The sequence below is a fragment of the Sander lucioperca genome, chromosome 2, assembly GCF_008315115.2.
Source record: "Sander lucioperca isolate FBNREF2018 chromosome 2, SLUC_FBN_1.2, whole genome shotgun sequence".
NCBI lineage: Eukaryota > Metazoa > Chordata > Actinopteri > Perciformes > Percidae > Sander > Sander lucioperca.
The window spans coordinates 6,556,204-6,626,419 of record NC_050174.1 but is presented as its reverse complement, the minus strand read 5'-3'; the positions used below and the strand labels follow the sequence as shown (position 1 = coordinate 6,626,419).

Here is a 70,216-nt window from a genome sequence, read left to right as displayed (position 1 = left end):
GGGCGTTAGCATTTGGCTAAAAAAACACCGTGTGGTGCCGATTCACATAACTAACTTACGTTACTATGACAACCAACTGCAGCATTGACAACGGCTGCATTTATTAGCGTTAGATAAGACTCTCATGATGACGAGATCCGTATCTCGTCCTTAAAAGATAAGGAACTCGTGATTATGAGATGCTAAGCTAATAATTATGGGATAGTACGCGTCACAATTAAGATATGTATTTTTCTTTTGTAAATTCATGATTAATCGATCTATTTGCTAGTAATTTCATTAATTGGTCCAATTTTACCATAAAATGACTTTTCATGACTGGAAATAAATCGTCTCCCTCTGAAGGCAAACCAGTCAGTACATAATATAAAAAACAGGTGTAGCATCGAGAATAACATCTAAAGGTTTTATGATGGGGGTGATGATATTGATGCAACAATAATCCGGAGAACGTTAAACAGCTCCGACCAAAGCAATCCAGACACTGATTATTTACAAATGCATACAGATAGTTCTACCTTGTTGACATTGCACTCACTTTAATGTGGCCTGCCCGCTGCCACTAGCTATACCCTTTATTCCGTTAAAACATGGCGCTTGTCAGTGTCAAACTATCGAGAGAAATTTACACACTGGCAGCAAAGCGTTGGTTTCATTACAGACAGAAATGTTCGCGTGAGGTAAAAACAACGGCATTTTATCCACCAAACAACATTAAAATGGTGCTGTTACTTTAAATAAAGGACCAGCCTTACCTTAAGTGACGACTGTTGGATGCCTTTTCCCGTGTTATTTAGCTTCAGTGTCGCGGGTCGTCTTTGCTACTGTAGCGTTGATGTAGTTCAAACGTCTCTAGTTTTGAAAATGGATAATTCCATATAACGTAACGCGGCACAGGGGATCTGGGCATGGATGTATTATAAGAACGGATGTGGGTCGCATAGAAACAGAAGATGGGGCGGGGTTTCACTTGACATTTCCCAGCATCGTCAACCCTGTGATGTTGTCGACTTCATACAGAAAATCACCACAGCACACATAATAGTATGGAGCTACAGGTGTAGGGCAACAATTAGTGAATACATACACACTTAAACTTACATTAAAAACGTTCTGTGATGAATAATTCTGTAAACCCATAACCACCAGTTTCTACAAAATAAAAATCAGACCAAATAAGCCAAATATGTTGTGGTTACAGTGGTTTTCTTACAGTAATAATGCTACATTTTCATATGAATATATTGTTTTACTACTATCACCAACACAGGACAATAGTTATATTCTCACAGAGAAATAAAACTAAATTATCTGGATTTTTACTTCCATCAGTTCATCAGATGTAATTAGTAAATCAGAGGTCTTAGGCTACATTTTAAGAACACTTAAGCATTCACAAGCTACCGCAGAGAGAGGCAAAACATTGGATAGAAGGGTAGCAGGAGGCAAGTAAAAATGTATCCCAAAACATGCAACACACTGTACAAAGCATGGGCAGCACATATGGAGATTTTCTTGTAATTTTTTTTACAAACATCATCCAACATACATACATATTAGAAAAAGTGCTTCTTTGCATTGATTCCAACGTAAGTAATATATGAAGTGTTAGGACAACAACATGCATAGATACTTAACGAGAGTGTTTTATCCAAATAAACAAGTACAGTATTCCAGCAGAAATCATAATCAGCCTTAAATAAGGTTCTCATTGGATTTTCTGTACTTCATTGAACCGTATACTGATTACATAAAGGTTCAGTGACATTTAGTACAAAATTGTGAAAATATGATCCATTACAAAATATTCAGTTATGCTCACAATGTATAACCTCTGTCTAAAGCACAGATATTATAAAATGCACTATATTCTTATTATTCAATATCATATTCACTGTTTGAATCAGACAGTCATCCAACACCAGCACCCCTTGAGTTTACTTACACAAGTACTATATCACGCTTAAAGCACATATCCATTATTACAGAGCTGTTCATTTACACAGATCATCACTATGACAGATCATCTACTCGCCCCAGGGTGCAAACTAATCCTCTCAGGCACTGACACTGGACAGTTGGCTTGAATAAATAAAACAACTGAGTCTACAGCTACAGTATGCTCGTAGCTCTGTGGGGCTGTTAATGTCTTTACCACATTCTTTGTTGTACACCTCATTTCTATATTTCTCCATCACTTTAAATGCTAATAAAGGCCACAGCTCAGCAGTATTAGCATGTTGCTGTTCAGTAGCATCAGTGTCGTACTGATGATCACAGCTAAAAGCCCTTGCAAGCCCATTTCCAGTCCCTGCACCCCACCAGTGGTGCTGGGCGCCGTCCTTTTCTTCAAGTACTTTTCAGAGTAGACCATGTACAGCTCAACACACCTCCTGGCCTTCATCTGCTCAATCAGTGCCGGGTAGCCGATCTCCACAATGCTAACTGTATCATCATTATCATTATCAGTAGCAGCTTTTCTGAGAACCTGTGAAGCTGGAGGCACTGGATTGGCTTCAGGCTCATTTAGAGGGAGTGGAGTTGAAGATTCGGTCGTTGAGTTTTTTGCTGCAGTGCTGTTGCTCTCTGTTGTGTTGCTGCTAATGCCAGAGTCTGGGGCAGCAGTGGTTGTGGTAGTTGCAGAAGTAGTTGTAATCGTAGTTGTGGTGGTAACAGCTGGTTTGTTGTTTGGCTTTTGATTAGCCGCAGGCAGAATGTCGGTTCTCTTCATGCAGGAGTCCATGTAGCTGTCATAGGTTTCAGAGGGTTTGCTGTAGATGTAGTCTCTGCTGTAGTCATTGCTATCAGTAGACTTGGTACCATATTTCCTGTACATGTAGTGATTGTAGTAATACTCCTCTTGGGGGCTGTGGAAGTGGAAGGGAGGACGGGGGAACCTTCCTAGCCCGTAGCCCAGGGCCATCCCTGCCATAGCCCCTCCAGCTGCTGCCATCACTGCACTGCGTCCAAACCCTCTGGATTTATCAGAGGGATACATGCCCATCGACTGAACTGAGTGGGAAAAGGGAGAGCCGACCCCAGCACCATGGCCCCCATATCCAAAGCTGCCCCCATAGCGAGGGCTCAGGACTTTGTTGTTTGGGTTGTAGTTCATGTATCCACCTCCATAACCAGCATGACTGCCATAACCACCGTAACTGCCATGACCACCATAACCGCCATAACCTCCTCCATATGGGTAGCCCTGTGCTGGGTAACCTCCAGCTGGGTATCCTGGCTGCTGGGGGTAACCTCCTTGGTAGGGGTAACCCCCTGGTCGGCCTGGTTGCTGGGGGTAACCCTCTGGTTGCTGGGGGTAACTTCCTTGGTAGGGGTAACCTGCTGGTCGGCCTGGTTGCTGAGGGTAGCCTCCTTGTTCAGGTTTTTTAGGCTGTTTGAGGATTCCACCCTTAGACTTAGTGTCCAGATTACTGGTTTTGGAGGTCTTCTTAAAGAGACCAAACCCTCCTTTTTTCTTGGCCAAGGAAAAATGTATATGAACCAAAAGAAGGGAGAGACACAACAGAGCTATTCCAGTCAGCTTCATCTTTGAACTGCAGGGGAAAATATTTTTTTTATTATTTTACCAATAAAAAGTCCTTCTAGAACTGCTGAACACAGCAAACATTTAATCCAAATTAAATTAGAATACAACACATGTCAACTTTTAAGTAGCCTACAAGAGAAGAGAAGACAGACACAAGTTTTACCAAGTTCTATTTGGAGAGGATATATTTACCTAAATCATGTTCACTACATTACATTTCATTATGTTCACATAGCCTACATAAACAGCCTTGATATGTTTTTGCACACAAAGCCTTGTCCACCTGTTTTACCCTATTAGCTCAACATGAAGCTGTGGGTCCAACATAGCTGCCAGGCTTAAAATAGCACATACCCTTCAGACTGTTAGCTTCCTGCAGGCGGCCAAATGTTACTTTTTACACGCTAGTTTGTAATTATATGTATGTAGGCTATAGCCTTTGTTTTCAGCGCCCATGACCATCAAAGGAAATACAATTAGGCCTACTATATGAACCGGATAGGCTACATCTGATAGTAAATCGTCTAATTTCACAGCAAATCTTACCTTACTTTGTTCTCTGGCGACAAACCACACAATAATCGTTTCAAGAAAGACACATTCATAAAACCATGATGGATCGGTGACGCATTGTGAAAATTAACAGAAACACCTGCTATGGAAAAGAAGATTCCTAAACACATGGATACAAATACTGACCTTGTAACCTCAGTGTCCACAACACCGCCGTTTCTTTCTTTAGATCATCCTGTGCTTCCCAAACTTTCTGTATTCCCCTCCCCTCCCCTCCCCTCCCCTCCCCTCCCCTTACCTCCCCTCCCCTCCCCTCCCCTCTCCTCCCCTCCCCTCCCCTTCCCTCCCCTCCCCTCCCCTCCCCTCCCCCTTTTGCCGGTAAGCGCCCCCGACCGCTAACCTGACGCGCCAGATGGTATCGCGAGAATCCAGTTGACGTGCAAGGTAACCCGGGCTGAGACCGCCCACCACCCTAACTAACCAGATAATAGTTATAGAGAATCTTTATATATTAAATTGGAATTCGGTATTTGTCTAAATAGTTGCTATCTTGTAAAGTAAACTTAAACTACTGATTTGATGAAAGGTGGAATGTATAGCTTAGGCTACGGCGAGTGTAACGTTAAAGTTTAGGTTTGACCATTGGTCCATCATTTGCATTTTATCAAATTAGCACTAATTGGCTTTAGCCCAATGCTTTATACTCAGCTTACCTCGAGTGACGGATTTGTTTGTTTCTATGTAGTTCCAAGTTTATAACCATTTTCAACCAACCCTATTGTATGTCCGCATCAGCTAATTATATTGGAGTAGCTTTATATTAGAGTTTGCTGTTTTTTCCGAGATGCATCACAAATTTTCTTCCAATGTCCTCTTTTATGTCCGCCCTCCATGTCTCAAGTCTAATCGATGTTTCTTTAGAGCCAGATAAGCCAGTTACTGATGAAATCAACCCCCTCTTATTGTCTCAATGTTTGTTATAATTGGATGAGAGTGCAGGAATCCCAATCCCAAGTGCGAATGTGCACTGGGGTGGGCGATACTGGGAATTTTGGTATCAATCCGATACCAAGTAAATACAGGGCTAGTATCGCCGATACCGATACTTTTTACTTGTAACGTCGATCATTGAATAATTTTGTGATTTTGCCTTTAGTTAGTTGATTATGACTATGATAAAACACAGGACAAAGATTTTAGGCAAATCTAAATGTTTTTATTTACTAACTAGAACAATATAAAACAATGTAACGGTATAAAAATATTAAAATAATATAACAAAATATAAATATAACAAAGTCAACAGAGAGAGGTGCGCTGTTTGCACACTGCTCACAGACTTGGAGAGACGCTGTGCTCGCATGAACTCGGAGAGAAACTGCAACAATCGATCCGATACCAATACTCATCTTGGTATCGATACTATCGATATTTAGATCGATAGGCAATAATAAAAATATATACAAAAGAATATAGGGAGGAAAATGTATTAAAATATGCAATAATTAAGATCAGTGTATATGATGGAATAGTGGCATTAGAATGTGCCAGAGGCCACCAAATTTGGGCTATTATGGCATAAAATTTCTCCGGTGGGGCATGGTCCCAGGCCGCCCTAGACTACTACTACTACTACTACTACTACACTACGCTACTTGGAATCCACGATGTGGAGAAACAAATGGGAGAGAATCTTTTCAATAAAAGTCCTCCTGAACGTTTTGTCCCCCTCACTTTTGATATTACGGCTACGTCCCATCCTTGGAATGTCATACATTAGAGAGATTTCTTCAAAGGTCATTAAAATCCCCAGACACAATGCAGGCTGCATGGAGTGCTGCTCGGGTATGTAGAAAGTGTGTCATTAAAACCCCTTCTTTAAAAAGGATACCTACTTTACTTATTCCTTTCTTTGCCCATATCTGGAATCCTGCATCCATCTTGCCTAGTTCAAATGAAACATTGCCCCATACTAGGCTGAATTGTGTCAGAGAGTCCAATATGTTCATATATTCTTTTACCTCATACCATACATTAACCATATTAACAACAATAGGATGAGCAGTATGTGTTCTGATGTACTTCAGCTTGGCTGAATACAGGTACAAATGCAATGGTACCTTAAAGGAACCTGACTCTATGTCCATCCAAGATGGAGCATCTCCAGAAGAAAAATAGGACATTATAGTTCTCAATTGTGTTGCTAAATAGTACCAATAAAGATTTGGACATTTCAGCCCCCCAGTTTCAAATGGAAGATATAGCAGAGATAAACGGATTCAAGGATTTCTTATTCCATATAAGTTTTCTGAAGAGTGTTGTGAGTTTCTGAAACATTCCTGCAGGTGGCGTGAAAGGGATAATTTGAAATAACTACATGCATTTAGGCATTATGTTCATTTTAAATATATTCTCCCTATGATGGATATACAGTAGGTCTATAGAAGGCCTCCACCTTTCTATAGAATTATGTACTGAGTTCATTTTTACTCCATAGTTTGTTGGTGCTATAGTTTCAAAATTAGGTGTTATTTTGATTATTTGATTATTGATGATTAAAAGTAAATAAATATTGGTTTACATATATTGTCTTTTATTTCCGATATATCTGGAGATACTAGCAAACAGTCTGATTAGATCTAACAGTGCTGGAATAGATGTGTTTATTTTAAGAATAAAATTACGTCCTCAGCAATTGTAATCCCCTGTATTTGCCTACTAAATCTTTGCTAGTGGTTCAATAGCTAGTATGAACAGAAGTGGTGATAGAGGTGAACCTTGGGGGCAACCACTTCATTTGTCAGTCGCCTACCTCAGCTAGGGTTGGGATGTAATAGTTTGATCCAGTTAAGGAAAGTATTTATATATTGGAGTTTTGGAGGTAAAAATAACTACGGAGATTGATAGTTGTATTGCCTGAAAGTTTTCATATTCCATAGGACATGAACGCAGCGCAGGTGATGGTGGGAATTGAAAGGTAATATCACTCAAACATATTTTCTCACTTATTACATCTAGGGGCGTCAGTTTGGTTTAATTTAACATGGAGAGTTTTTGAGGTTTCCGTCTAAAAGTTTTGCTTACAACTTCCACACTAAATGATGAATGTGTTTATTTTATTACAATAGCAAAAAATAACTGTTAATGAGGTGTACGCGTACATTAATTAATTTGATAAATGTCTGTTGTCCCTGGCCACATGTGAAAAAAGACACTCTAAAATAAGATTAGACAACAAAATGATAATGTCAAAAACTTACACCATAATAGAAAGTTGTACAATTTTGAGGTACTTGTTCTTTACTTGAGTATTTCCTTTTGATACCTCATACTTCTACGTCACTTTTGGAGGCAAATATTGTACCTTTTACCCCACTACATGTATTTAGCAGCTTTAGTTGCAAATTACTTTGCAGATTTATGAATAAATTATGATGTATTATTATTAAAATACCCAGCATAAAGTAATTACAATAGCCCCACCTTTACAAGTGTGTGTGTGTGTGTATATATATATATATATATATATATATATATATATATATGCTAATACTTTTGTACTTGTAACAGAGTATTTTTACACTGTAGGCTAGTGTTGTGTGTGTGTTCAGGTTAAACCTGATTATATATATATATATATATATATATATATATATTTACACTTGGCCTTGTAGGTTGGGTTCTTGTATACAGATAGGGCCACCTGCTGGCCATGAAAAGACATACATTTGAAATTCTTGACGTGAAGAGTTTTTCTGTGAACTCAGGTAACATGTGGATAAAGAGTCCTTAACAAAGTCATTAAGCCAGTGTAGCAAGTATTGAACTATATGTTGCATTTACAGTGGTTACATTAATAATCTAAATAAATTGGATTTCACTCCCATGTCACTAGTATTGTCAGCAAAGAGAAATAGGACACAACTGTAAAGGGTTTAATGATTTTAATTGTGTGAATTCTTCCCCCCCCCATCACCCAGACACTCATATGCCCTGATAAAGCGATGCATTAATGTAATTCAGGGCAAGAAGTAACTGGACAGTAGTGCATTTTTTAACTGAAAGAAACAATCCTTAAAGACAGAAGACGCATCATCATGGCATTGATGTAACAGACCATCTGAGATAGCAATAGTAAGCTGTAGTTTCCAGACAGGCATCGTGTTGTTAACACACACTATGATGCTGATGAATGAAAGAGGTGACACAAGGAAGGTAATTTAGGACAAGGAATATCTGTGGGCAAACAAGTGTGAATGCAGAAGAATGCATCCTGTCAAATAACTGGGACATACATTTACATTTTGTTTTTGTTTCAGGGTCTCTGAGGCACAGCAGAAACATGAAACCAGTCAAGACATTGCCATTGTGTAATGCTGTGCAATCCTTTAATCACACAGTACCAGCCATCAACAAACCTCCCAGCTGATCAACTCAACAAGTCTGAGGAGCAGCACATCAACACGACACATCTTTCTCCACAGGTCAATGACAGGTGTTGTTAAAAGGCACCAACCTTTTGTTTCCAAAAAATAAATGCCATAAATGTTGCATAAATCATTTCACATCTACTCATAATGTGTTGGATTTTCTTTCAAATATGGAGCACAAACCAGAGATGAAAAATCTTTTTTTTTAAGTTTTTGATCCCCTTTGCACCACGAGTGCAGAGCTGATTGAAAAGGTGATTGCTTTTTCATCAGTATCAACACAGGTGATACATTTGGATTTATACTTGGATCAAATGGGGAAGGGAAAAGGAGGAGACATTCCACTAAAGAGAAAAGGTGCAACTAGGGGCTTTAAACACACTGAGGTGATGATCAATCAAAAACTGACAATGGTACAATATAGAAAATCTGTTCTCTGATGAAAAATGCAAACACAAACACAATCGCCCTTTTACTTTAGGCACATATGTAAAACCAATAATATAAATCTTCATTAGCAATCTTTTTTTGTTTAAAAAATATCCTTTTATTTATGGCATCCACTTCTGGGATGTGCCTGTGGATTAATAGCAATAAAGGAAAAATGTGTGGAGACAAAAAGTTACTCCAACAATGTCAAATGTATAAAGGAGGGATGGAAAATAAGCACTGTCAAACACACAAACTGTATTACACAGTACACATTTATGTGGTAAACCTTCCAATTACAGCTTTTAGGGTAATATAATGCAGTAAGATAGTTATTCATAATACTCTTTTAGGGCCACAATACCAAAAAATAACATTAATCTCATTTGTGGCTACACTTCTCCCCCATATCAATAATATATCTTAATGGATAACATCAATTTTCTCTTTTCAGTTTAAAGAAATATTGGTATCATACATACACTGTATTATGCAAATAAAATCTGCACATTCCTTGTTTGTTTTTTTTGTTTTGTTTTTACAAATTGTCTGTTCAGTGGTTTACCAGTGGCGGCAGACTGCACTTTACAACAGTCACCTCTGGGTTTAAGGAGTGACCTCTCGTATAATATAGCAGTCTTTATTTGCTAATTGCAGCAGCAAGCACCAAGCAACTACGCAACGTCACCCTGTTTCGAGTCAGGGCCGGTCCAAATCTGCAGCTGACGAAATAAGATTGTGACAAACTGACTGAACCTTTTGCTTTTTATTCAATCGCAGGTTCAGAATGTGCCGTCTGCATCAGCACATCAGTATGGTCCAGCTTACTGAGCAAAGATGAAGGTGGGACAGCTACTGAGCCAAAAAGTTCAGCAACATATGCCTGGAAAAAGGATGACTTCTCTTATATCCTGAAGAGGAACGAAAAAGGTTTCCAAATAATACAAACTGAAACTGCCAAGAGAGAAAAACATTTTCAAGAGACTTTTTTTGCATAGCAAAATGTACAAAGCTGCTGCCGCTGCTGCTGCGATGTAAGACAGAGATGGAAATATACAGGATATTTACAAATTTACAGGAGGAGAAGGAGACCATCTAGACTGTAAGGAGACACCATCAAACAGACAGTTGACCAGGCTCTGCCGTGGGTGGTTTGGGCGCCGCATCCAGGACATTAGGTCAAAGTAATCACACCATCAATGGTCTGCCAGTCCAGTGAAATGTCACTCTGGTTTGTCCAGCTCGAACGGAGAGTGACAGAGAATGGAGTGCACCGAAGTGAAAGCAGAGGGTTTAAAGCTGCTGAGATGAAGTAGAAGAGGCAACAGACCTTTTCTGGGTGTTAACAGGGAGACGGACAAGAGGGAACAGGACTCCTAGATGAGTTGTCTCATCAACATGTCAGACACGATGCTGAATGGAGCCAGTGCATACATCCCTGTCATCCATCTCACCCCCCCGAAGACACAGAGCTGAGTCCATCCTCCCTTCAGTCCAGAGGCTCCTGCTCCACTTTACACACCGTTGGCACTCATCTTGCTCTTCTGGGACACCTCTGCTGCTGCTTTAGCCTGCGGAAGAGGTCACAGAGGTTAGTATAACTTCCATTATCCAGTTTTTCCACATTGAAAACATTAAATTCTATTAATGTTTTCTTTTTGGGCATTTTTAGGCCTTTAATTCCACAGGACAGATGAAGACATGAAAGGGGAGAGAGAGGGGAAATGACCTGCAGCAAAGGACCGCAGGTCGGAGTCGAACACGGGCCCAGTGCATTGAGGAGTAAACCTCTATATATGGGCGCCCGCTCTACCAACTGAGCTATCCGGGCGCCCCTATTAATGTTTTCTATTCAATTGGATATCGTAATATGACACAAGTGTTGTCTTTTCCTGGTTTTAAGGCTGCATTACAGTAAAGTGATGTAATTTTCTGAACTTACCAGACTGTTGTAACTGTTCTATTATTTGCCTTTACCCACTTAGTCGTTATATCCACATCACTGATGATTATTTATCAAAAATCTTATTGTGTAAATATTTTGTGAAAGCACCCATTTTCAACCCTTTGTCGCAATATCGACATTGAGGTATTTGGTCATTAATATCGAGATATTGGATTTTCTCCATATCGCCCAGCTCTACTGATAAGTACAATACAGTTACCTACAGTATAATGACATTTTTAAGTGCAGCCTCGATAAAAAGTTAAATAATATTGCAATACTATGAGTCTGTGCTACACTGACAGACCTCAGTGCCTGAATGACTGAGCTCTCTAAATGAAAAATGTTTCAGTATTCTTAAAATTTGATTTATTTGACCCAAATAAGGCTTAAGAAAAGGCATGTCTATGAAGGTAAATGTGGTGCAAAAAGGGAGAGCTTGTAGAATACAATGTGAGAACTTGCACTTGTAGAAAATGTTTACACACCTGTATTCTGAATGTGAAGTTACAGAAAAAATATTCACAAATGTGTAGATTGATATTTACATGAACACAATGACAGCTGCAAACTTATAATGCAACATTTACTCGTATACTTTTTTTTTTTTTTTTACTCTGGTTCATTCTCCATCACAACCACAACTCAGTGATTACAACCTCTGGAATCTGTCACTGCAACTTCACATATGTGCTCTCTCGCATCACAAAGTGGCGAATCTGCGCACCTCAACTTTCACAACACTCTTGACGATACATTTGGTGCAAAACTAATTTGTACCTGTGGACTTAGGCTGTGGAGCTCTGAGCTAACAGAACGGGAAAATCAGGGTTTCTATCGCCAGATGAGGGACAACTCTGTCTGGCTTATTTATGTAGCATGGAAACTTGGTGGAATAGCATGCTAGCGTTAGCTAACTAGCAGCCAGCCCGCTTCTAAATAAATACCTTTTAATTATCTAAACACTTTTTAACAAATGTATCGTCAAGAGTGTTGTGAAAGTCGAGGTGCGCAGATTCGCCACTTTGTGATGCGAGAGAGCACATATGTGAAGTTGCAGTGACAGATTCCAGAGGTTGTAATCACTGAGTTGTGGTTGTGATGGAAAATGAACCAGAGTAAAAAAAAAAAAGTATACGAGTAAATGTTGCATTATAAGTTTGCAGCTGTCATTGTGTTCATGTAAATATCAATCTACACATTTGTGAATATTTTTTCTGTAACTTCACATTCAGAATACAGGTGTGTGAACATTTTCTACAAGTGCAAATTTCAACTTACAAGTTCAGATTTTTTTTACAAGCTCTCATGTTTTTTTTCTTTGTATGACTTCAAATTCAGATCACATGTGTGTGAATATTTTTTACAAGGGCAAATTTTATTTTTACAAGTGCAAATTTTAACATACAAGTTCAGATTTTTTGTTCTGCAAGTTCTCACATTGTATTCTACAAGCTCTCCCTTTTTGCACCATATTTACCTTCATACATGTCCCATGGCCATGAACTGGACCGCTTAAAAATTTGGCGTATGATACACGTTTGTTTAGAAATGTGTGAATGAGTGTATATGGGATAGAAACTTAGTTAAGTGTTAACATTTAAACAGCAGCTATACGAACAGACTTCCCCAGTAGTCTTAAAACAAAGACAGAAAAGCAAAGCGTCAGAGAACAAACGAGTGCAAAGAGCGTATTAAAGATGCAGTGTCTCTTTAAATGACTGGATGGTTTAAAAGAAAATCACTTGGAAGCATGCGTGACAGGTCTATATTTATCAGCTATTTTTAAAACTCACACAGATTAACTTGAGATGTACAGTTCCAATTTAGCCAGTAGCTTTCTGTATGTGTTGGTTACTCAGTCAGTAATTATAACCTCTTTATATCTAAACAGATTTCCAACCATTCTCTATACTTTCTCCACTGTAATGAAATCCTTTCAGTCTAGCAGAATAGCTGGTTTTCCAGAATAGTAGACGTGTCCTACTGTGAGAGATTAGCATGTCATGCGAGAACTAACTGGATTATGAAACCTTGTGTTGCATCAAATCTCATACTGGTTTCTGTGGATTCTACAGGTCCAAGCAACAATGGGAGCTCACCTGAAGGACTTCAGCAGGAGTCAGAGGTTTGTCCGACACTACGGGAGCCTTGTCTCTTATCTCTTCCACCTACAACAAACGGATAAAAAGACAAATATAAGATGGAAGGTCCTGCAGGATTTAATGGTTCTTCTGTAGAACTGATACTCTAGTCTGTGTGATACAATCATTCACACATTTATAAAAAAAAAACTGCAGTTGCTGTCCTGGGATAACCATAGATCTCCAAAAGGTCCATCTTCAGATATGTGACAAGGCATTTTTTTAGACAATCCCATGGAAATGTATGGTTTATTTAACATAAAGTAATCTTGATTGTGTTCTTGCTTAGTTAGAAAACATCGATACCACTCTCAAACATCAATCTTCTCATCTTACTCCCAACATGAAAGCAAATAAGCGCATATCCCTAAATGTTGAACTATTCCTTTAAGAAGCTAGGTCATTTTCTTAATCCATAAAAGAATATCAGAAACTTAATTCTTCAGACGTAAGATATACACAGACTATTTTCTTTGTAATTGTGGTAAATATCCAAAGATGAACACTGTCTCATTCTGTGTATTTAAAAAAAAAATTTATTATATAATTTTTTTGGGGCTTTTCCCTTTATTTTTTGATAGTGACAGTGAATAGACAGGAAAGGTGGGAAAGAGATGGGGGATGACACGCAGCAAAGGGCCGCAGGTCGGTTTCAAACCCGGGCCGCTGCAAAGGACTCAGCCTACATGGGGCGCACACTCTACTGGGTGAGCTAGAGGCCGCCCCTTGTAGCTGTGTTTTTAAGAAGAGTGCACTGACCGGTCTATCTTTGATGATGAGAGCAGGGTCCGCCAACATGTCAGTGCTGAGTAAGGTTGTGTTTGTTCCTGTATTCTCCACTGGAGGTGGAGTAGCTTTCTGTAAAAAACAACAAACATCTGATTAGAAGACCACATCCCACAAAAGACTACCTGCTCTGGTTTATTGTTTAATGGCTGTATTAAAGTCTGAGACGTCTTGTGTCTAGCAGTTAAACATTTCCATATTCATAGATTCTGGATGTTTAAATGAGGAAGGATGAATAGGTGTTATTTTAAGAGTTTTATACTAGTCACATAAACTTTTTTTGTAGAAACAAAATAGGATTCAGAGTATTTTTATGTCCTAACACATGTCTAGGAGATCTTTAATAAGGATTAATAAGGGTTTGGGGTTACTAATAGAGTGGCAATGATTAGTCGATCGAAAGAAAATTAGCCAGCAACTATTTTGATTACTGATTAATCGTTTCAGGCAAAAAAGCCAGACATTTACTTGTACCAGCTTTTCATATGTTCATCTTAGGTCATACTGTATATGGTAGCACTTTGCACACTAGGAAGTTGTGATGGCTGTTTTTTCGCTGCCTCTTAATATTAAATCATTAATTGATAGATGAAAATAATTGTTAGTTGCAGCCTAGGTTACTAATGAATTGGTAGACACCGGAAACATCAAATAGTTATGAAACAGCTAGTTCCCATAAGGAGAGCAAACACTGAACAGTACCAAACATTAGTGACCTGCATACAAGCAGTTTAACAGCTGGAATGTTAAGACGGGTACAACTTTCTCTAATCTGTACATTCAAGTGAATATGCAGTAAGATTTTAAGTAGATTGTAAATGTGGAACCTCTAGTTTGGGAACAGGCGGGATGACTGGAGCTTTTGGTTTGAGGTCAGTCAGGTACATGGCTCTGGAGAGCAGCAGCAGCGATGGAGGAACATTCTCCTTCAGGTGCAGGTCCAGCCACTAGCGGAGAAGAACATTTATTATATGGGGAACAATGACAAGACTGACAGATATCTGATAGATGGTTAAGAAATGAAAATCTACTTGTAACTTGTTTTTAATTGCAATCTGTGAAATTTGTGTGAAATCTTTTGACTCTTCTTTCAGGGAATGTTAATCTGGGGAATCAACCAGTATTTAGTGTCTATCCACTAACAGAAGCTACAAACTTAACATTCAGTTGCTCACCTGCTGCATCTGCTGATGTAGCTGGTCGGTGGTGAGACCCAGAGACCTCATCCCTCGACTGCGACACGCTGCCTGTAATTCTGACACACTCATAGCTGCCACACCCTCTGCTGCAATCATCTGTGAAGAAACCGAGAGGGAAGTCAAAAACTGTTGCACAAGTTTGAGAAAAGATGATAGCTGCACATGAAGAGAAGGAATAACTCCATATCTGAACCATTCCAGGGTTTTTTCACCAACACACTTTCATTGTGGGTAAATAAATGCTTTCCTTCTTGGGGAAATAGTTAACAGCAGTAATTATAGAAGTACAAAACTACTAGTATGGCACCTGCCAGTTTCATAAACTTTGTCCATTTTTGCCTCTTACGACTATAAAATCATGCCAACAGTACTTGGACCACAAATCTACCACATCCCGGTCCTCTATTGCCGCGTTTCCATCAAACGCTTTTGCTGTAGTACCTTTAGAACCGTAGGTAACCCATATGTATCTAGACACTGGATGTATTTTGCGCTTCCACTGCAGACAGTACTAAATGTAGGCTGTGGACAGCCATGCGCTGAGAAACCAGCTGAAAAACCTTTTTATTCCTCACTGCTACATCCAGCTCTCGCCGTTTTCCTCCTTACGACGATGCAGAGGGGTAATGAAAAAAAAACAGGACGGATGGAGCGGATCTATTGGTACCATCCACAACTTTTGACAATGGAAACGCAAAGATAACCATTCTTACGTGTAACAAACTGAACTGCTTGGTGGAAACGAGGCTTGTCTCACCTCATCGTCTGACTTGATGGTTCTGAGTTGCATCATCAGCTGAAAACGCAGCAAGTTGTTAGTGCCGATGGGCTGCAGCTCCAACAGTTTACACAGAGCCACCAGCTGGGGGCGCTCCAGGTGCTCCAGCGTCAGCTCGTCCTCAAACAGCTTCGAAAACCGGACAATGTCCTTGGTGGTGGGCTGCTCGCCTGTGCCCCGAACCTGACGAGGACACAGAGAGTCACTAATGCAAAGCACCTCAAGCCAGGCTGAGCAAATGTTGTCCAGAACAGCTGTACCAGCATTTTTATAAGATAATATATCAACTTTAATTGAATATAGGACTGCACTCATGGAATGCATTAATCAAATCACTTTTTAAACACTAAGCTGGCAACAGTCTAACCTTCATACCAGTACAGAAAATTAAGTTCAGCATTAAAACATTGGACTTAAACATTTGAATCAAGGACACTTAACTTGAGCTGTATAAAATGTGTGCATTGGCTGGCATGATACACTAGGTGTTAAGTGTTATCTTTGCTGCGATTTACCTTCTGAACATATGTGGAGAAGCGCTGTGTCTCATCTTCTGTTTGAGCTTTTGCTTTATTCCTGCGAGCCATCTCAGCGATTGTCTCTTGGAGAAACTTGGCCAGCTCCAACTTTGCTGCCAGACCTTTCTTCTGCTTCTCCTCCTGCATTAAGAAGAGCAAGGGGACAAAGGTTAGTTTAAAAAAATATATATACTTCAAATAAAGCTGCCGTTTGAGGCATTCAAATACAGTCATTACTGAGTGGTTTCTCCACTTCAGAATACTGTGTTGATTAATGAAAGTGATATTTTTCTTAATAATAGAAATAGCAAAATATAAAAAACTGCTGATGCTGAAAAGTGCTGATGCCAAAAAACTGATTTTTTTCAACTCAAAAAAGGTATTTTCTGTTACTGTTGTAACTGAAGTATTAAGCCATTTGCAACCGAATGAAAAAGGACCACATTGTCTAGAATGAGTTCTTGACTAACTTTGCATTTTAGTTCACTGTAGATAATAACATGGACAGTCACAATATAATCTTTAAGTATTACAAAAATAATAATATTGTACTTACACCAACATATTGTGGTGATATATCATATATTATAAATTTGTTCAGTCACTTTCAGAGGCCGGACACGTCTGTGCTGTCCAGGAGCACGAGAGCATTTCTATGAATCACTCAACCGTGCTCCAGAACAACCAGGGAACATCAGAGTAGACAGGTCGACTGGAGCAAATACAGAAACCTGCTGCTTTTCTTTTAAAAGGAGATTAGAAGTTAACTAAAGGAATGTCCTATCACTATAATTACATGAACAATAGACATATTAATGAGGGCTTCTTTTTTTTTTTCACAAAGCATTTTGAAGGTTTGGAGAGCATGTGTATTTCATGCTGAAGTAAATAAAGATGGTAAATAAAGATGTAATTTACCTGTGTGTGTGTGTGTGTGTGTGTGTGTGTGTGTGTGTGTGTGTCACACATGCAAATGTGTCACATGCCTTTTTGGTTTCTGTCTCGAAGGTGGAGGGCAACATCTCTGGGAAGAGTTTTAGGAAGACAGGAAGAAGGAACTCCATGAAAGGAACGATGATAAACACTGTGAAGGGCACCAGACGAAACAGGTCAGCGCAGGTCCTCATCAGCTGTAAACACAAAGAAAAACAATTAACAATTAAAAATTAAACAATTAGTTAATGTGAGAAAATATGCATGGTAACATGAGCCAGTATTCATGCTGTGGCACAGTTGTCTTTGGAGGTGTGTTTGCATGTAAGATCCATTACATGTGTACTGAGGTTCTGCCATTCCTCTTCTAAAATAGCCTAAATATAGTTTGACCATGGCATGTGCACAACTTGCTTTACTGAGGGTGAAAATATTTTACACCGATCAGTCAGCGAGACATTCAGTAACAGTATGTCCTTTTTCAATGATCTACCGGTGTCTTCTCTCCATGACGCTTATCTGAAATGTGCATACATTTTCAGGTAAGAGCTCATAATCAAATGAAGGACACACCTCTCAGCAGAGCCAATTCCAGAGCTTATTCACAATTTTGAAAATGTTTGGGTTTTGTGAACACAACCAAGACCAGCTCAGCTGGCCACATCATGGTTGCATAATAGTAAACAGCACAGATTAAAAAAACAGCCACCGCTTTGATTAAATAAATCGGCTGATATTAGCTGATCACAGATATAAATCAGTTATTGTACGTAGGTCAACCAAAAAGTAACAAGAAGTAGCAAGCAATACAATTTTTAAAACGGTGTCTATTATATAGTTTGTCCACCAAAGAGCACTTTTAACTGTTACGTATCCCCCTCAGTACATATCTTAGTCATAGCTTCAATTTGATAATTAACTAAATTTGAAAGCTCCCTATAAAAAAAAAAAAGTTTGTTATGTTATTCAAATAAGCCATAGTCTCACTCATTTAATGATGATAACAACCCAGAGGAAGAGTGACAGAGAAACCAGGACGATTACTTCTACTTCTACTTCAACTACTATACCTCTAGAGTATTGGAGTAAGAGTAAGATTTCAAATGAATTTGGGATACAAGTATGGGAAGATGGTCTGTTTGGTCTAAATATCTCATCCAAGAGGCTACATATTGCATATTTTTTTTCCCCCCAATCAATAGTACAAAACCCTAACATATCAATTTTTTAACCATGCTAGTTACTTTTCAGGTACATCACTATTACACACAGGTAGGTTTAATGGTTTCACTGAAGAGAAAAGACATGAGATTAAATGCAAAGCCCATTTCAGGCTCAATATATATGATGATTTAAAGAGATAGTCTGCTGATTTAAACCCAGCTCTGTGTCATGGCAGTGTGTGCAGTGTGTTTAGATGAACTGTGTTTGGCTTCCCTTCGTGGTGCAGGTGCATGGAGCTCCCCGCAGAGGTCAGCTGAGATCCACCTGACGATGCAAAATGCATCACAGAGGTCCGCTGGGAGCTCCACGGAGGGAAGTCAAACACTGTTCATCTACACACACACACTGCCCAGACAAAGACGGCACAGAGCTGGTTTAAAATCAGCAAAGTATCCCTTTAAGAGCTACATCCTTCATTTCTGATGAGTTCTACTGGATATGAAAACCTTGAGTTGTGTTTTAGAAACATACGTTTCACCACTGTAAAAGTATTTTTGGTGTCTTCCAAGTCTGTGTGGGCTGTGAAACTATATGTATGCATGACACAAAAACTTACTTACAGTAAATTATTTAAATCCCTGTGCCTGACATTGCAGGAGTTCACAATATTGTAACATTAGACAGACTGAATAAAGCTCCTCTTACCCTTCTCCTCTCCCTGCGTGTGAGCAGTTGTCCGTGCAGCAGCCTCCACACCATCCTGCCTGCAATCTTGATATCGATGCCGAGTAACCGGAAGCCATTGTAGTAATGCTTCAACTCATCCACAATCCTCTGATACAGAGCCTTTTTCACGACTGCCCTCTCCTTCACCGGAGGGACGGCGGCCGTTGTAGTGGCGGTGGGCGTCGTAGTGGGAACTGATGGAGGTGGGGACTGGGCTGCAGCGGCCACAGAGTCCTTTTTAGCTCCTGGAGAAGCATCCTGGGCAGCAGCTGGTGGAGTTTTAGTGTCCTCCTGCTTTATGTCTTGGAGCCAAACACCTGAGCTGTGTAGAGAGCGGGCGAGCAGGGCGGAGTTGTGGCCACTGCCGAGGGCGTGGTCTTGGTAACCGTGGGGGGACCCGTAGCGGGAGTGCCTGAGTGTGAAGGACGAGACCTGGCGAGAAGGGTCTATGTGGAGATAGGCTTTGGAAGACAGAGAGGAGCAGCTGTGCCTCTTGGATAATAAGTATGATCCCCTGTTGACAGCAACAAGAAACAATGGTTAGTTATAAAATAATATTGTGCAGGGAAATGTTCTTAAAAAAGTATTTGATAGTGCTCAAACATGTATTTGATGAACTGATAAGTAAACTGATTAGTTTATCAACAATATTGAGGTCTAACAAACACGTCAATTGTACTTTCATTATTAAAGAAATATTTGTCTTATCTATGTTTACTAGCTTTTAGCCTTCTTCTTCCCTGCCTTTGCTGACGCATTGCTATGTTTCTTGGAGCTTTACTACCACCTGTAGATCAGTGGAATAGTGTAAAATGCATCCTTGTGTGTATGCACAATACAAACAAAACAGGCACCACTTATAAAAAACGACTCCACAGGAATACTACAGGTCAAAAACTCTAGAAAAAAAACAGGAACCCAAATGTATGTAAATCTAAATTTTGTATTACATATATTGTTTTTTTCTCATCGGAAGTTTCTGTTAACTCAATTATAAAAAAGCATTTACTACAAAAGTAAGGCTGTTTAAGGCTCATCATAAGGAACATACCTAATGTATAATTCCTGTAAATTCAATATTGTTAATGTAATGATAGCCTTACTAATCCAGAGATGATAAAAGCATAGCTAACTTAGTATACATGGTATGGTAAAGTCTGACAGTTGACAAATTGGTATATATATCTTCTCATGCTATATATCACCATGTTGCCCAACCCTAATGTACAACTTAGTTAAAATTGTGTAACAATGACAACTCTAATTGCAGGGGTCATGAGAATTTATGGTAGCATGAGTGATGACAACGCTGTCCTATCAGCTGTCAGTCGCTGATCTTGCCTCATCAGTAGAAACCACAGTAGTTGTGTGTTTACCTCGTGTGTAAAGTCATGAGAAATATTGAATAGGGTTCACTGTAGCACACGATGTAAACAGAGAGTCTGTGCTTGACTCTCCTCAAACACTGCACGGCAGAGAGCACCCACGAGGTTGTAATTACTGTCATTGAACTTTGTGAAGAAAACTTTCTTTTATGAAGAGAGTTCTGCATACGTTAACATTAGTGGGACACAGCCTGCTTTGCATTGCTGGAGTTCTTGTTTTCCTCGCTTATAGGATGTTAATGTAGCAATGTGCTACTTGCAGTACTTACCTTGATCTTGTCACTGCAAGGAGCACCTGGTGACTGAAGACGGCCATCGCAGAGGCAGATTACAGTATTCTGTTAAAGCACACATAGAGACAGAGAGAGACCGAGCATGTCACGTTAGGTGTCTGGTTACAATTCACCCGTTTGGTGCAACAACAGACTGACTGGAAAGAAATACAACAAGCAGAACACGAACAACATCTGTCCGATCACAAACACAACTCTCCTGCCATAACAAACACATGATAGGCGTTATGCTTTGCAAGGGAGCTAACTAGGAATGACATTATATGACAGAGCTAACATTAGCATGAGCACAACCAGACAGCAGGTTAGCTTATTATTATGAAACAACAGTCAGCAACACAGCTCGCTATCTGACAGATATCACATGTCAATCCAGGGTCCATGTAACGCTCAACGGCTAGCTTAATTAACCATTAATATCAACCAATACTCGAAATCAATAATATACATTTGGAAAAAAAAGTAACCTTAGGCAGACCTTCATGACTGCCTAGCGTTAGCTAGCTAGCTAAGTAATGCAGCCACTATTAACGTTATGCTAAATGGACGTAACATAAGCTAAAGTAAACATTTTGATAATTTCCCTCTAACGTTAACATTACTGGTGTGTCATCCCAAATATCTTAAAAACTATCAAAATATCACTACTCTAGAAACCTTTTTAGCATCGTGCTAGCAACTTCACCCCTAGCCAAGGAATTAGTTTCCCTGCCATTAGCTGGGAAACCTCCGCTAGCCTAGCCGGTTAGCTTGCTGCTGGCTAAAGCTAGCTGGTGAAATGGCAGTCGGCAGATGACGAGCCTGACGATTCCACTAACCTCCAGCGTCAATGACGGAGCTATGGCTGCCGCTGCTGACTGGGCGTTGTAAGGCTTCTCGGTGAGACGTGAATAATATAATCCATCCACAACAATCGGTCGAGGTAAACGGGAGCGACGGAAGCAACGGCTGATGTGGTAATAAACCCATTAACGGTGGGTTTATACTTTTAAGTCGTCGTATTTCAGCTCCTCGTCGACCACTCGTCATGCGCAGCCTTCCCAGGCAGCTGCACTGAAAGGTCGTACTGTACATGCGTGGATGTTGTGTGCGTACCCAGCGAAGATCGTCTATGATTCAAAAGATGAATTACTCGGAAGTTTAAAAGAAAAACTCCCAGCAAAAAGCAAAGGAAAATTGTGAACATAGTAATTCTGTCAAGTTTAAAGCAGTAATCTCGAAGATTTTTTATTTGAATACATGTTTGTTAAGTCACTATCTATTACTGAATGACATAACACAACGATGATTGAGCCTATGGCCTACTGATGATAGTATTGCAATATATATTTATGTGCAGTATTACGAACTGGATGTCAGGCGTGACAAAACATTCTGTATAACAGTTGTTTTTTTATTTATTGAATTCAATTATTTATTTTATTTTAAATTTAGGATGCACCGAATCTGAGGCAAACATTTTATGAAAGTAAAAAGTGATAGGTTTGAGTCTGAGAAATATGAGGAAAAATGCCTTTAAGCTTGAAAGAATTATAATGTTCACAATTTTCCTTATCTTATGGCAACATTATTGAATTAGCTTATGACAGATGTCTTGTACTAATAACTGACAATGCTCTCCACAGCTAAATTAACCCTACTATATAACCCTGAATGGACCACTTTTATTGGTCTCTGATTCTGATATTTAAACAACCAATTTTATTTTTCTCAAAATCAGTTTCAGATTAAATTTGAAGCAAAAAAGGCCATGCTTCACTATTTCAATTACTCTTCAGCAGTGGGACCCTGTATAAAGATGACCAATAGATAGATATGTATTAAAAACACACCAGAGGTGCAGCTTTTAATCACTCAACTCAATTTGGTTTGCTTCCCTATAACCCTGAGTTGCTCCCAGCACACAAGCTCATACAAACATGTTTGTATGCTCCCTTTCGAGTCTTTTTGCCTCTTGCCTCTTGCTGGCTCTTTGCTTAACTTTAAGCTAACAAGCCAGGGACCTAATTTAATCCGCAATAAATTTTACCAATCATTGGCCATTTTTCCATATACACTATGTCACCTGCAGTTTACACTTTAGCCGGACATCCTCTGGTTTTGAAATGCTTTTTGCTGTGAGGAAAATTTGCTGAGCATCACTCAAATGAAAATCATCAACCATGCAACCATTAAGTCCATTACCTTTTTTATGTGTTTTCATCAGGCCATATATCAAGATAAATTGGCATGTTATTGATGTTGGTAAGTGCACAGAACTTGAGATGGGCTTTAAAGTGCCCATATTATGAAAAAAAATCACTTTTTCTGGGATTTGGGGTGCTATTTTGTGTCTCTGGTGCTTCCACACGCATACAAACTTGGAAGAAAAAAAAACATCCATGCTGTTTTGAGTGAGATACGGGTTTCTGAATGTATATCCTGCCTTCAGTCTCCAGGTGAGCTGGTTAAAATCAGCAGGGCCGTCTACGTCATTGGCTGAAACATTTGGTATGTGCTAACCACTTTAGCTAATACCACATCAGCTAGCTGTTTCTCCAACTTACAGTACATTGGTATTGTGGACATAAAAGTAGGATGCAACAGAAACAGTTGAAAGCCTAAAAAAACCCATTAAGTAGGTCTGGAGTTAAGCCTTTTTTTGTCAAACTACTGTTTCCAAGGTCAACAATAATCTTTTGGGGTGCGTAATATATCAATTCTAGGTAGTATGCTACTATCACATAAATAGCCTTAGTAGAAATGCACTCTGTTAGTATTATCCAAATAGCATTGTGGTGCCCACTGTAGACTACAACGATTGTGGTACCGGGAAATGGAGGCGGAGTGAGAGGTCTTTTGTTTTCCCCTCCTCTCAGCGAGATCAGGCGAGGAGGCGTTTATAAGCCAATCAGAGACGCTGGTGCAAACGTAACTACAGTATCTGTACCTCGCGTTGTGGTCAGGATGAAATACAGTAATCAAAGCAATTATTCAATACTGTTCACATCCTTCATTTCCGTTTTTATATTTTACGTTATCCTCCTCCTCAAAATGAAACATGACACCTACATTTCCTCATTCATTTCAGCGTAGGTGTGACTTATATTACAGTTGCTCCTCTAACTCTTTTTTTTTGTCCACATTCTTTTCATGCCATCAGAAGTAAACTACACATCCCGGAGTGCTCCTCATAACCCCTCCGGTGATTTTGGCGCTGAGCTGCAGGAGAGACCGACCACCAGGCCTGGAGTAAAAAAAGCAGAGTGCTTTTGTTAAACCAGAGAAAGAGGGAGCTAGAGATTATTATTATGGTTATTATTATTTAGAAGACTGCACACAGGAGGAGGGCGAGAATCGGGCATATCTATCTGTAGCATTCTACTAAATGCTCCAGTCCCTACTTTGAGGAAGAGCCAAGCTTTGGGATTGGGCAGCGACCAGATAGCGTAACACCCCCTCCTCCTCTCTGTTGAGAATTGCGTTAAAACGAAAAAGGAAAAGGCCTGCGCTTTTTCTATATTACAGGATTGTTTTGACTTTTTTCTCCTTATATATTAAACGAGGAACCGTTGCTGGCTGGTGTATGTGTTTAGAATGGGACACGCTGAAGGTATTGATATTTTGTTTAAATATATATTTCCTTGCATCTCTCGATTCGGCATCAAAATCTCTGCTGCTCCTTTGCTCTCCTCTTTAGCATGTTTGCCATAGCTGCTGCATGTCGTTGTCCCCCTTCTCTCTGTCTCCGCTCGGACCGTTTTTTGGGGTCTTAGCTAGCTTATTTTCAGACACATATCTGCCCAAGCCGCCAGTGATGGAGGTATAATCACGCCAGACAATTTGATTTAAAGGGGCAAAGGCAGCCATGTTGGCAATGGAACGTTAGCCTAGCCAACATTAGCTCCCCCTTTCTTCTTCTTCCATGTGTAATAACGGATAAAGGATAACTGTGAACGGTTAGTCGTGTGTGTCTAAAGACAAACGGTCGAATTCCCCTGGTGTTGTTTGTTTTCAAACGGTTAACGGTCCATTTTTCAAGACAAACCCTTTTTGATGCCAGGTAGCTTTAGCCTAACATCGCAGAAAGCTATAAGATCATTCAGTGAAACATTTCTTGTCTGCGACGTCGTTTTTTTCACATTTAGAAGCAGGTATTAATGTTTACCACAACACATATAAACCCTAAATAACAACACAAGTCGTTATAGGTAGCTAGTGACCGTTAGTTGACACCTTTTTATGGATGTTTACATCACCGTTATCCACCTTTGCCAACGCTGGGCAAGCCTGAGTATCGTTAACGTTACTGTGTTAACAAATGAAACCACAATCATTGGGTTAGTCCATTCACTGTGCAAGCTTCAACACTTTTTACCTGATTAATTAACCATAATACATACAAAAAAGTTTTAAGGATAAGAGGGTAAACCAGGAACTGGTAGCTGCTCTTTGTTTTGTTTTTGATTGCAGGACGCCATGTGTTTTGTGTTGCTGAAATAAAACCCCTAAATTACATTACACAGTTGGCTATCAAAGAGGATACTTCTTATTCACCTGTACAAGCTGCCTGGAATTTTAGATATGTTTTGAGAGCAGGTTTAAGATAATTAATGGTGATTGATGATTTATAGATGAGTTGTTTTTTTTTGGAAAGAGTTTGACCGTCCACTTGTCCACTATAACATTCAGAAAATCGCTGAGTTTATCAGGGCTTTGGCTAACACTATTTTTTAATTAACAATCTCCAAAATATTTCATTACATGGATTTATAATTTTGTCTATGAAATTGTGAAAAGGCCCATCAAAATTCCTCATATCATATCTCATGACTCCCAAGTAAACATAATTAAATTGCTAGTTTTGTCTGACCAACAGTCCAAAACTCAGATATTCAGTTTATTATTATAGAAGACAAAAGTCACATTTGAGAAGCAGGAACCAGTGAATTTTTTATGTGCCAGTTTTGCTTGAAATATTGTTCAATTAATCTACTAATCATTTCAGCTCTTGAGTTCATTAGGAGCTGAGGTTACATTGGACGGAGTATGACATGCAGTAATGGTTCCTTGCTGGAGGCAAACTAGGGATGTTGCATTTTTATACAGTTTCCCTGAGTCAAAATCTAGTTTTAAAAATGCAGATTCTATTATGCTCCTAAATACATTTATGTTTAATGAAAAACAGTGTGTAGTTAATCAGAGCCTACCTGTGTCTCATTTAATTGCATATACCTCTGTCAACAGGTCCAGTCAAAGAAAAAGACAGTTAAGGATGCAGGAGCCCAACAATGGATTTCTCCTTCTCTTTCATGCAAGGGATCATGGGAAATACAATTCAGCAACCCCCTCAGCTCATTGACTCAGCCAACATCAGACAGGAAGGAACCTGTGACACCGGCAGTGATCCAGGCGAGGATGGTGGTCCCTCCTACGATGCTGCCCTGGATGCAGAGTTTCCCTACCCGCCGACAGCCTCGGAGGACATGTCGCAGGTCACCAACGGCTACCCGCCTGGTCTGGGCATGTACGAGCCGCAGGCCAAGTTCTCCATGTACTCGCAGTTCCCCAACGGCTCGGCTAACGGCTACGGGGCCATACGGAGCTACGGAGATCACAGTCTCATGCCGGGGGAGGGGACGGTCCTGAGAGGCCCGGGTCTCCAGGAGAGACCTTTGTCTCCTGTGTCCCCCCCTCTGCCCACACATCACCCACACCTCCACCACCATCATCATCACCACCACGCGCACCTCTTCCACTCAAACCCACCTCATATACAAACCCACCCGCACCCACAGAGTCCTCTGCCGCTGCCCTCCCAGCACCACATGCCCCATACACCTCACATCATGACCCACACTCTCCCCCCTCCTCCCCCATTAATCCTGCCTTCCTCCAGTCCTCCCCCCTCTCTTGTGGACAGTACCCCTTCTTCTCAATCCTCCCACTCCATGTCCAGCACCCCTGTTGGGGTGCTGAAAAAAACCAGCTCTCCCGAGATCAAGCTGAAGATCATAAAGACGTACCAGAATGGGAAAGAGCTGTTTGAATCTGCGCTGTGTGGGGACCTGCTGCAGGAACTGCAGGTAATGTGTGCATGTCTGAGCTATTTACACACACACACACACACACACACACACACACACATACACATACACATACACACACACACACACACACACACACACACAGGTCTGTATCTATCACTGAAGACATCTCAGTCGTGACGTTATTTTTACGTCTTTACATTTTCATTCCTACAATTCACTTAAGAGGGGAATGACACTTGATTTTTTCACTTGGTTTTTTATCAAGTTTATTGTTGAAGTGATTTTTCATGCAGAAATATTAAACATGCTGGCTCTATCTTCCCAAGTGAGAGGATTAGCTGTTTACCTCTGTTTTTGTTTAATTGTAAATCGATTATTGTAATGTTTTAATCAAAACCAGCAATTTGAAGACGTCATAATGGATTCTGGGAAATTGTGATGGGCATTTTTTACTGTTTTGTAACACTTTCTGAATGAACAATTAATCAACTACTTGAGAAAACAATCGGCAGATAAATGGATGATGAAAGTAATCATTATTGCTATATGATGAGCCTCCTGAGTGAGAAAGTTTTGTCATTCTTGAACTTGGACAACATTTTTTAACTCAAGGCGCACCTACTGTTTAAGCTTTTAACCACACCATTTTTTCTTGAAAAATGACTGTCAAAAATGTTGCTAAATAATTTCAGCTCTACATACAAACAACAGCATACCTTGCATAAAATTACAAGGCAGTCTATATTGACCCACTGAAAAATGACATTACATTCTAAATAGAAGTCTAATCTGTCCCATTAAATTCACATGGAATTGTTACACTGTGTGCATCTTGGTAAATGTCCTAAGAAATGGATATCTGAGGGAGCTTTGATTTCAGCAGACAGAGAGATCCATTTTTGAAGTACCTTTTTATTTAAAAGAAAAAAAAGTTAACTGATGTCTCATCACCACTGTTTTGTTTTTTTCTATTTTCTACTCTTCAGAAGGAGTCTCAGAAGAACGAGGCCACTCAGATGCAGCGCAGACATGAGAGGAAGAAGGAGAAGAGGAAAAAGAGTGTGAGGCTGCAGCTGCAGGTCCAGGAACAGAACCTGGACCAGAGCCAAGCAGAGGCAGGTAACATGGAGCAGACAGAGGACATCCACATCCAGCCCCAGCCAATAGAAACACCGCCAACTCAGACAGAGAAGCCTCAGAAGACTGTTATCAAAACTGAACCAAAGACGCCGAAGGCAAGAGCATGACTGTTAGACTGTAGTAGACATACTTATTTGGATTTTGAAAGCAGACAAGTGACTCATTCCTGTTTCTGTTTAGGTTCCAAAAGTCCATCATCCATCAGTGATCCAGGAGACGGGCTTCTGTAAGGAGTTTGTGATAGGAGATCTGGTGTGGTCCAAGGTGGGCACCTACCCCTGGTGGCCCTGCATGGTCTCCTCTGACCCACAAATGAAGGTCCACACTCGCATCAACACCAGAGGTATGGGCCTGTTTTCTTTCACAGACATATGCATGTGTGAGGACATAAACGCCACTGCTTGTTTTCCTTTCTCTTTCTCTGTGCAGGTCACAGGGAGTATCACGTCCAGTTCTTTGGCAGTGTCGCTGAGCGAGCGTGGATCCATGAGAAGAGGATAGTCCTGTACCAGGGAAAGCAACAGTTTGATGACCTTCAGGCTGAGACTCTGCGCAAGGCCACAAATCCTGTAGAAAAAAGCAAAGTAAGTACAAATGCATCTAAAAAATGTTGTCAGACTGATTCAGTATAAAGACTATGTAAATTTATTTTTTTTTCAGATGCTCTGTAGGCATTTCAATCATTAAACCAAAGTTAACTTTCAGTATTTTTTTTAAACCAAGATTTATGTTTAAATTTGACTTCATTTATTTGAAATGTATGCAGTAAATATATTTTTTTAAGAGTAGGAGCCTAGTTTTCTTAGTAAAGATATATATATATATATATATATATATATATATATATATATATATATATATATATATATATATATATATCGCTTTACTAAGAACAGATATAGAAAAAGATTACAGTAATGGTAGATTGATACTGGACTGATTGGACTTTAGGGGTACCAATATATTATATATTAGCTGCTCTTTGTTTTATGTACTTTTATTCAGTAGTATAATAAAGAATCCCTCAAATGCAGTTGTCAAAGAGGTGTGAGAAAGACATGAGCTCAGCTCAGTGCATTGTATTATTAGAGCCCATTATTTATTTGTTTTATTTTGAATATCGCCTATTTATTTATATAGCCCAATCAGAATACATGAATAAATGAATTTACTTTTATTTATGCTATGCCATCACATGGCTCATCCCTGGTGGGATTAGATTAGAAGACGCCGGCTTTACAAAACAAAAAAATCTAGATTTATTGTACAACAATTTATTTTCCTAAACTCCCATGCAGGGCTCAACACTAACTTTTTAAAGTGGTTGCTGGCTTGGCAACCAGGCATCAGCTTTTGGTTGCCGAAATTGACAATAAGGTTGCCATGTTTTAAACTGCCTATATTTGGAGCAATTCATTTCTTATGTAACTATACTACACATTTTAATAATGAAACAATGACATAATGGCTTGCAATATACTTTCCCATCCCTCTCAAATAGTGGTGCAATGGATCACAAAACTCACGGTTCGGATCACAGTTTTGAGTCACAGATCGGATAAATTTTCGAATCAGCGCAAAAAAGGGGGGAGTTTAAATGATTATTAAAACATGGAACAAACTATTATTGTTACTTCTTTCACCAGTCAATTGCTGTTAAAAGATGAGAAAAGGGTATTTTACAATAACTTTTAATGCACCACGACGTTTACCAGGTTTAAGTAAACCCAACATCTAGCAGTCATATATATATATATATATATATATATATATATATATATATATATATATATATATATATATATATCTTTGCACTCCCTCTCCTCCCACATATTGTACCTTCTTCACCTTTTCACCCTCCTCAGGAACCCAACATAAACATAAATCCACACACACACACACACACACACACACACACACACACTGACTAGATGTCGACGACCAGTGCTAGTTTGTGTCTTTTAGCTCATAGCTTTAGCGGCAGACGGTTTTACGTCCCACTGTTGGAATCCTCTACAGTGAAATATACAGTCACACTTTTACACTGTTCAGCTGTCAGCATTTTAACCGTGTTGAATCCAGTTACTACTGTAGCTAATGGTAGGCTAACGTGTCAAAGTGTAACGTGTTATTAGTGTTTACTAGTGTGACATGCAGCGATGTTTCTGTTGCCTCTAACGTCTTTTTCGGAGCATCAGAGAGCAGCGCAGACATTTAGGTGGCACCGTAATGAGGCACCGAAATCCGCGTTGCTATTCCGTCCGGTAGATACCGGGCAGCGGTGCCATATTAGCACAGGATTTTAACATGCGCCGTTAACGTGAACAGAAAATTGCGTTGCATGTATGTTTTCACGGCAAACGGGCGTGTGTGGAAAGCGGTCGCACAACAGCTGAAATGTTGTGTTGCGTTTTTATATTAAAAAAAAAAAGAAAACACAAATATTGAACAGGTGGTTGCCAAAGGGGGCAACCAGAGGCCACGAAATGGTTGCCAATTAACTCAATCTGGTTGCCAAGGGCAACCGGGCAACCATTACTGTCGAGTCCTGCTCCCATGCATTCACTGAATATAACTTGCCAATTTGAAGGTCTCTTTTTCAAACAACTTTGAAGTCATTGTGAGTCATTTCTATTCAGTAACTCATATCCTTTATATCAGTGATATTCAACAGGGGGTCCGTGACTCCTAGGGGGTCCTCAGAGTAAGTGCAGGGAGGCCGCAAAAAATATGTTAAAAATGTTGATTTTTTTTCAAAAATTAAAATATGTCTGAAAATATAAAATAATATGAATCCAACATATAAATAATAGCAAAGATAAATTGGCCCATTTGTTAAAATAAAACATTTAATTTACACAGTGAAGATAAGCTTACTATAGGTAAGGCGGACACTGTGGTAGCTATAGAGTTAAACTTAAGGAGTCACTGTGCCCTCCACATGTATGTTAAACATTAAAACATGATGTATAAATAATCTATTAATATCAATTTACTTTCATCAATCAGGCCTAGTTTAACATGCAACTTCATTTTATACAATATATGTACAATAGTAGGGGGTCCCTGCTCCGTCTCTCTTTCAGCTAAAGGGGTCCTTGGCCTAAAAACATTGAACACCCCTGCTTTATATCATTATGGTAAGTTACGGTGAGCAGTGTCGTCTGACAGCAGAACACAACAATTTAATCTGGGTGAAATTCAGTTAAATGATTTTCACTAATTGTTTGTATGTTTTTGATGATTTCTTCTCCAGCTCCTGAAGCCTATCCCTCAGCGGGAGCGTTCTCAGTGGGAGGTGGGTGTGGGCCACGCTGAGGACGCCTTTGTGATGACGCGGCAGGAGCGAATTGACAACTACACCTTCATCTACGTTGACCCAGACCCACATGAAGGCACGTCCAGCAAGAAACCCAACATCAGAGCTGAGAAACGAAACCGGCGCTCGAGTGGCTCAACCAGTAAGAAGGAAGAGGGAGGAGTGAAGTCGCCGGAGAGAGAGCAGCCGCCACGAAGGCTGCTGCCACGCAGACAGTGTAGTGTTTCAAACACAGACGACAACACAAACTCCCAGGCCTCAAATGAAGAGAAGAACCAGAGGGGGGACCAGCGTAAAACCAGCTCCCCGAAACCGAGCGCAGGTCGTGATGCACGGGCACAGCAGGACTCGCCGCCACCAGTCAGGGCCTGGAAAACAGCAGCAGCCAGGAAGCTGCTGCCTCTCTCCATCACCATGAAGAGGCTAAATGTGGAGATCACAAAGTGTGACTGGCCTCTCTTGCAGAAAAAAGCAGCTGCTTCTCCGAAAAAAGACCAAGAAGAAGAGAAGGAGGAGAGAGTGGAGAGAGAGGCCCGGCAGCCCGACCTGGGATACTGTTCACCTGAGGTTGGTGTAGCTCATGAAGACTGAAAAATGTAAATCCTGAGGTGTCCTGTAAGGATGCTGAAATTTTTGATGCTTTCAACAGGACAGCAGAGCTAAACCTGAGCCCAGTCCAGAGGAGGAGGATGACGGGGATGAAGGGGAGGAAGAGGGGGAGGAGAGGAGAGGCTCCCCCGCCAGTCGGCGGAGTGAGGAGGGAGGAATGCAGCAGACCTCCTCTCCAGGATCACACCACAGTAGTCCACACGGTTTGTAAAACACGGACATGCAGATTGTGTTATTTTGATGAATATTTGACATGTTTGTAAAGTTAGTAAGAGATGCAGCTCAGCAGTTTTTTTTTTGGTTTTCAGGTTCTCAGGAGAGGAAGCTGCAGCGGCGGTCAGTCAGGAGCAGGTCTGAGTCAGAGAGAGGCAACGATCCCGTCCCTAAGAAGAAAACCAAAAAGGAACAGGTATCAGTCCTAGCGCTAGGGTTTTTCTTGGCTCAAACCCGTTCTCACGATTCTCCCCCTCGCCAACGATTCTACGAGCCATTTCTGCAAAGCTAAAAAACATTGATAGGAACACTGATGGGTTGTAACCTTAATTTAGGAAACCTTTTAAATAAATTGGACGTACATAGATGCAAAATTAACAATATTCACTAGTTTAAAAAGCCATTAAATATTAGGGCACCGCCTGACACATTCCTGCTGTAGGGAAACTAGACTGGGTTGAACCTTGTATATGGCTGTACCGGGAATGATGTATGTGCTAAATTGTGGCCAGTTGTTACATAATCAGTTGTGTCTATAATGTAAATCCCTGGATATGTTCATCTGCAATTTTCTGTAGTGGTCCCAGTAGTATTTGTTCTTAAAGTGTACTGAAGTACGGTATCGTTACATGGTTGAGCTTGTTTGCTGGTTTGAGACTGAGAATACGACCACAAATACTGATATACTAAGTATCTTGTAAAATAATTTGATTCTGCTGGCAAAATTTACACAAAGGTAGATGTTCTGTTTTTAAAGAATTTAATTTAATTTAAGTTAATCACAGGACACTTTTATAGGGCATCTATATATCATATCTATCTTTTTTATAATTTATTTTGATTACTTTCTAATTTAAATGATTTGCTTTTATTAGTACTTGTGACAGTAATGTATTGTAATGAACGATGTCTGTTTGAACTTTTGTATTGATCACACACACACACACACACAACACACACACACACACACACACACACACACACACACACACACACACACCACATACCAGCGTGGTTGTTGCTGCTGGTAAACAACTTTATTTCCTTACATTTTACTGGTGTAAACAGATGCACACTGGCTATATACTAACATGCTATCGCCTGAATCAATATTGGAAACACAATAATCTAAACTGTCATGTTTAACCTCCTCACAGGCTGAGATGGCTCCTGAGACCACACTGAGGACTGGTTCACAGAAAGGTAGGGGATCCTTCTGTCATGCCTCCTTTAAACCTCTGTGGTGGGACTTCCTTATACTTCTAAAAAAGTGAAATCCATCTTTTTTTATTTTTTATTGCCCCCCTATGTGAACATCTAGGAGCCAGCGAGATCTCAGATGCCTGCAAACCCCTGAAGAAGCGAAGCAGAGCGTCAACAGATGTGGAGATGGCTTCTTCTCAGTACAGAGACACCTCTGACTCTGACTCTAGAGGCCTAAATGACCCACAGGTAGGCTTAGAAAACATGTACAGAAATACCTACACACACGCAAAGAGGAAAATACTGGCTTTCTCCTGCACACAAAATATGTATAAACATACAGTACATCTAGAGTCAAAAGTCAGAGAATACACAGTGTTACTACTACTACTACATATTGTGCAACATTTACAAGACAAACTTTCAGTCATCTGATCATCTTCTCTTTTTAACATTGCATTTTCCTTTTTTATTAGTGCATTTCCAGTACTGTGTAGAGATGTTCCGATACTGATACCAGTATCGGAAAACCCTCCGATTCTGCCTCAAATGCTGGTATCGGCAAGTACTCGAGTTTATGCACGCATCCGATACCACGTAATTTAGCCCAGAAGAAAATCTAGTAGTTTATTTACGTTCTTTTTCTGTGATGACTCGCTGTCAAACTGGATAATAAAAGAAAGTTCTGTGACATTTATTGTTTGTGTTTGTTCATGTTTCACAAAGTTTAATCTGAGCCTGGCCATACAACATTGATAGCAATCATATCACATCCATACAGGGTTAGTAGAATACAGCTGTTAAAACATAATAAAATATACATATTTTTTAACACACTGGTATCGGATCAGTACTCTGTATCGGGAAGGAAAAAATTGTATCAGAACATCTCTAGTACAGTGCAGGACTCTTTTTTTTTTTTTTTCTATTGGTTTGATAAAAGAAGACCTTTGAAAACACTCTAAACGCTCTTAAAACTTGTAATGGGAATTTATTACTATTTGATACATTAATAATATATATATTAATAAAAAAAGAATAATTTGTTGCCCAGATCAAGCCATTGACGAGTCTGGATATCTACACACTTGTAAAGTAGTTGCTCACAGTTGGCTTACGTGTGCTTTATAATACTGCATTCCTTCACACAAAACACATCAACACGCTTGCGCTTTTTTCTTCTTTTTAAAAAAAAATCTCACAGGGTTTATTTGGGAAGAGTCTTGATAGTCCAGCAGCAGCAGATGCAGATGCTTCAGATACTCAGTCTGTGGACTCTGGCTTGTCCCGTCAGGATGGCAGCACCGGCAAGAGAGACACCGTCTGCCAGGTCAGCGCTGCTCACGATTCATCTCTGTTGTACTCTCTTTCTTCTAAAAGCTTACAGGTATTGGGTTATATTGACCGTCTTTCTCTGTGTTTGTGTGTAGATCTGCGAGGTTTACGGAGAGGGTTTGGTGGTGTGTGAAGGTGACTGCAACAGACAGTTTCACCTGGACTGTCTCGGTGTGACGTCCCTACCTGAAGGCAGATTCACCTGCTTGGAATGCAGAAATGGTGAGCGAATCAGAATACATCTTCACTGTATTACATGTGCTGTGTTTGACTCTATACTATCCCAGACTCTCCCTCATTCTTCTTTCTAGGCAATCATACTTGTTTTAGCTGTAAAACGGCAGGCCGGGAGGTGACACGCTGCTCTGTGTCTGGATGTGGTTGTTACTACCACAAGGACTGTGTCCGTAAACTCCCAGGCACCACCAACAGTTCGGACGGAGGCTTCTGCTGCCCTCAGCACAGCTGCTCTACCTGCTGCCTGGAGAGAGACCTGCAGCGAGCCAGTAAAGGTAAAACAGCCTCTGCTTTGCTTTCAGCTATTCTGATTTCCTGTTTGAGCCTGCAGTGGAAGCTGTGGGACGTTGCTAGGTGTCTGCAAAGTGTGAAGACAGTGTATGAAAAACGAAACTTTCTGTTTCTGTTACAATTTAGGCTGCTGGCTGATGTTATTGTCCAATAGCAGCAGAAAAAAATAACTAATGAGAGGTGCAAGGGTCAAGGCTGTACTTCCCTGTTAGAATATGTGACAGAGAAGTGCAAAAAATAATAAAATGTGCTACTTAAACTATCTTGCACTGAATATCCTGCAAAATATTTGATGGGCCTTGCTACAAACATCCGGTTTCACATGAAATTAAAAGTGCTCTATTTGGTTTGAGGTGAGAGGCATCTGGAGGCTGGGGACCTTTTTTTAGAAAAAATAGCAATTGCTATGCTCCTGAAAATGTCTTTTAGATGATGGTGCATTATCTTTCTGGAAATGTCCCATCTGAAAAAGGGAAGAGATGCGACAAAGTTTAGGTTTGTGTCAGATTCTGATCACCATAAGTACTACATACAGATAGCATGGATGCCTTTTTACATATTGATAGAGAGGAAATTATTTAGAGATTCTTAAAACCCTTCAGGGACTCGTCTCAAATAATTCAAGTAGTTATGTTGCATGTTATGTTATCTTCAGAATGTATCTAGGCAGTTTATAACCCAACCTTTTTGGCTTGTGACCCTTTATAAAAACATCTGTGTCTATTTGTGGCCTCTTGTCATGTTTAAGATGTGAGTTCCAGAGAATTTCCCCTCTGAGCATCCTCAGATTGTTTAATTTAAATAAATGTTTGTAGGCCCAAAAATGTAAAATTAATAAATACTAGTGCGGTGCCGGTTGAAAATGTCCCTGTTTGGAACAGGCCGATTGCTTGGCCTGTGGTATTGCTGCTTGTAGAATTCTTCAAAACCAAATTGTACCCCAAAATTACTTACAGAAGGACCCCAAACCACCTAATATGCAACTCCACTGTATAGCCTACTACTGACTTACAGTGTAGGCTACTTCTACATCATAGATAGACATTGTACTTCTATATTTACCTGACAGAGAACACTGCAGATTCAGAGTGTAATCACAAAATATCACAATGAAAATGTGGCGTAATCCGACATTAGCCTCATGGACTCATGGCAGTGTGCTACCCATCCGGCCCATTATGAGAACTAATCAGCACCTATCTGCGTTCATCAACCACCAGAACCGGACTGTGTGTGTGCGCACGCAGAGAGACAGACCGAGAGACAGAGAGAGACAGACAGAGAGACAGACAGAGAGAGAGACAGACAGAGAGACAGAGAGACAGAGAGAGACAGACAGAGAGACAGACAGAGAGAGAGACACGTTGTGTCGTATGATCGTTAAAGTGCCCATATTATGAAAAAAACACTTTTTCTGGGATTTGGGGTGTTATTTTGTGTCTCTGGTCCTTCCACACGCATACAAACTTCGAAAAAAAAACATCCATGCTGTTTTGAGTGAGATACGGGTTTCTGAATGTGTCCTGCCTTCAGTCTCCGGGTGAGCTGGTCAAAATCTGCAGGGTTTTCTACGTCACTAGCCGAAACGAGCTGGCTAACCGCAACTGTTAGCATGCTACCTCGTTCTCAATGGCAAAGCGCTGCTACAACACACACAAGTTCACCATAATCTACACAATAACTACTTACATGTGCACCCTCATTTAGAAGAAGTCTCCCGGCTAATCCTGCCTTGTAACTCTCCGAAGTTGGAGAAACAGCCTTTCTTTTACTGTCTATGGAGCTAGCTAGCTGACATGATCTACATCTGAGCTACTGCACATGTGCAAGTGCAAACAAAGATAGTACAGAAGAAGAAGAAGAAAAGAGGTCTCACTCTGTAGCTAAAACAGAGACCTGAACACAAGGTGACAAGAGGAGCTGCAGCAGTGAGAGAGAGTGGTGCAGTACAACAAAAATATGGTGTTTTTTTGAAAATTAAACCATGTAAACCTATTTTGGTACAACCTTAAAATACAATTATGAACCTGAAAATGAGCATAATATGTGAGGTTTAACGAATTTAATATTTCAGCAGAGGTGTTATTTCCATACAGGTTTAGTGGCTTGACGGTTAACGGTGAAGTATGAATTTGATTCGCGGGGGTATTTTGGCGACTGTAATGTTGTTAGTGTTGTAAGTTAGCAGTAGACTTAATTAACCCGACCCAGGGTGAGTCTGATGAAAACTGATGTGTCTGCCCGGTTCAACTTTGAGATTTTCTCGCATTGCACAGTGCTGTGAAGGAATAATCTCCGAGATTACGTTATGTTCTGCCAGCTCACAGCAATTTAATACAATAGCAAGAAAAGAGTCCCCCCGCTATTCTAAAGCGTTCTGCATGTGGCGTCTGCGTGTGATGTGCAGGTTACCTTCCCCCCAAACACGGACACACATATACAGATACGTCTCGCTTTATAAGCTGGATAGCCTGCATCACGCTCTGTCTGCCACTTGTTGTCTGTAGCTGGTTGTGCTTCGCATGTGTGGGATTCTGAAATGTCCTTAAATTTGTGTTTATTCAAAGTCAAAAACAGTCCAAAGTAGTGCAACTTTGCACAATTTTGTGGATCTGAGGTGTATGTCACATTTTAGCTGCCAAAGCTCCGCTGCTCTCTCTCTGGTCCACAGTGTGAGAGGGGGAGTGGCCAGCAGCTATAGCGGCAAAAGCCAATGTGTGCTTTTTTTACCGATATATTTAACAATATCTTTTGCATTTCTAATCCAAACAACGTCAAACTTGGCACTGCACTTACTCGTTTTACTTACTTACTTAACGGTTTGAGAGATATGCGCATAACACACAGACAGACAGACAGACGTTCCTGCAATTTATAGATAGATTTCACACAAAAATGCCTGTAGCAGAAATTTGTTTGTTTTTTATTTTTAACCCCATTAAACATCTCACAAGCATCCAGATTTGTTTTGTGACCTTTTGGACCCCTAGGTTGGGAACCACAGGTCCAAAACATCAAGTGTTAATGTTTAGTGATGATGATTTTTTTGCCTTTTTTTGTTGTACAATGAAGCAGGGAGGAAAAATTACATTTTAACAACTGAAGTCTTGATTGTCTTAGCAACCAAAGACAATACGAAGTGATCATATTTATTTCCTTTAATTACAGCTGGAACACCTAAATGAATCTGACCTGATTCATTATAAAAACTCTACAGTTACTGGGAGTGCAACTTCTCACAGCTCTATGTGTGTCGCACAGTATCACAGCTACATGACTCATGAACAGAGTGAGCAGTTCACCTGTTGTAAAGTGACCAGTGAGTCTGAAGCTGAAAACCAACTATCCCTCTCCTCTGCCTCCTGTCCAGGTCGTCTGATGCGTTGTATCCGCTGTCCGGTGGCCTATCACACAGGAGACAGCTGCGTGGCAGCAGGCAGCGTCGCCCTCACCCATCACATTATGATCTGCAGCAGCCACAGCAGCACCAAGAGGAACGGCCTCCTCACCTCCCCTATCAACGTGGGCTGGTGCTTTCTGTGTGCCAGAGGTAAGCTCTCACAAATGTACACACCTACGACGGCCTTCCTCTCCTGCAGCCGTGATTTTAAGTAGTGACCCTGAACAGACAGAGCAGACAATTGTAAAAGTTCTTAATTTCACCACACTCGATGATTTTGCTTCAGTTGTTGTGACAAACCGCAAAATCGGTTCTTCTTACTTGCACTTCACATTGGAGCATCAACAGGACCTTATTGCCCTCCATGATTGTAGTTTTTTCATTTATTTTGATTTTTTTACGAATATAACCTTTTTTAAATTGTCACAACTGCAGTAACATCTCATGCGTAAAAAATTAAACCTCATAAACTTAATTAATAATTTTATATCTTTTAATATTACATGTTTCCTGTTTGGCATTATTGTTCATGAATAGCAGAGCCGTGAAATGTTTGTTTTCCATCCCGATAATACTATACCATGTATGTATAGTATGTACTAATACTATAAATGAGCCAGGCTGTTACACTGCACTTCACTTAACTTAACACAATCCCATCTGTCCTGGATGGTGATGAGGATTTACCCTTTTTTAAAATGACTTTTAACCAGTTTAGATATGATGTTTTGTTGACCAATAAGTTGAGTGCACTGTTTGGCCTCTTTGTGTCGGGACAAGCTTTGTTTTACTTGTTTCTTGTGTGTGTGTGTGTGTGTGTGTGTGTGTGTGTGTGTGTGTGTGTGTGACTGAGTGTTTGTTCTCTTTTTGTGAATTTTGGGTAATTTCAAGTTTGACTGCGGCTCACCCCCGTCTCTTCCTGTGTGTCTTGTGTAGGGCTGTTAGTGCAAGACCTTACTGACACCATATTAAGTTCATATGCCTATAAGTCCCACTACCTTCTGACTGAGTCAAATCGTGCTGAGTTGAAATTACCTATGATTCCCTCTCCTTCGTCAGCTACCAAAAAGAATGTTGGGAAAGGTAACTGAACAGTTTTTCTCTTTCTCCTTTTGTCCCACTGGTCTGTGTTTGTGTTGTGCCTGCCCCCCTTTTTTGTATGCATCTTTCATTTCAAAGCCTTGAGGTGCAAAGTTAATTAACTGGTTAAAAATGCAGTTAATTTGAATGCAGAGGGGCGCAAAGTAACCTCAGCCAAGTTCCCTAACACATTAACAGATAACAGTGGGCCTCATGCAAGAACAGTTTTGTAGTCTTATCCTAAACCTCTTTTCTGGGGCATATGAGAAGTCAGATTTTCTAAACTGGCCTTATTTACAGCAGCAGTTTGACAAGCACAGGTGTAAATAACAAAATAATTTAATTTAAGCTGCTTCTGAGTTTCGGTGTCCTGCTATTGTGCATGCTGGCTGTCACTGTCACACAGGCGTGGACACAGCCATTGTTAATGTTATTAATATCACCTGTGCTTTTCCTAATATGACAAATTAAAATGTCTGCTGTGAAAATGGCCCATTGCTCGTTTCAGCCTGAGGAATGTCACCTGTTCGCTGCATCATCATTAGCATAATTGATGCCCCCAAAATTGCTGTATAAATTTAATATATAAAATCTTATTCTGCCTATTTGTGGGCAACTTTTATCAATTAGTAAAAAGAAAAACTTCAAATCCAGCTGTCTGAAAACAGAACACATTTAGCAGTGTCAGTAGTTATATTAAAGGACAAGAAACAATTAGAAAATACATGTATTAATACAGCTGCCAGCGATGTGTCATCAGAACAGCGCTGCACTGAGACGGAAATAAAGATGTAATAAAAATTCTACACTCCAAGTTCACTTGCTTAGCTATTCCCGGAGCTTTCGGCAACCACGACCTTCTTCACAGGTGGAACTTGCCCAGGTGTCATCACGGGACCTTGGTTGCTTGATGACAGGTGGTTAAATAACCCCTTTCTCTCTCTGTTGGTGTTGAATGTGACGTCCTGTTGGAAGTGAACCTCGAGTTAAGAATCTTTATCACAGTATATGTTTTCCCAAGGTCAAGAAGGAACCTCCACGTTCAAAGAGGAAATGGTTTGACGTGAAGTTAAATGCTAAAAAAGATCTTGGTAAAGCAAAGTGATCTGTAACATGATGTCATGGTGATGGGCGAGAAAATATTCACAATCAAAATCTTTCCAAACTTCTCAGTAAATTGGTAAGCCATGATGATTTGGTCTGTTTTAGTAATTCATCTTTATGTAGTTATTAATATTTATTTGAGTGGATTTAGGCATTATATTTAAACTTCAAATTAATTTAGACTGAGGCATTATGATTCTCTGCTGTGAGAAAGACTGATTTTATGTTTATGACGTGTGCAACAGTTCTGGACGGCTTGTGAATTTAATTTGTACCTAAGAAAAAATTACAATGCGACAAGTTCTCTAAATTCACTTGTACGTGCCACTTAAAAACAAATCTGTCCGTATGATTGGTTCTTGCACGAGGCCCATTGTGAGATTGGTTTGTGCTGTGCATGAACAGTCAATCTGGGTATATATCTCTGCAATAAATGTGAGATAAATACGCTGGGAAAATATAATTGGTCATCAAACCTCAACCACTGTATGATGCAGGATGCTCTGGATTAGTTCAGGTTCTGTCTGTGGTTTGTGGAGCTAATCGCTGCTCGAGGCGCTCTGCTTCTCTACTTCAGCACTCTGGGCTTGTTTTGATTTGAAAGGCCTCACCTCTTTTAATGCTGACTGCAACTAAGTTTTATTTTTGACTGAAATTTTCAGATGAAATGAAATTTTGGCTCACCTCATTTTTTTTGAGTTTTGACCTGCCTTGGATGGAATACATTCTCTATCAGAAATAGATTTGATTACAGTTAAGCAAAGATGAGTGCAAGGATAGTTTAAAGTTGTGATGTATAGAAAAAAACCTACAAATTGCAATATTATTAAATATATGATTCCATGCAAGCTGGTCCATGCAGGATGCCATATGTGTGATGGGAAAAGTTTGCTTTACTGGCAGGACTGCATGCCTGCTTTTTGCCAGTAATTTGTTATTTGAGTGTAACCCTGATTCATTGTTAACTCTCTGGCTGATTTTATTCCTGTGCTGCCGCATGTATTTCCCATAGACTGGTCTTGGTACAGTGCTCTGAATCTGATTGCCAGACATGCGTAACTGCTGCAATGAAAGTTGTAACCGACCTGAAAACCCCATGCAGTGGTCTTTTTCATGTAGTATGGCTCTCACAGGAGCCTCCACTTAAGCAAAAAGCTCCTGGCCTTAGTTTAATTTCAGAATAATGACCATGTTAGCTTTAGATGAAAATGTTTTCACTACAGGACACTATTTATATATCACAGATGTAGATGTTGGAAAACCATGACTTGGTGCTGTAGCATTTGTACTTTTTATAAGGCTTGTCTGCAAATGAGATTCAGAGTTTGTCCAGGTTTTAAGGTGCATCACCTAATCATACACTCCTCCTCTCTTTGCATACCCATTTCCCACAACGCATGCAAACACACACACACACACACACACACACACACACACACACACACACACACACACACACACACACACACACACACACATATACATCCATACAAATGTAGGAGGCAAGTTGCTGTGCTGCGACACATGCCCGGCTTCCTTTCACCCGGAGTGTCTGGAGATGGAGATGCCAGAGGGGGCGTGGTCCTGCAGTGACTGCAGGGCAGGAAAGAAACCTCACTACAAACAAATTGTCTGGGTCAAACTGGGCAACTACAGGTACGCAGAGAGAACTGGTTATAGACTACTGACGGTTGCAACTCTCAGTTTGTGGTACGGTTACATTTAAAAGATATGATATATGATCTATTCTATACAAAATCAACCACAGATTTCTGTCTTCAGTTGGAACAAATGGGCTTGGGGCTGAGGAGCACTGATAGGCTAGCGAAGGGCAAATGTATTGTTGGTCTTTTATAGCATTAGATGTATAAACAATATATATACAGAAATATGGAATATCGCCAGTCTTATTGTTTAAGTTCAGTGCAACAAATTTGATGTGCACTTCACACTGAAACAGGATGTGATATTAGAGATGCAGGTATTCAGAAAATACTGAGCAGAGCGCAGCAGTCGTGCTCTTTAACATTTTGCCGCAGTTAATAGTCTGCTGGCATGGTACTAGATTAATATTAGGTAATCAAACACAAATAATGTCTCTTCCATTTAAGAAGAATTTCATGTTCTCAAAACAACATTTCTCTTGGACAAACATGTAAATGTTATAGGTCAGAGATCTGTGATTTTGCAGGGGCTTGTGAAAATATTTTTTGTTGTAAGAAACAAGAAGAAGTTTCAATTAGAAAGAATGAGAAGCAAAGTAAAATGTTTGAAAAATTTGGTGCAAGTGTGATGCTACCCTCAGGCTATAATAACTTTAGATGACATGTTTTATGATTTGCTTTCACCACACTCTTCTCTGTCCTTACTTTACAATGTCCCTGTCCTGTTTCCCTCGCAGGTGGTGGCCAGCGGAGATCTGCAACCCTCGCCTGGTGCCATCAAACATTCAGAGCCTTCGCCACGATGTTGGGGACTTCCCCGTCTTCTTCTTTGGCTCCCACGACTACTACTGGATCAACCAGGGCCGCGTCTTCCCCTACGTGGAGAATGACAAGAACTTTGTCACTGGTCAAATCAACATCAATAAAACCTTCAAGAAAGGTAATTTCTTCCTAGAAAGTTTCCTTGTACTTTTAGACAAATCTGTTGTGATTTTATCCTTTTTAAAGCTGTAGGAACGATCAATTTCTGAAATATTGTTGGCGTGTTTTAGCTCTGGAAGAAGCAGCCCGGCGGTTTCAGGAGCTTAAGGCGCAGAGGGAGAGCAGGGAGGCTCTAGAGCAGGAACGTAACTCTCGCAAACCCCCACCGTACAAATTCATCAAGGTAATGTAATTTTAATATCTCACTTTAGACAAATAACCCAAAAACTGTATACGTTAAAGTTCTATTCAATAAGTCTTCAGTGTTTTTACTTATTACGCGGGTGTTTTCTTGTGTCAGTCCAACAAACCAGTGGGGAAAGTGCAGGTGCACGTTGCTGACTTGTCAGAAATCCCACGATGCAACTGCAGACCATCAGATGAGCATCCTTGCAGCCTCCACTCTCAATGTCTTAACCGCATGCTGCAGTACGAGTGTCATCCACAGGTCTGTGTGCACGTTTGTTATTTAGCTAATTTCCTGAACAGTAAAACCTGTGAGACAGCCAAGAGAAATGGCACCTCTCAACTTCTTACCTTTTATGTTGTTGTTAGGTGTGTCCTGCAGGAGACAACTGTGAGAACCAGTGCTTCTCGAAGCGGCTGTATGCGGAGACAGAAGTGATAAAGACAGACGGCCGTGGCTGGGGCCTCAGGACCAACCAGGCTCTCAGGAAGGTGGGTGTTGAGCTCAATCCTTTCACGCAAAACGACATCAACATGTCACTGTAATTCATTTGTATTTACTTTCATCTTATATGTAAACTAAACCAATCCTACAGTAAATCATGAATAGCTTGACTTTCAAGTTTTTTTTATTTTGACCGGCTATACAGATATACAAAACAGACATTTGAAAGTCAAGTTTGGCATCACAATCAACCTAGAATATCTGACAAATGGAATACTACGTGTTCAATATGACCACTCTCTCTGCTGAGCCAGCACTGCACTCTAATAGGCCTTTTCAGCCAAATAGTGCCTAGAACAAAGTCCGTGCAATTTACAAAATCGGTAACTGCAAATAGGTTAGTTTGTGCTTCTTGCAACATGCTATGGGGTCAAGATTTTCTTGAATACATTAAATTTGAAATGAGTCAAGGTGGAGGAAATGGAGGAAACTTTCTTTTGCTAAGTGACATTTGGATGAATAAAACAGTGGGCCCAGAGGAGAAAAATATCATTCAAGTAGTTAGATGAAAACTCAGAGCATTCAGGTATCATTAGGGCAGTTACAATTTATTTGAGCTTATGTGAAAGAGATCAAATATCAGTGAGAAAGATGCTCATCCAAACCAAGACCTAATATTTTCCTGTCATTTGTTCGTTTATTAGACAAGTAGAGAGTGGCAGAAAGAGAGGTTTTACATGACTAGAGTGCCGATTTTATAGCACTTTTCAGACATGTAAATAATACACAAAAACCTCACCATGGTTTTCCCTGGTTGATTGTTTTAAAAGTTTAAAATTACCTTCATCTGCCAGCTAAATACCTAATGACCTAAATATCACAATTCACAAGGCTTTGAAACACAGGTGTTCAGTTCATTGATTTCCACCCTTCTCACTATTTGTAAGGACATTTAAATAAGGGTGTCTGTGTAAAAATGTGATGTTTGTTGTTTCCTCCAGGGTGACTTTGTGACAGAGTATGTGGGAGAGGTGATCGACTCAGAGGAGTGCCAGCAGCGAATCAAACGCGCCCATGAAAATCAAGTGGCCAACTTCTACATGCTCACCCTCACCAAGGTAACATCAGTGATGCTGATAAACATTGTTCAGTGGAGAGACCTCCACCGAGCATGTCTTAAACCCTGGTGTCTTTATGGTCATCTTTCCTCGCAGGATCGTGTGATAGACGCCGGCCCAAAAGGAAACTCGTCTCGGTTTATGAACCACAGCTGCAGCCCGAACTGTGAAACGCAGAAGTGGACAGTAAACGGAGACGTTCGCATCGGACTCTTCACCCTTTGTGATATCGATGCTGGTAAGTTCAAATGGAACGTATACGCTACATGCACTAGGAGCGAGCCAGATGATCCATTTGATGTGAACCTTTTCTCTCATGTTCCTGCAGATACAGAGCTGACGTTCAACTACAACCTGCACTGTGTGGGCAACAGGAGATCGTCTTGTCACTGTGGATCAGACAACTGCTCTGGATTCCTCGGGGTACAGCCAACGGTGAGGACATTTACGTTTTGTCGTCATGACTCCAGTTCTAGAGCAATCCTGACTTTGGAAGCTGATTGATACCATTTTGTCATTTTATAATGTCTCCTCTAGAGTGCTGTGGTAATGGAAAAAGAGGAGAAGGCCAGGAACGCCAAGCTGAAGCCAAAGAAGCGGAAGCTGCGGCTGGAAGGCAAACACGTGCACGAATACTTCTGTTTTTGCTGCGGAGAAGGAGGGGAGCTGGTGATGTGTGACAGAAAGGACTGTCCGAAAGCGTACCACCTGCTGTGTCTCAACCTTACCAAACCGCCATACGGTAGTGTGTGTGTGTGTGTGTGTGTGTGTGTGTGTGTGCGCGCGCATATATATTGAAATCTATGTCAATCTTGCTGAAAAATATTTTTCTTGGTCTTTTCATCTGATTTCAGCAAATTAACATACCTGCTGTGATGCTATATTAGTACCTATCTGCACTGTTTCCAAGTGTCTCTTATTTACTGAAGGAAATGAGCAAACAACAAAGCTTTTTTCAACAGGTCGATTCCTAAAACATACTCAACATTTTTGGTTTGTGACCCCTCAAAACAGTCTATTGTAATGCCTGGTTGTCACTGGCTGCATTATGTCTACCGGTGTAAACAATTTGTCCTTGTTTTTATTTTAAGAAGTAAACGTATATAGTAATAGTTGAGGAAAAAAGCAACTATTACTTGAAGGTTTAAAAAGAAGGGACTTTTTCAAAAGCTAAAATATATATTTTCTGCTTTCCTGTCCTTTTCAATCGTTTCAGGACCCGATGTAGCTTTTGACTCTTAGTGGGGGTCCGGACCCCCAGGTTTGAAACCATAATGACCTCCATGTCTGTCTGCAGGTCGCTGGGAATGTCCGTGGCACGACTGCAGCGTTTGTGGCGCCCCGGCCTCGTCTCTCTGTGACTTCTGCCCTCGCTCGTACTGCCGGGATCACGAGGCGGGGGCACTCACCTCCTCCTCCCTTGAAGGCCGTCCCTGTTGCTCCAGTCACAACCCCATCAGTCCCCTGGGCTCCAACTCCAGCTCGACCAAGCCGCGCCGCTCCGCTCTGAGCCCCGTCAGCGTCAAAGAGGAGCCAGAGGCGGAGGCAGGCCAGCTGGCTTCAGAGTGACCGCAGCTCCCTCAATACCTCATTCCCTGTAAAGTGCACTCCTGTTGGCCTCCAGGGCTCCGGTCCACCTCTGATCTGAAGCAGTGCATGACAGAAGGGAAACACAGTGCTTTTTGACCAGTGCGATGGCCGAGCTGAGACACGCCGATGAACACCTTGATGCCGTTTGTGGTGAGAGCAACTGGAGTGTCGGCAGGGGAAGTGACCAGGCATCATTGTGCGCCGTTTTCCCTCCTCTCTTGCCATAAAACACCACTACTAACGCTCTCTACAGCTCGCCTCCGCCCATCGGAGGACCTAGATCACCACCTCATTATGTTTCTTTTTTAAATTTTTACAGCTGTGGAAATTTTAAGTGTTGTCATGTCGTCAGATACCGGCACTTTGAAAAACTCAACGAGTGAGGTGTAGAGAGAAGAGGAAGAGGAGGAAGAGCATGTGTGAAGCTGAACCTCTCCACCGACATGCTGCTCCTCTCCTTGTTTACCTGCTGTAAGCTGTGGTCAGCATCTCGCTCACAGGGTGGCTGCACCGAGACGAGCCAGCCTTTCTCCTCTTCCACAGCGGATCATCACTCCAGACGTAAGCCGTGATCGTATTTATCTCTTCTTCTTTCTCTTGGAGGAAAAAAAGGGTGGAAGTGACCGATTTTGTGCAATTTTTTTCAGGACCACACTACATTCCAACCTTCCTTAGACATGGTTTTAATATACTTCTGAGTATAGATGAATATAATTATATACAGTATCTATGTTTGTTCATGTTTACAGACAGATTCTCTCACTTCATCTCAGTGAGTGGTGTATTATGTTTGTTTGTTTAGGTGTTAAGCAGTACGCAGACCTCCTTGTGAAAATAGTCCTATTAAGGTGAAATATAATGGTATATAGTGTAATGGTATGACATTACAGAAGTACTTGTGATTTTCATATTGCCAGTCTCACTCGCCATTGTGTACATAATTGGCTCATAATATTGTAAAGTACGCAAAGATCAGGAGGGACGGAGCCTCGCCTCTCTGGTTGTTCCTGGAAGAAGGAAACGCTTTTTTAAACAAGACAGATCCTTTTCCTTTCCTTTTTTCGATAAAGTTCTGTTCCCACATTTCCCCTGAGCAGTTTATGTTATTTGTATTGTAGATGGTGGGGCTCAGCTTGTGATCACTGGTGCTGTCTTAAAGTATTGTTACTCAGCCTTAAGTTTGATTCTGGCTGTAGTAACTACTGCCCAGATGCAGTCCATTTCAGTAACGTTGTGTACTGTGACCGCTTTGATGCTTGTTTTTGTTTCCGTTTTCTGTTTTGCCAAACTTTTCTGAAAAGCACTTTTACACGGCTTGTCGCTACACAATTTAGCTTGGTCATACATATACAGAAATGTATATTAAAAAAACATAAGACAAGTGTTTCAAAATGGATACCTCTTCTTGTAGTAACGTCGGGATTTAAACTGTGTTGTAACTTTTCCTCTCAGTCAGAAACGTGGTGAGTTGCTGGGCGTGTTTTTTTTGTTTGTTTGTTTTTTATAATAGAGGAAAGTGGCCTAAATGCTGCTGGTTTCTTTTGGCACAAGTAGGAATGACTGCCAGCCCAGCTCCCTACAGAAAAGTCCACGGTGTCCTCAAGGGGCACTTCTTATCTTTTTATTTACCACCTGGAGAACATCCTCAAGGCTGGGCTTTATATAAAGACGTAATGGTATAACAACAGTCCAGTCCAGTATGATGTAAAAATACAAACTTCTGTACAGTGTTTTTAATCGCTCATCTGTCAAATCCAAATTTTTTGTATTTATTGCACCACATTTTATACCAATTTCTTTTTCAAACACCAGTGCAGTAATTTGTCTCCCTCTCCAACATGGCGTAAGTGAAATAGACTATTTAAAAAAAAAAAAAAAACACGGGGAGTTTTACATGATATATCTGTATTTAGTCATTGCATACGTTTGTTTGGTGTAATGATTCCACACTTTGGTAACAGCCGCTGCTCATCGACCTGTATCGTGACTCACTGTAATTGGTGTTAATAGCAGTGTGAAGCAGTTAAACATAGGAATGTAAAGTTTCAGTTTTCAGAGCAGTTTTTGTGCTTTTTTTTTTTTTTTAGCCTGGACTCAAGGAAGTTTATGCTTGTGATTCTACCCCGGTTACATGACTGTTTGTGTTTTCTGCCCCATCGTGGTCTGTGTTTAAAGTCGAGCCGCAGGGTTAAACTGTGCCAATGTTTCCAAATCATTTCTTTGAATGCAAAGAGTACAAACACTCTCCAGTTTTATTAGGACTGCTGTACTAGCTACAACTACTACAACAGTCCTGCATTACATTCTGCTTTCATTAAGGTTTTAATGTTCCGTTTTTATTGAAACTGTTTTAGGTGTTGATTCAGGTGTTGACTGTTATTTGGTCAATTGGTTATTATATCAACGAGGGTAGACTAAGTAAGACATGCACTTAATTGGTTAAAGAATACAGAAAAAGACTTGGACTTCTTTTTCTGTATTATTTATGCCATATTTGTGCACAAATTTAACATCTTAAATTTTCTCACTTTTTTTAATTCAACAGCTGCTCTTTTGTCTTTCGGTTATTACCAACCCTTTTTAGGAAGCCCTTTTTTTGTGGATTCCTGAAAAAAGACTAAACTTGCGGATTTCTTGCTGCTCCCAAATTTGCCAAACTTCACATTCAGAGACGCATATTTGTTCATTAGTCATTTGTAGGAATAAGGGCCACTTCAGCACTTGTTCCCTATCAAGTAGGTGCATCATTAAGTCACTGTTACTTTCTTACAAACTCAAAATGGTTTGCATGTCTAAACTTGAATTTTTTCCTTTTTTTTTATTTATTGATGGGGTTTTTGGACACAGGATACATACATGTGTGTTTATCTGACCGCAGGCATCCTACACTCTTGTGTTTGTGGCTTCAGAAAAAATATCTGACTGATGAGTTGTGACTATATAACTGGTCTTAAAGCCAAGCCTTTTTTTATTTTTTCAGCTGAAATGCATGCTTCCAACATCAGTCTTTAATGTCAGTGTTTTGTCTTTATTTGTGTTCCTTTTAATTTTTTTTCTTCCAGCACTGCATAGAAATTGTGCAACAGCCTTTATGTTTTTCACCTGCAAATCACATGATCACAACTAACTTTGTGCCAGTTGGTCCTATTCTGCTCTTCTCAGATGATACAGCAGCAGTATTATCTATAACTCATTTAAATGTCCCAGCGTGGATCATTTCTTTCACTTAGAATACTCCTTGATGTGTAAGTTCTGTTGGTTTATTCTCACTGTATTGCCCACATTTTCTTTTAAAGAGACAGCATGTTTGTTCTCATTTAAGTGACTCTTATATGTCAAGGATTATTATTTTTTATATACACTTAAATTAAGGATGGACCCGACCCCCCCTGTACGTCAAAGGGTATATTTTGGTTCAGTGCGACGTCTTTTGGTTTTTGTGCAATGTTGCCGACTGTCTCTTTTAATTGACATGCTGTCAGAGCAGAAATAGTGTTTGAATAAATAAATACATTCACCTTCACGAGCACTCATCTTTTTTACTTGTAGTAAAATTACTTACATAAACTCTAACTGGGGTCATATCTATCTCTCTTGGTGTTGCTTCAATTAAAACGTGGATGAACACAAAATACCATGTTGATTACTGTTCCACCTGTGTTACTGCATACTGCATATTGTTGAAGAACTTGTAAATAGTTTGCATTGAACTTGCATAGAATCATGTTACTGTGGCGTGCTCTTTTTGCCTGTACAATTCTGCTTCTAAATGTGTGTGACTGTTGAGATGACACTCTTTTTGTACATGACTGTCTTTTTATTTGAGAATATTGATTCTGTCCTTTTTCATTCTAAAGTTGAGTTTGAAGAGTTCAGAAATGCCTGAAGTTTGACTTTAATAAAGCTGTACTCTGTCTCAGTGAAACGCTCTCACTGTATGGGATTTATTTTAACAGTTTCAATCAACTTCTTTGAAATCAAATTGAAACTTGATTTAAAAACATAAGAAATTGAAATGATATTGATTCGAAGCTTAGAAATAAAACAATCTTTTTTGTGTTAATGGTGAGGGATTTCCCTAAATAAAAGTACTACCTCTAGTTAAAGGTGCATTCATTGCAATGCTTAATGTATACTGTGAAGTCTCAGGACATTCCCATTTGCATGAGTGTCATTAAAGCAACTTTAAACTACAGGACTTTGTGAAATTAGAGGAACAAGCAAAAGTTTAATTGATTTGATGGGAAAATAAAAATGATATTCTAGATGGCTGTAACGTGACGTGGCTTTTTGTATCCACATGTCAAGGCAGATACAATTACCTACACGACCATTTCCGGTTTATAGAGCACTACATTTTCTACTCCAGTGTATTTTGAATAAAAAACTGACAACCTGTGTATGTGTTTTTTAAACCCCTGTGGTCAAACAGCAAGCTCATTTAATCTATAGGGACTAACTAGTACAGTAAACAAAGAATATGGCAGTAATACGCGATTCATATTTAGTAATATTCTAAATGTTTGTTACAGAATATCCAGCACTAACAAACAAATTTGCCACAAAAAAATCCTTCACATAACTTCATTGACCGTCAAGATGTATTTAAAACACGTCACAAGATACAATGAAAACAACAGAAGTACTATAACACATGGATACATTCTAAGAGTCGTTTACTTAAAGTAAGTTTTACTGATTACTTTTTAAATACCGATTACAAAATAAGCCTACTTTTTTTGGCAATGTTCATAAGGATAATATATAACTGAATTTGATTACGGCTTCTGCTTTATAGAATACGAATATAATTGTATATTAATGAGTAGTTTTATCTGTAACTGTGCATGATAATGATATTTAGAAAGAAAATAAAATACCAAGGAAAACATTTTATATTTTTCAAATTTAATTTACTGACGACATTAGTGTGGTGCAGTCGAAATCTCAAGAGCAAGCGCTAGTTGACATTATTTTCACATATTAATTTGTACATTTAACTACATACTTTTATTTTGGAAATCCGTAACCAGAAGTAGGTCATATGTAGCCGCGAGCTTCACGCAGCGCTCATCTCCTCCGTGGCATCCTTGTTTCTTCTCAAATGTGCGACTTACACCGTCGGCAGAAACAGAGGATGTTGAGGCCTAATTCATGTTAACTGCACACGTTAATATGAGGATGAAGAGATAAAATAACGACTTGTTGAAGGTTAGTAACGGAGCTGGGATTTCCTGTTTGACAATGCGGAAATGGGCTAGAGATGCTTGTTTGACAGATGTTGCTAGCTAGCTTAGCTTAGGCTGCTAACATCTGGTTTCTACAACACAGCCACTTAATGTTAGCTTGTTTGTCTTGTTCTGTATATTGGCAGAAACTGTGTATATAGTATAGTTATTATAAAAACAGGCTTGATGTTATATGCAATTAAATAACAGCTTTTAAATGTGTGCATCACCTAGAAGAGGAGGGCACAGGTGCACCATGTTGGCCTTTATATCAGGTTTTAGACAGGGCAGGGGCTTAAAGGAGGAGAGGAGAGGAGATATTCAACATTATCTTTACCAGCATTTCACCAGATCAGAGTAAAAGTGGTGGAGATACTTGGTATAAAGCAGAATACGGTATTTATATTTCCATTTTTTTAATTAGTGTTTTCCCCCTTCTTTTTATAGACAAGAATGACTAAAGGACAAGGGTGAATAACCACTGCTGATGTGGGACTGTAAAGCTCATTGTCAAATTGTATGTGATTTTACGCTTGACTGTGATTTGAAACCTAGGGACGCACTGATGTATTTCCTAAATTCACAAAGATCTTTTCTCCTCTTTACACTGACATCTGTATGAATGTTCAAATTCAGTTTGTTTGATGGGGGGTGGGGAGGGGATCTACGTTTACAGGCTTATAAATCAACATATCAACAAATATTAACTGTTCATAGATACAGTATATCAGTACCAGTGTATATATTAGTCAATAAGTAATAAGAAATGTTATACTGGTCTTGTGCTCAAAAATCCAATTTCAGTTAGGTGATACAGGTAGTTAAGTGATAGAAATATCCCATCCTAACAAAAAATAACATCAGTATCAAGAAGATGTCAGATGAGTTTAGTCTGTACTTTCTCAAAAGAGGTCTTTCAGGCAGAATTACTGAAAACACCTGTGTGGGTGTGTGGAGGACCTTTTTGAAGCAAAGCCAGTTTATTATTTTCATCCGATAATCCATCAGGATTATATATAGCAGATATGTGTACTTTTAAATGAATTTGTCCACGTGTGACTGAAGTATATAGTAATTAGATTTACTGTTTTTCCACTTGCACACTCACAATCTCTCTAACTAATGAAATATGAGCTCACCACTCTTTTTTTCAACACCCAAATTAATGACATAAATTTAAACTCCGTTCTTCTTTTTTTTTTCTAGTCCCAGTTAAGTTAAATGAAAGTGGAGTGACAATGTTTGCTGTTGACTGAAGTCCACTCCAAGAACCAAAATGAAGAGGAGGCTGCTTCGTGGTTTCCTGTCGGAAATTTCCATCCGGATGGCGCTGTTGATCGTGTTCCTGTAAGTATATCCAACTTTGAATCATTTTCATCATTGCTTTATGGATCTATTATTTAAAAGGCAGGCATTGTTTTTAATGATGAGAAAACAAACATAGCTCTTTTTGTGTTGGTGTAGTGTCACGGAGCAGCTTCCTCCTTTCTACCGTGAGATCCAGCCAGAGGAGATGTGGTTGTATAAATTCCATCGTGTGGAGAGAGACCATGTACCCACTTCTCTTATGTTTGTAAGTAATATGGCTGCACACCTCTGAGTTCAAATGGAACATAATAAATCCCTTAGTGCAGTGTTTTTCCCCCTTGTACCTCATCCCTGACAACAATCAGTATATCTCAATTTACTTCCCTCCTCTTACTGTGTTTAAAGGACCATACCAATGTTTCTTTTTAGCACAATAATCCCAGTTTACATCACTTTGACCACCATTCTCTAAAGCAAATCATACGTTTTTAGATTAATTTCCTACCTTCCACACAACCACTGGTCTCATTACAGTTTGAAAATCAATTTGCAGGGTTAGACTTCAGATGAGGTCATTACCACAGTGAATATCACATATTTTATTTGTGTCAAAAACTTCAGTTTCATTGTGTAATAAAGCACTGTAGATTTTTTTTAAATGCAGTACTCCTCAGCAAGGACAGGCAGAGATGGTGGACAGAAATGCAGTATTGCCATAAATTTCATTTTACTCATAGAAGCCTCTGCAGGTTGAAAATAAACGTATATAAATAGAAACGTATACATATAAATAAAAAAACTAGTGTGTGCTTCACAAAAATCGTTAATATTTGTAGAATTTTAGGTGTAAGCAATTTGTAGTTAAATTGAGTTATTAATGTATACACTTGCGTACAGATATGCATATGGATTAAAGTGGATTAGAGTTGTATTACTCTCCTCTCTCTATATCTCCATCAGAGTGTAGCAGTTTTCACCCCGCTGATTGTTATCCTGGTTTTCACCTTCCTGATGAAGTCAGAACGAGGCGATCTAAAAGAAGCCTCGCTGGGTAAGAAAGCTGCACGCAAACATCTGTTTTTTCATATTAAAACAAAAATGTCAACTAGTTTTTTGCCTTTTTTCAATGACTCAGTTCTGTTTCTCTCTGTCATCCAGCTGTGACTTTGACTCTGGTGCTGAACGGAGTTTTCACCAACGTCATCAAACTTGTTGTTGGCAGGTAAACATTGTACACAAACATAGCAAATGATAATGAAACCCAGTGCCAAAGTGGATAAAAGCCTAAATCAGTCTTCTGTGTGTTTGTCCCCTGCCCCAGGCCACGACCAGACTTCTTCTATCGCTGTTTCCCAGACGGGCAGATGAACCTGGATTTGCGCTGCAGCGGTGACCCAGATGTAGTCATGGAGGGCAGGAAGAGCTTTCCCAGCGGGCACTCTTCCTGTAAGGGCCTTTTATGTTTGATTATGCATAAGTAGCTGGTACACTTTCATCAGCAGGCAACAAGGACAAACAACAAATGCACAAAGTGGGACAATAGATGTATATAAGTGTATTTTAGCCCAGGGTTGGTATATTCAACTAAAATGAAAACAAGCAGTGAAAGATATTTTTAGTAAACTAAAACTAAACTGGAACTACAGTATATTGCCAGGTTCAAAAACTACTAACTAATAAAATAAAATAAAAATGAACGTAAATCATTTTAGTTTTAGTTTTTTAGCTATAATATATTTCTGCTGAAAGGAGACAGTGTGAATTTTCCTGTTAACTCTTGTTGAACCACAGAAATTGAACAGACTTGACATTCCAGGAGATGGTGCTGCTCTGCAGTTGCTTCACATTAGGCACTAAGGGTTCGGTGTATTCGCCGCAGCCAACCTGTCGTGCGCAAATGTGACATCATGGGAGCGCCGTAACTATTTATACTCGCGAGTGGTGGTTGCGACACTAGTTGCAGTCTTTTCCTGAACAGAGGTGGCGCTAATGAGGAAAGGCTACCAACTTTGCTATTTTTACGGACTAGAAGAAGAAGAAAAAGGTAAACAATGGCAGAACTGGCTACTTTGTCGGATCAAGCCTTTCATTCACCATAAAAGAACTCATCTTAACCCAGTAAGTTTACAAGAGACACTTGCAGTCACTCTGAGAGTCCTTGCATCTGGTTGCCCTCAAACTCGTCCATGCTTCTTGTTTCCACTTTGTCGTGTGCCGCTGAAAAAAATAGAGTGATGCACGACCTCTGGTCGCGCACTCAAAATCCTGGCGCGCCAGCGAGATCTACGTCATTTTGACAAGCGACAGGTCGGCTGCGGCGACTGTAAAAAGGCCTTAAAGTAGCGCAAAAGGTAAACATTAAACATCATGGTCATTCCTACACAGTTCACCAACCATGTATTTTGTATGTACAGTCATGTGAAAAAATTAGGACACCCATGCTAAAGTTGACTAAAAAGAGGAATAAAAAAATCATCTTTTGGAAATTGATCTTAATGCCTTAATTAAAAAAAATTAGAGCTGAAGATCTTTGCCCGAACCCGACGGGACTTGCGGTGTGAAGAGCTATTTTCCGACATGCACTCTAATCACTGCTGATAGACGGCCTTTTGTACAGTCGGGCTGTAAACGGGTTCGGGCTTTTAAAAATCTGTCAATCAAAATGTACTGGTCCGGCTCGGCCCGAATTCTGTCGGGCTCGGGCGTTGTCGGGCCGAACTTTTAAGGCCCGATTACAGCTCTAAAAAAAATGAGGAAAAATCCAACCTTTAAGGACACCATTTTTCTTTATGAATGAATAATGTATCGTAAATAAATAAATGTTCTTCCTTAAAATACAGGGGGCATAAGTGAGTACACCCCTATGTTAAATTCCCATAGAGGCAGGCAGATTTTTATTTTTAAAGGCCAGTATTAGTAATAACTAGTAACTAGTAATCCAGGATACTATGCATCCTGATAAAGTTCCCTTGGCCTTTGGAATTAAAGTAGCCCCACATCATCAGATACCCTTCACCATACTTAGAGATTGGCATGGGGTACTTTCCATAAAATCATCTCTCAATGCAAATCAAACCAGCTATTAGGCTAACTGAAATAAAACCATGCCAATCTCTAGGTATGGTGAAGGGTATGTGATGATGTGGGTCTATTTTAATTCCAAAGGCCAAGGGAACTTTATCAGGATGCATAGTATCCTGGATCCATGAAATAACTGGCCTTTAAAAATAAGATATGCCTGCCTCTATGGGAATTTAACATAGGGGTGTACTTACTTACGCCCCCTGTATTTTAAGGAAGAACATTTATTTATTTACGATACATTATTCATTCACAAAGAAAATTAGTGTCCTTAAAGGTTGGATTTTTCTTCATTTTTTAATTAAGGCATTAAGATCAATTTCCTAAAGATGATTTTTTTATTCCTCTTTTTAGTCAACTTTAGCATGGGTGTCCTAATTTGTTCACATGACTGTATATAATGTAGCTACATATTTCTGAGACATTATACCTGGCCCTAACAAAAACAAATCAAAACTAAATATAAAAACTAAAACTAAACCTAAAAAAATGAAACTAAACTAAAACTAGCAAACACACACACTGGAAACTAACTAAAAATGAAATTGAAAATTCAAAAACTATTATAAGCTTGTTTTAGCCTCCAGGCTTTTATTTTGTCATATAAGAAAGATAGCATCACACGTTACTCCCCATCTCTAATCCTTGCCCCTTCTCTTTTTGTTGTTTTTTCTTTGAGTTCTCTTTGTTCCTGTATACAACTTTCTCTGGCTCTGATCACCCTTTCCATCCTTTCTCCTCGGCCCCAGTTGCCTTTGCAGGTTTGGGTTTCACAGCGCTATACATCGCAGGAAAGCTGTGCTGCTTCAATGCAGCAGGCCAAGGCAGAGCGTGGCGGCTGTGTGCCTTTCTCACACCTTTACTTATTGCGACTGTGATCGCCCTCTCCAGAACCTGCGACTACAAACACCACTGGCAAGGTCAGTAGCAGAAGATGGTTTAGAGGGACACAGTGAAAGAGGATGTGTGAAAAATGTCGACACTATTGACTGGTAGCTGTTGCTGGGATCATTTTAAGGTTTTTCATGTTGATTGAAGAAATATGACAATTTACAGTGGTGCTCATAAGTTTATGAACCCATGCTAAAGTTGACTAAAAAGAGGAATAAAAAAAATCATCTTTTGGAAATTGATCTTAATGCCTTAATTAAAAAATTAGGAAAAATCCAACCTTTAAGGACACCAATTTTTGTTGTGAATGAATAATGTATCGTAAATAAATAAATGTTCTTCCTTAAAGGAAGGAAGTTGTTCCCCTTGGTCCTCTGGGGAAAATGTCAGTTTTTCCAACCTAAATATATCCACCAATATGTCGATCTATATTTTAACTTTTTATACATATTTAATGAGCATTGTTGGAGGGAGCCTAAGATCTTAGATTTTCATTGCCAACATCTATCATTGTTGTGCATCTAACAATAAATTAATAATTAATAACTTGAAGCTTTTTTAAGTTTTAAGTTAATGGAATATCGTAACCTAAAACAAATCTATCTTAGGGTTAATATTCTCCCAACCTGTTGAATATAGATTGAAAGCATTCATATGAAGCTGTGGAATCAAACTCTCTCTCTTTTTGTGTGTGTGTGTGTGTGTGTGTGTGTGTGTGTGTGTGTGTGTGTGTGTGTGTGTGTGTGTGTAAAAGTGTGACAAATAAACTCTTTGTTTCTCGTCGCTCTGCATAATTCCTCTGAATATTACACACGTGCGTGTGCATGTTTCTCTTTCCTCCATGTAGATGTATTGGTGGGTTCTCTGCTGGGCCTCTCCTTTGCCTGGTTGTGTTACAGACAACACTACCCTCCTCTTCAGGACGCTGAGTGCCACAGACCTCTGCGTCACAGAGAGACTGTTCCCGCCGCACAGGAGCGCAAACTTGCCAACTCCAACTACATCCTGCCCCTGTAGAACAGCTATCTGTTCTGTTACTGGTGTCATTCATACTGGGTTACATGGTAATCCTTCTAATTCCAATTTTCACACCCATAGGGCTGGGCAGTCAATATTTATTGTTTATCGTCAATCGTTTTAACTGTATTGTGGGATTTTTTTTTTTTTTGTATGGTGACACATGGTGTATTTTCTAAACTAAAAAAAGACTAATGCCACATTTCTTCTGAATGGTTTCTCAAACACTTGAGAGTTGCTGTAAATAACAACTCCAGTTTAACAACTACATAAACAACTTCCAAACCTAAACCGACATCATTACATATAAAAGTTATCAACATTGAAGGGCCTGGTGGATACGATGACTTTTATTATTTTCCATAAGGCCCAGCCCTTCACACGCTGTGTATCGTGCCTATAGATTACATAACTTAAAATACGCACAACAGCTGAGCAGGTCAACTACACAAGCACTGCACTAATGGTCCACTGCCCATCAACCACTGGCTCAGCTGCTGTGTGGAAGTTTCTCATGTTGGAACACTTTTTGGGGATTGTTTTGTAAACTTACAACTTTTTCAACAAGCAGGGTTGAGGTTCTTGCACGGATGTTCATTCTTGACTTTTGGGAAAACAATATATGGTAAAGAGAATCAGAGCTCAACCTTATGCCGAAACGATTATGTGGTTAATTGACAACACTTTTGATAATTGACTAATTTTTTGGTTGTTAAACCCCTGGGTTTTTGCAGCTTCTTAAATGTGAAGATTTGCTGCTTTTTGACATTGTGAATTTAATATATAAGGGTTGGACTAGTTGGTAAAACAAAACAAGCAGTTTGAAGTTTTGACATTTATCAGACTAAATCATTGACTAATCAATTAATATAAAAGAATAATTAAGATATTAGATAACTAAAATAATCATTATTTTTAGCTCAAGCACAAAAGGGTCCTTTTTATTAATGACTGAGAGCTTTCAACTGCATCTCGAAGTCTTCTTCTGCAAATGGAGCTGGTTCAGGTGTAATCACGAGACCTGAATGTGAAACAACAGCAGACTGAATGAACACTTTAAGGAGATACACGGGTTAAAATCTCTCCTCCGTACACGACCACTTGTTATCATGACATGTACCCAAGTGTTTAAATCATTTGATCACTTGAGCCGGCTCCACTCGAAGACTGAGATAATTTTGACAGTTCCAAATAATTAGCAAGTGGACCTTTGAGCTTAGATCATCTGCACCATATTGTATTTGATTTGACAGCGACAAACTGGTGAAGTAAGAGGTGTTAATGTGGGCTGTTTGTATCTAAAAGTAGGGGTGGGTGATACGGATACAATCCTCTATCAGTATATGTCAGTTTACATCATTATATCAATACTTTAATATCTGAATAAAAGGCTCAGAAATGTCCTAAACCAACTGGGCACTGTAGTTTTTAGTAAACATTACTCATCCAGGAGTAAATAGTGTATTTGTTGGGGACTAGTTTCAGCTGTGGATTAATACACATTTAGTGGCCAAGTTGCTTTGGGACGATGAAAAAGATATATCAGGCTTTGTTTACAAACAACACTTGTTAGTAGGATCAATTCATTGTTGGTTTTGGTTTTTGATTTGTCGAAAAACAAAAAAAAAAAGTACGGAATATCACCAGACTTTAGGATAAAAATCTCTAACATTTGACAAAATTGATATCGTCCCACAGTACATATGGCCCACCCCGCTCTGAAAGCACCTTTATGTGTAAAGCAGGTTAATCTAAACCACTTGGTCAGCTTTATATCTTCAATCTATCTCCACATTGCTCCACTGTTTATGAGTGCTTTAAATCGTTCTGTATTCCTATATTATATTTAGAATGTTTCCATTCACAGATTGTTTGATTAACATCTGGAAAGGGTTCATATGCCCAGTCCTTAGTATAACGCACTGATGTAGCAGCTCCACTCATCTCTTCTCACAGTTTTTGCAGTGCTTGCTGTACTTTCTTTGTGACAAACACACATGATATAATCACATCTTTGCTCTAACTGGACAGCACATATGTTAATATAGTTAATATGACTGTAAAAGAAGGTTTTCCTGCACAAGTGGTCTCAGGCTGACTGCAGGTCTGGTTCTCGTAACTCTTCCTGCTCCTCTGCCAACACATCTGAAGTGTGAATGTTCACCAGAAGTGTACAGGAGTTAGTTGTTGGAGTGACAGTGACACCAGATCTTTCTGATGAACCTGAGTGAGGTCAGATTGTAACCTCTTCAGGTGATGGTGCTAGCCTCCCTGTGCTCCTGCTGGTGAGGTTTTCTATCCTGTTAATTGTTTTATTGGCACGTAAAGGTTTTTGTTTTCTGGAAGTTTTCATCAACTTCAACTTTAGTCAGTAAAAGTCTGTGATTCAGTTATGATTTTACAACTTTTTTTGTGGTCTTTCCGTTTAATTTTTTTTTCTGTTTTATCTTTCCGTTGGGTTTGTAAGATTGGTTTTCAATTGGAAAAAACATCACAATGTTACATAGACATGACATGTCTGAGAAACAACCAAACCTCTTTATGTTTCTGTTTGTGTGTGCAATCAGCCAAAGTTTTGCAGGGTCAAAGCACACACGTCGCTGTGAATCAAGCAGCTGGATCACAGTGGTTTCAGACCAAACTTGGCAGAGAAAAACAGATGAATTTGTGCCTTTGTTTACTACATTACTTTGTTACTCTTAGTTAAAGAATTAATTATATACTGCATGTGCTCCCTGTCACGTACACAACTTTGTTCTGAATCTTTTTGTGTATAGGAGTCAGTTGGGAATATACAACATGGTGTTTAAATGTGGCATGCTGCCTTTCTTTACCTCAGAAAAAAAAAAAAAATTTCTTTCCATAAATGTTATTGTTGATAGAGTCAAATGTGAACATTTCTGGGTGAGTAGCTAAGCGGAGGAAAAACTTAACTTTTTACAAAACTTAGACACAAATAATATCTTACGTTACTTGGTCAATCTTATAGTTATTATGATATGATGTATAGGTCTAAGTGTATTTAATTTTGGGGCATGTAGGAGTTTACTTGAATTTTAAATATTTGTTTGTTTACCTTAAATGTGATCATGTTATTTCATGAAAATAGGAATCATATTTGTGGGCACGTGGCTTTCTGGGGGATCTTTAGACAAAAAAATGTATTAGACTTTGCTGCATTTTGATAAAATCCTGCATGTTTCACAGCTACATGTAAATAGCAACACATTTACTTCATTACTTCCTTCCAAGTCCCATCAATCTCCAATCCAATCCATTTCCATCTGTTTCTATTAATTTATGTGATTTTCAGTACATGAATACTGTATCAGGTTGTGGATTATGTCTGTTTTTTTTCAGATCTTCTGTCATTACAAGGGATGATACTAAAACTTGCCTGTTTGCTTTATTTATGTCATGCTTATCATAATTTGCCTTGGCTTGTATAGCAGCCACTTTTGCTGATATCCTGATTGTACATGTTGTGATGCTTTTAACAACTCTTTTGGTGACATTAAATGATGTTTCTAAATAATCTTGCAATACACACTGTCCTTTGCTTATTTTCTTTTGAGTCAGAAATGTGTGATGAATAACAGGCACTTATTTAGACACTATGAAATGTATAACAAGGACATGTTGAAAAGTGGTATAGGATAACAGGATACAACAACAAAAAAGAGAAAATTACAAATGTATTAGTCAAATTATGAAGCAGCTTATATTTTAGCAATAAAGGTGTGCAGAATAGCCACATTTTCAAATGTATTTTCTGGTTTTAAAGCTGCAATCTATATTTTCATATTTCGGTGTACTTCTTATTGTTTTGATATGGGGAAGTCCTTTAGTTTACATTTTAACAAGAAGGATTGTCAAACCATAGTTTAAAAGATTAACTCTGGTGCAAATATTCACTGAATTGAACATTTTTGAATTAAGAGAATTGAAGGAACATCACAGTCAGGATTGTGGTTGTAGTAAGGATTTTAGAATCTAAAATTGTCTAAAATGTTCTTCATTCATTTAACAGTATTTTGTATAAATGTGATGTCCATAAAAATGGTTTGAATGCTGTTTGGCCCTGGTCACAGTACAGTAAAGTAACTGTACAATTGCTGCAACAATATCTTTTCTCTTAATTGTCTTGTGTATAAGCAGTAGCTAATAGTTTTAACATTTTAATGGGGGATCATTTCTTAGTAGGGTGGGGTTGCATTGGGGAATTTCATGACCTGAGGATTTCAAAAATGGTGTCCCTTCAGCCCTCCCTATTTAATCAGGATTAGGCGGTAGTGGATAAAAAAGGTTAGGGTTAGTCAAAAATACCAATACTAATACATTAAAAAAAAAAAAAAAAAATACTCTTATTAAGTAAAAGTCCTGCATTCAAAACATTCCTTAAGTAAAAGTGCAAAAGTATTAGCATCAAAATATACTTAAAGTATGAAAAGTAAAAGTACTCATTATGCAGAATGGCCCATTTCAGAATCACACATAAGCCTATTATTGGATTATAATTAATGATGCATTGTGGTCATCGCTTTAATTTTGCAGCTGGTAAAGGTGGGGCTAATTTTCATTACTTTATATAGGCTTCTGCTGTGTATTTTAACCTATAACAATATTTCATAATGTATTAGTTGATTTATATTTTGTATTATGCAAAGTAACTAGTAACTAAAGATGTCAGATAAATGTGATGAGTAAAAAAGAACAATATTTGACTTCGTAGTGCAGTAGCTCTAGCAAGTATATATTTAGTATATTATAATAAGTATACATTAGCATACAATGGAAATATTCGAGTAAAGTACAAGTATCTTCTTGCCTACCAGAAATAATAGAGTGGGGAATATAAACTGATGTCCGGTTTCTCTTTGTTTTGGGCCGCTTTTTCTTCAGTACAGCGGGCGGGGCCTCTAGTGTATGACGTACGTTAATTCCTTTCCAGTGATTGGTTGGATGTGACTGACTGCAGATTTGGCGCCACATTTCCAACACGGAACAGCAAAGAAAGCTCCGTGACAGTAAACCAAAATAACCCGTTGTTCATGCCACTTTAGCGTTATTTTACCCGGTCTGTCCTCATCTTAAAACATTTTAATTTTTGAAAATGTTTATCACGGACATAAGGAAGGAATTTTATGAAGTTGTTGCCAACCAGGTAAGTTGTTACCGAGCTACCGTAAACGTTCTAGCTAACCGTAACGTAAGGTTAACTAGTTAACTTGAACCACGAATGACTGTTTGCTAACGTTACTTAACGTTAATGGCTAGGTACCTTATAGTCAGTTATGGTATTTGAGACGCAAAGTATTTATTTTATATGCTATACTTAACTAACGTTAAACATGTACTTTGCTTTCAGAGAGTCGCACTCCTGGTGGCGTCAGACATCGACGCTCTCTGCGCCTGTAAGATACTACAGGTAAGAGTCAGACAACCAGCAGGCAGCTAACGTTAACTGTTAGCAAACATTGGCTCATGCTACCTCTGTTTAGACAGGGCACATACTGAGATCCCCTCAAATTAAATATACCATATGCCATGCTCCATTAGAAACCACTAGCTTAGTATTTAGTTTGACGTTATCAATAAGTAGCACTCTTTAGCTATAATGTAGTTGTGTCTCTTATTAAATTGATTCAGTGAGTTATTTGTAAAACTTTAGCAGCACCTTCCTTGTATAATGTATGTTATGTACATTAACTGATGTGAGACAGGACTACAGGATCTGTTGAAGCTTGTTAACATGAGAACATAGTTATTAAATACCTCTAGTTATGTCTCTTACACTTATGGTCAGCAGATTGAACTTAGATGATGTAAAAGCTGACACATTTAAATCATGTGGCAATGCACATTTCCTGAGATAAAACTAATGGCTACACACATTAAATGCTGATGATAAAAGTATTTATATTATTTATACTATAGATTTGTCTGTACATTTTCTTACGGGCTTCATTTTCAGTGGCTCAAAATTCACTGTTCCTGTGTGCGTAGTTTTTAGTGAGCAACTAATGATGAATTAATAAATTCAACAATATTTGCTGAATCTTTTTCTCTTACCAGGCACTGTTCCACTGTGACCAGGTCCAGTACACACTTGTGCCAGTTACAGGCTGGCAGGACCTTGGCACTGCCTTCCTTGAACATAAAGAGCAGGTATGATCAAATCAGACCTGAGCTTAGACGTGACTAAATGACAGAAGGATACACAAAGAAGAACTGTTGATGTTTGCCACACTGTCACTTTACACTAAATGTACTATTTTGGTGTGTTGTAGTTCCGGTATTTTGTTCTCATCAACTGCGGGGCAAATGTTGACCTTCTTGAGATGCTGCAGCCGGATGATGACTCCGTCTTCTTCATCTGTGACACTCACCGGCCCGTAGATGTGGTCAATGTCTACAATGAAACCCAGGTGATGGATAATTATCAATCTAAGTCTTTATTAGCTTGTTCAGTGGTTAAGTACTTTCTCCTGTTTAGCTCTTGAAGTTTGTTAGCGAAACCAAAACTTAACATTGTGTTAACTCCTATCATTTCATCCACAGATAAAGCTGCTAATCAAACAGGACGATGACCTTGGTGTGCCCCCATATGATGATATATTTCGAGATGAAGATGACGAGGAAGGAGGTGACTCTGGAAATGAGAGTGATGAAGGCTCAGAGCCGTCTGGGAAACGGAGAAGATTTGATGAAGTACGTATTGAACAGAATGAGAATACATCACTGAAATTAATCAGAACAGTGTGGACGTGACTAATGGTTGTGTGACTGATATGTCATTGCAGGGGGCAGTTGAGAGGAGAATTGAAAGACAGCGAGCGAAGAGGGAGTGGGAGGCACGAAGGTGAAGTGTTTTGTAGGGGTAGTGTTTGTCATGTAGTGATTACAATTACTAAACTGACACTAATGTTTCACTCATTTCTCAGGAGGGAAATCTTGTTTGACTATGAGCAGTATGAATATCATGGGACTTCTGTGAGTAGACAGTTTTTAAATTCATGCATTTCTTTTCTTTTGAGTTTTGGAAACCTTAGATGAGCATGGGAAATTAATTTAATTAAACTTTCACAAAACTGTTAAATTGTAAAAAAAAAATAAAAAATAATAATGTATATCGTTATACACAATTGAGAGTTCATTATGCATAGCTCTATGTTAACTTTCATTTCACATATTCTGTTATTATTCCCGAAAGAATTCTTGAATAATGAACATTTTAATCGTAAGTTTCTTCATGTGTTTTTGTCAGGCGTCAATGATGTTTTTTGAGCTGGCGTGGGTGTTAACTAAAGACACCAAGGACATGCTCTGGTAAGCTTTGTGATAAAATATTTTGAATGACATTAACTAAACATTATGGAAATGCACCACGCCCTGTACAGACTTTTAGATGTAGACTCTTAAGGTTTCCTCTTTGCAGGTGGGCCGTCATTGGACTGACAGACCAGTGGGTTCATGATAAAATTACACAGTAAGAATATCTTCAATACTTCAAAACATAATTCTCAAAAACATCAATTGAGTCCCTTAGAATTAAATAGGGGGACTCGCTGCTGTAGTACAGTCATTACAAGATGTATTTACTTCATGTTGTTTACCCACACTGAATTATTCTTGTCTGCCTTGTTCCTTTTAGCATGAAGTATGTAACAGACATCGCCACAATGCAGCGACACGTTTCCCGGCATAACCACCGAAACGAGGATGAGGAGAACTCTCTCTCTATCGACTGTATGAGGATCTCCTTTGAATACGAGTATCCTTAATTCATATGACATGTTGTCATTGTAGATCTTTTATATTTTTACCCCAAACGCTGAAGTGTCATAGTGGTAGAAATCACTTTCTTTTGAGTATTCCTTAACCCTCATCTTCAGCCTCCGTCTAACCCTCTACCAGCACTGGTCCCTGTATGAGAGTATCTGTAATTCCTGTTACACGTCGTGCAACTTCAAGCTCTGGACGTTAAATGGCCAAAAGAAACTCCAGGAGTTCCTAGCTGACATGGGGTAAATACATCAATGAAACACTATCAACAGAAGCCCCTATGTCATTGCCTCACTGTGAAATAGAGCTCCCTAACTTGTTTTAATGGCTTGATATTTGCTAATGATCCTTTAACAGGCTACCTCTGAAGCAAGTGAGGCAGAAATTCAACTCAATGGACATGTCGATCAAAGAGAACCTGAGGGACGTGATTGAGGAGTCTTCCAATAAATACGGGTATGAATCCAGAAATGACCTGAACACGCTGAAATGCATTTATTGACAGACAGCCTGAAATTATTTCCCCGCCCCCCCATCAGTTTGAAGGACATCCGCATCCAGACATTTGGTGTTCACTTTGGCTTTAAAAACCGCTTCCTGGCCAGTGACATGGTGCATGCTACTGCTGCCCTGCTGGAGAGCACTGAGAAAGATGAGAGCGACAGTGACAACTTCATCAAGGCTCTGGACTCTCTTTCCAGGTTTGTAGCAGAAACTAAACCAAAATCCTGATCCTCTTAGAGTTCTTAAATGTCGATAAGATCACCAGAACAAGGGGTTTAAAGCTGTGAAATGTCCCCTCTTGGTCTCTCTTTCTGTGTAGGAGTAACCTCGAGCGTCTACATTCAGGCATTGAACTGGCTAAGAGGAAGCTGATGGCCATCCAGCAGACTGTGGCCAGCTGCATCTGTACCAACCTCATCCTGTCACAGGGACCCTTCCTCTACTGCTACCTCATGGAGGTACGAGTGTCTAAATGACCTGCAGGTGTGTGTGGCTGCTTCTCGACAGTATATCCTGCTCAACTCAAAGCTTCCTGCTGCTCTTTCATGTGTAGGGAACACCTGATGTGAAGCTCTTTTCTAAGCCCATTGCCTTGACTCTGCTCTGCAAGTACCTCCTAAAGGCTTTTGTCCATTCTGTAAGTATGTTATTGCCGTCAAACTGGATTCAGACTGTCGGAGAAGCTTTTAATTGCACTGAAAACACACTGTTGTTAGTGTCACTCTTTCACTCATGGTGTTTTTTGTCGGATAGACAAGAAATAAGCGCTGCAAACTGCTTCCACTCATCATGGCTGCTCCCAAGGACGTGGAGAAGGGAACTGTGATTGTTGTGGGAATCCCACCTGAGTCTGAAACATCTGACAAGAAGAAGTAAGACTAGAGCTGTAACAATTCCAAGTTTTCCTGTACAATTAATTGTCTTAGAAATGATTGGGATTAACAATATAATTCTTTTTCATTCAAATTTTAAAAATATTTATATATGTATTACTTTTGCAAACAAATGAAAGTTTTGAATGAATCCCAGAATACATATTTTGGTTATATCATGGTTATGTGACCCATAATAATAAATAATTAATAATAGATAATGTAATAACACAGGTACACAGCCTATGAAGTAAACCACACCTCTTTATTATCATAAAACATTGGATATTTTTCTTAAGTGAACATAAAACTGTCAATTACTATCAACAGTCATACCCATTACGACCTTAGCTAATGTTAGCAATTAATTGTGGTTAAACAAAGAATTTGTGATTATGTAAAAAAAAAAAAAAATTGCGATAAGACATTTTTGTAATAATTGTTACAGGCCTAAGTAAGACCTCACTTTTAATGTAGGATATTACCAAGACATTATGTGTTTATCCAGTATACAACTTGAAAGTGCAATACCTTATTTACAAATCTGTTTTAATCACTAATTTCTGTGTAAAATATAACCCCAGAATCCTGAATCTTTTACTAATATAGTCAAATAGTCAATATCTGATATAGTTTTTTGCTATTTAATCTGCAGACCTGCTGATGAGTATACGTTTCCACCATGTTATGTGATGCTTTGAGAGAAAATAATACTTATACTTAATAACTGCAAGAAACAATTACTTTTTTTATTTGTTTGTTATAAAGTAACAGGGTGTGTTATTATAGAGTTCAATGTTATCTCTTCAGACTGCTTTTTTTTTAATTCGAACAACAGTCCAAAACCCAAAGATATTCAATTAACAATGATATAAAATAAAGAAAAGTCTTCACATTGGAGAAGTCGACACCAGAAAATAGTTATTTTTACTTGAAAAATCAACTAATTATGTGTTGTGAACTGCCACAATTGCCTAATTTTCTCAACTCTCCTTCTTTTCTCTGTACTCTAAAAGTTTCTTTGGTCGAGCATTTGAAAAAGCTGCAGAGAGCACCAGCTCCAGAACTCTTCATGACAACTTCGACACTTCGAGTAAGATTGATATTGTTGTTTTTCTAATGTGCTGTTTTATTCCTCATAAATGTTTTATATCTGGAGTTGTCCAACTCTTCATCAGACACTAGGTGGCACCCTTGTCTTCATGTCTAGCAGCGCTTCTAGCGCCAAACACAATGAAACTAATTGGATTTTTGTTCTGTGCATTAGTTGAGGTTGTTCTTGTCACTATAGGCAATATCGCATTAGTCATGTTTCAAATGCAGAATAAAATGTGTTAAATATTTCTGCACCTTCCTGTCTGAAACATGTATCCCAAACTACCTTTTTGCTCCTTACAGATGTGAAGACTTGTTTCTTCGAGCATGTATTCATTCTTACCTGTGTTTTGTTTCTCTGCAGTAATTGAACTGAAGACGGATGACAGGAGCAAGTTTCTGGATGCACTCATCACCCTCCTGTCATGAGACAGATTGGAGCATGAGTTTTGGGTCTTGAACAGTGTAAGTGCTGCTACTGTTCACATCTTTATGTCAGACATGTACAGTGTCACCAGTACAAGAACTTTATCCATGATTTTAATGTTGTTTTTTTAAATCGATTTTGTGTGTATATTGTACAGTCTTTCTGTAAATGTGTGTCTTAGTTTTGCTTTTAAATTCTTGAAACATTTGTCTTTTATTCCTGTCTGTGAGTGGTTCATCACATTTTTACATTTTAAACAAATTTAATAAATCATAGTAAGTTTCTTAAATGCTTTGTTTGTTTGCCTCTTTGTCTTTCATAAATATGACTTTACCTTTTGCTCTTTAGATTCATATTGTTAGCAGGTACTTTTATGTTTTTAGACACGCCTTCTATATGTTTTATGTGCTCATGCTGCCAAAGGAGAGATCCCATGTTCCATATGGATGACCTGTTTTAATTAATTTCACTTAGCAGGATAGATGTTTGCTGTCAGAGATTTTAGACAGAAGTTAAATCATGGGCTAATTTCAAATACTCCAAATCATGTCCTTTTTCACTTCCCAACCACTAGTGAGTGGCCTATAGACCACACTGCTAAAAGAACAAAAATTAAGTTGAAACTGACATCCTTTAGACATTTCTGTAATAAGGAAGTGTGAGATGGCCATATGTCCTGCCCTTCAGTAAAAGATGGCCTGGTGTATTACAAGCTAACGGAGATTAGTGATGAAGCATATTTCTTCAAGAAGAGGTTGCGCTAAAGTTTTTCTCTGCCAATACCAATTTTGATACCTCACTCAGGGTATCTGCCAATACCAAGAACGATCTAATATAAGTGGTCTCTGTTTCCCAAATGAAAATTATGTATCTCATAAATTGGAATAATTGTTATACAACATAACAAGAGAACAGAAATGTCATTTTATAATATTGACAAAGAGATCCAGCTTTTTTTAATCGGTGCACCCCACTCTAGCGCCGCCACTTTGATATTTCAGTCACTTAACTGTTAGGATCTGTAATAATTAAAATGTCTTTCAATCATACTGTAGAAGGTGGCAATGTGTTAAACCAGTAGTTCTAAACCTGTATACCTTTTAAAAACAAACAGGTGCACACTGGTAACTCACCTGGTTGAGCGTGTGCCCCATGTACTAAGGCTCGGTCCTTACCGCAGTTCTGATTAAGAACCACCATTGTTGGTTTGTTGGCTAAAAGACCACAAGGACCTAATCTATTCGTCAAAAGGGAAGTTGAACTTTCGCTCGTGT

At 39.3% G+C, this 70,216-nt stretch overlaps 6 protein-coding genes across 14 annotated transcripts in view; 3 read left to right on the top strand and 3 right to left on the bottom strand.

Moving 5' to 3' along the window:
- LOC116053993 (major prion protein homolog) overlaps window positions 1–1,012 on the bottom strand; it is a 5,377-nt gene extending 4,365 nt beyond the window's left edge. For all 3 annotated transcript variants that reach the window (XR_004894974.1, XR_004894973.1, XM_031305239.2), the window contains exon 1: window positions 756–1,012. The gene's annotated coding sequence lies outside the window, so the exon portion shown is untranslated. The remainder of the gene's footprint in view (window positions 1–755) is intronic.
- Window positions 1,013–1,189: 177 nt separating this feature from the next.
- On the bottom strand, window positions 1,190–4,335 carry prnpb (prion protein b). 3 transcript variants are annotated; one of them, XM_031305236.2, is made up of 3 exons: window positions 4,247–4,335; window positions 2,175–3,554; window positions 1,190–2,053 (listed from the first exon to the last, which is right to left on the bottom strand). In XM_031305236.2, exon 2 carries the CDS (start codon window positions 3,545–3,547, stop codon window positions 2,207–2,209), a length of 1,341 nt encoding a protein of 446 aa, XP_031161096.1. In that variant the 5' UTR covers window positions 3,548–3,554; window positions 4,247–4,335; the 3' UTR covers window positions 1,190–2,053; window positions 2,175–2,206. The 3 variants fall into 3 exon arrangements, with proteins under 3 accessions (XP_031161096.1, XP_031161097.1, XP_031161095.1); XM_031305237.2 differs by having other exon boundaries at window positions 1,190–3,278; window positions 3,309–3,554; XM_031305235.2 differs by having other exon boundaries at window positions 1,190–3,554.
- Window positions 4,336–7,989: 3,654 nt separating this feature from the next.
- letm2 (leucine zipper-EF-hand containing transmembrane protein 2) lies at window positions 7,990–21,874 on the bottom strand. Of its 2 annotated transcripts, XR_004894969.1 has the most exons (12): window positions 21,609–21,874; window positions 20,767–20,835; window positions 19,092–19,626; window positions 17,276–17,419; window positions 16,287–16,430; window positions 15,751–15,954; window positions 14,970–15,089; window positions 14,622–14,741; window positions 13,768–13,866; window positions 12,967–13,035; window positions 10,272–10,490; window positions 7,990–10,107 (listed from the first exon to the last, which is right to left on the bottom strand). XR_004894969.1 is itself a non-coding variant. In XM_031305357.2 (11 exons), the coding sequence occupies exons 2-11, from the start codon at window positions 20,811–20,813 to the stop codon at window positions 10,434–10,436; spliced, it is 1,539 nt and encodes a 512-aa protein (XP_031161217.1). In that variant the 5' UTR covers window positions 20,814–20,835; window positions 21,609–21,874; the 3' UTR covers window positions 7,990–10,433. The 2 variants fall into 2 exon arrangements, 1 of the variants encoding a protein (XP_031161217.1); XM_031305357.2 differs by having other exon boundaries at window positions 7,990–10,490.
- Window positions 21,875–23,954: 2,080 nt separating this feature from the next.
- On the top strand, window positions 23,955–51,132 carry nsd3 (nuclear receptor binding SET domain protein 3). 4 transcript variants are annotated; one of them, XM_031305168.2, is made up of 25 exons: window positions 23,955–24,382; window positions 26,017–26,855; window positions 27,809–28,054; window positions 28,140–28,302; window positions 28,389–28,543; window positions 31,216–31,845; window positions 31,928–32,090; window positions 32,196–32,296; window positions 33,258–33,303; window positions 33,422–33,552; window positions 34,508–34,633; window positions 34,734–34,860; window positions 34,950–35,150; window positions 38,537–38,716; window positions 39,503–39,649; window positions 42,250–42,406; window positions 43,152–43,354; window positions 43,467–43,579; window positions 43,697–43,843; window positions 43,951–44,073; window positions 45,028–45,144; window positions 45,241–45,382; window positions 45,473–45,579; window positions 45,682–45,886; window positions 46,442–51,132. In XM_031305168.2, the coding sequence occupies exons 2-25, from the start codon at window positions 26,061–26,063 to the stop codon at window positions 46,711–46,713; spliced, it is 4,797 nt and encodes a 1,598-aa protein (XP_031161028.1). In that variant the 5' UTR covers window positions 23,955–24,382; window positions 26,017–26,060; the 3' UTR covers window positions 46,714–51,132. The 4 variants fall into 4 exon arrangements, with proteins under 4 accessions (XP_031161028.1, XP_031161029.1, XP_031161027.1 ...); XM_031305169.2 differs by having other exon boundaries at window positions 23,957–24,382; window positions 27,806–28,054; window positions 39,626–39,649; XM_031305167.2 differs by having other exon boundaries at window positions 23,957–24,382; window positions 27,806–28,054.
- Window positions 51,133–51,774: 642 nt separating this feature from the next.
- Window positions 51,775–61,827, top strand: plpp5 (phospholipid phosphatase 5). Its single transcript, XM_031305171.2, has 8 exons — window positions 51,775–51,945; window positions 53,169–53,309; window positions 53,427–53,535; window positions 54,231–54,321; window positions 54,429–54,492; window positions 54,592–54,716; window positions 57,101–57,271; window positions 58,090–61,827. Exons 2-8 carry the CDS (start codon window positions 53,239–53,241, stop codon window positions 58,257–58,259), a joined length of 801 nt encoding a protein of 266 aa, XP_031161031.1. The 5' UTR covers window positions 51,775–51,945; window positions 53,169–53,238; the 3' UTR covers window positions 58,260–61,827.
- A 1,387-nt stretch (window positions 61,828–63,214) lies between these two features.
- cdc45 (CDC45 cell division cycle 45 homolog (S. cerevisiae)) lies at window positions 63,215–69,149 on the top strand. Its single transcript, XM_031305948.2, has 18 exons — window positions 63,215–63,423; window positions 63,628–63,687; window positions 64,335–64,427; window positions 64,550–64,687; window positions 64,821–64,970; window positions 65,063–65,121; window positions 65,204–65,252; window positions 65,527–65,588; window positions 65,698–65,748; window positions 65,914–66,033; window positions 66,155–66,286; window positions 66,402–66,500; window positions 66,584–66,745; window positions 66,868–67,006; window positions 67,102–67,185; window positions 67,302–67,420; window positions 68,437–68,513; window positions 68,880–69,149. The coding sequence occupies exons 1-18, from the start codon at window positions 63,373–63,375 to the stop codon at window positions 68,942–68,944; spliced, it is 1,710 nt and encodes a 569-aa protein (XP_031161808.1). The 5' UTR covers window positions 63,215–63,372; the 3' UTR covers window positions 68,945–69,149.
- The last annotated feature ends 1,067 nt before the right edge of the window (window positions 69,150–70,216 follow it).

Bases quoted from the DNA above. Each gene is read 5' to 3' on its own strand.
- prnpb (XM_031305235.2), bottom strand. From the start codon at position 3,547: ATGAAGCTGACTGGAATAGCTCTGTTGTGTCTCTCCCTTCTTTTGGTT.
- letm2 (XM_031305357.2), bottom strand. From the start codon at position 20,813: ATGGCCGTCTTCAGTCACCAGGTGCTCCTTGCAGTGACAAGATCAAG. The intron at 14,742-14,969 runs GTGAGCAACTGA...CTTCTCCGCTAG, and splicing joins TACATCAGCAGATGCAGCAG to TGGCTGGACCTGCACCTGAA. The intron at 10,491-12,966 runs GTGAGCTCCCAT...CCTCTTCCGCAG, and splicing joins CTCCTGCTGAAGTCCTTCAG to GCTAAAGCAGCAGCAGAGGT.
- nsd3 (XM_031305167.2), top strand. From the start codon at position 26,061: ATGGATTTCTCCTTCTCTTTCATGCAAGGGATCATGGGAAATACAATT. The intron at 28,055-28,139 runs GCAAGAGCATGA...GTTTCTGTTTAG, and splicing joins CTGAACCAAAGACGCCGAAG to GTTCCAAAAGTCCATCATCC. The intron at 45,887-46,441 runs GTAGTGTGTGTG...GTCTGTCTGCAG, and splicing joins CCTTACCAAACCGCCATACG to GTCGCTGGGAATGTCCGTGG.
- plpp5 (XM_031305171.2), top strand. From the start codon at position 53,239: ATGAAGAGGAGGCTGCTTCGTGGTTTCCTGTCGGAAATTTCCATCCGG. The intron at 53,536-54,230 runs GTAAGTAATATG...TATCTCCATCAG, and splicing joins TACCCACTTCTCTTATGTTT to AGTGTAGCAGTTTTCACCCC. The intron at 54,493-54,591 runs GTAAACATTGTA...CCCCTGCCCCAG, and splicing joins ATCAAACTTGTTGTTGGCAG to GCCACGACCAGACTTCTTCT.
- cdc45 (XM_031305948.2), top strand. From the start codon at position 63,373: ATGTTTATCACGGACATAAGGAAGGAATTTTATGAAGTTGTTGCCAAC. The intron at 65,122-65,203 runs GTGAAGTGTTTT...CTCATTTCTCAG, and splicing joins AGGGAGTGGGAGGCACGAAG to GAGGGAAATCTTGTTTGACT. The intron at 68,514-68,879 runs GTAAGATTGATA...GTTTCTCTGCAG, and splicing joins TGACAACTTCGACACTTCGA to TAATTGAACTGAAGACGGAT.